The sequence below is a fragment of the Carassius auratus genome, unplaced genomic scaffold, assembly GCF_003368295.1.
Source record: "Carassius auratus strain Wakin unplaced genomic scaffold, ASM336829v1 scaf_tig00034518, whole genome shotgun sequence".
Taxonomy (NCBI): domain Eukaryota; kingdom Metazoa; phylum Chordata; class Actinopteri; order Cypriniformes; family Cyprinidae; genus Carassius; species Carassius auratus.
The window spans coordinates 76275-137222 of NW_020526156.1; the positions used below are offsets into that span (position 1 = coordinate 76275).

At 35.0% G+C, this 60948-nt stretch overlaps 1 protein-coding gene, 2 long non-coding RNA genes and 1 pseudogene across 7 annotated transcripts; 1 reads left to right on the forward strand and 3 right to left on the reverse strand.

The window, feature by feature from the left end:
• The first annotated feature begins 13065 nt into the window (after window positions 1–13065).
• LOC113081519 (thyroxine 5-deiodinase-like) lies at window positions 13066–14875 on the forward strand (annotated as a pseudogene).
• Window positions 14876–37441: 22566 nt separating this feature from the next.
• On the reverse strand, window positions 37442–39315 carry LOC113081524 (uncharacterized). Of its 2 annotated transcripts, none has more exons than XR_003282240.1 (5): window positions 39165–39315; window positions 38652–38721; window positions 38350–38523; window positions 38068–38249; window positions 37442–37549 (listed from the first exon to the last, which is right to left on the reverse strand). It is a non-coding gene; the product is annotated as an uncharacterized LOC113081524 (long non-coding RNA). The 2 variants fall into 2 exon arrangements; XR_003282241.1 differs by having other exon boundaries at window positions 37465–37549; window positions 38073–38249.
• A 10753-nt stretch (window positions 39316–50068) lies between these two features.
• LOC113081525 (uncharacterized) lies at window positions 50069–51947 on the reverse strand. Of its 3 annotated transcripts, none has more exons than XR_003282243.1 (5): window positions 51803–51947; window positions 51292–51361; window positions 50990–51163; window positions 50708–50889; window positions 50069–50176 (listed from the first exon to the last, which is right to left on the reverse strand). It is a non-coding gene; the product is annotated as an uncharacterized LOC113081525 (long non-coding RNA). The 3 variants fall into 3 exon arrangements; XR_003282244.1 differs by having other exon boundaries at window positions 50092–50176; window positions 50713–50889; XR_003282242.1 differs by lacking the exon at window positions 50069–50176 and having other exon boundaries at window positions 50611–50889.
• A 5068-nt stretch (window positions 51948–57015) lies between these two features.
• LOC113081527 (uncharacterized) lies at window positions 57016–59360 on the reverse strand. 2 transcript variants are annotated; one of them, XM_026253604.1, is made up of 8 exons: window positions 59221–59239; window positions 59097–59140; window positions 58913–58989; window positions 58657–58837; window positions 57962–58210; window positions 57652–57823; window positions 57436–57575; window positions 57016–57359 (listed from the first exon to the last, which is right to left on the reverse strand). In XM_026253604.1, exons 2-8 carry the CDS (start codon window positions 59113–59115, stop codon window positions 57169–57171), a joined length of 1029 nt encoding a protein of 342 aa, XP_026109389.1. In that variant the 5' UTR covers window positions 59116–59140; window positions 59221–59239; the 3' UTR covers window positions 57016–57168. The 2 variants fall into 2 exon arrangements, with proteins under 2 accessions (XP_026109389.1, XP_026109390.1); XM_026253605.1 differs by lacking the exon at window positions 59097–59140 and having other exon boundaries at window positions 59221–59360.
• Between the last annotated feature and the right edge of the window lie 1588 nt (window positions 59361–60948).

The window sequence follows — 60948 nt, forward strand, 5'->3', positions numbered from 1 at the left end:
CAATTCTGAAAAAAAAAAAAAAAAAATCTGAATTATGAGTTTATATCACACAATTCTGACTTTTTTTATATATATAAACGGAATTGAGAAGGAAAAAGTTTGCATTTTTTACTTTTTATTTTGAGGCAGAAAAAAAAAAGTTTAGGAATTGCGAAAAATACATACTTTTAATTCTGGATTTTCACAATACTGAGATTACATTAAGCAATTTCCAGTTTCTCTGAATTCTGGACAAAACACAATTCTTTTTTTTTCTGCACCAGGAATACGTTTTTTTTTTTTTATTTTAATTTTTTTAAAGTAATTGCAGATTTCTAACTTCATTTTCCTTGCAATTCTGAAAATTCTGAAAATTCTGAAAATTCTGAAAATTCTTAAAAATTCAAAGTCACAGTTGTGAGATAAAAACTCAGAACTGAAAAAATAAATAAATAAAAGTCAGAGTTATGTTTATATTTTACAGTTCTGACGTTATTTTATCCAGAAATTCTGAGATAAAAGTCACAATTCCCTTTTTATTTCTTTTTATTCACAGTGGAAACAGTAAATGTGATCTAAATCCACTTTTCGTTGTTTGTTCAGATCAAATCAAATAACTGATACCTGACTTTTCAAACAATGAGAGCTTTATTTCTGAACGTTCTCAAGTTTCAGTTTTTAAATGTTTTAGAAATTCTTGCTTTATGTGTGTGTTAACCGAACATTCCATTTCATCATTTTGGAAACATTTACTCTTGGGAACGTTACTTGTGAATTTTCAAGAAACATTCTAGTAAAATGTAAAAAAAAAATTTTCAGCTAAATCGCTTCAGGAAAAAAACATTCTAACGTCTTGAAAACATTATTAAAGACTTTGAATGAACGTTCTGTTAACAGAATTGGTAAAGGAAAGGTAATTTTTACTGGTGAAATCTAGTCGTTTAAATAGGAATCATGTGAATTTGTCATGTTGACTAACAGAAAGCTGCTTGTTTGGAAGTAAATTTAATCAGAGCTTTATTTCACACATCATTACACAATCAAGCTTTATTTGGCAGCGAAATTTCACAGAATATTTGCCAATGTATGGAAGCTGCGGTATAATAATTTTTACAATTCTAACTTATTTTCACTAAATTCCAAGTTTAAAAAATAAATAAAAAATAGAAATCAGATTTTTTCCCTCACAATTCTAAGTTTCTCACAATTGTTTTTTTCTGTCACAGAATTTAAAATAATTTGACTTTTTTTATCTTGTGATAAAGAAATTATAAAAAGAATTGTGAGATATAAACTCCGAATTTTGAGAAAAAAAAAAAGTAAGAATTGTGAGATTTTTTGTGTAAAAAAAAGAAAATAATAAAAAAAAAATCGCATTAACCTCTTTTTTTATTCAGTGGTAGAAAAATGTCAGAAAAATATGAATTTTGAGATTAAAAAAAAAAAACTATTACAATTACCTTTTTTGAGGCAGAAACTAATTTTAAGAATTGCAAAAAATAAACTCAGGATTGCGAAATACAATCTTTGAATTCAAAATTTTCACAATACCGAGTTTAAATTTCTAAATTCTGCTTTTTTCTGCCACAGAATTTTTTTTTTATATAATGGCAACTTTCTAACTCACAATCATGAAATAAAGTCAGAATTGTGAGATAAAAAGAAATCTGAATTCTGCTTATATCTGACATATTTTACTTCTCATCCGCCCCCAGAATTACCCAGAAAAAAGTTATGACAAAGTCACAATATATATATATTGGAACAGTTAATGTGACTGCTAGTTTTCATAATTAGTTCAGATCCAATCTAATAACTGATACCTGACTTTGCAGACATCATTAATGAGAAGAAGAAAGCTGAGGATAAAAACAGACAGATGTCAGAGTCAAAGATAGAAACACGTGGCATTTCACCACGTTTTTGGTTCACGTCATTATCTTGAAAGCATTTTGAAAGCAGCAGCTCTAGAGACAAAACATTCATCACAATAATTCCCCAAAAACACTCCCATAACTGCAAAAGAGAGGCCTGAGGAAAGCCTTTTACCACACAATTTTATCAATCGATAAGAATTTCATGCATTCGATATAAACTGATATTAGATGTGCATTAGATATAAATAGTCCAGCACTAATCTGATAACATAAAACATATAGAAACCAGCAGTCATAAAGACTTTAAACTGATATAAAACACTGATCATATTATTAGATTTCAGACTAAATGAGCTGCTTTCGACTACAAAACACAACTCTCTATCAGTTTCAGAGTTAACATTAAATACAGTTGAAAATTTCAGTTGCATTTATACCAAAGAATACACGTCCCAATCATGAAATTTGGTACAAATCTTGTTTGAACAGATGCAAAAACATAAGTCAGATAAAGCAGAATTCTGTCAGTAACTAAAATCTCTTATTTTAATTCTGAATTGTTGTTTATTAACGAAAACTATCATTTTCAGTTGAATTTATAGATAATAATCCAAGTTGCAATAGTGAAATTTGGCACAAATAATCATTTTAACCCATTAATTTCTTGTGTGAAATAATAAAGCAGTATTTTATCATAAAATAAAGCTGAAAGAGTTTTCCTTTTTGGTCATGTATGAAAACACATGTAAACATTTTCAGTTGCATTATGAAACAATAATGTCGCAATAGTGGAATTTGATGCATTCATTTATTGTTCTGACAAATATTTTTGCAGCTGTTTGAACACGTTAAAACAAACTTTTATATCGGCAGAAATATTAGTCAGTAAAATAAAGCATAAAACTCAAAGCTCTCATATTTCTCATTTTATTTATTAATGAAAACAATCGTTTTCAGTTGAATTTATAGAAAATATTCCATGTCACAACATTGAAATTTGGCAGAAATAACTCTTTTGACCCATTCATTTCTTTAGTAAAATAATAAAGCATAATTGTGTCAAAAACTAAAAGCGCTCATATTTTGATTATTAATTTATAAAAACACGTAACCTTTTTTTTAAGTTGCATTATGAAACAATGTCGCAATAGTGGAATTTGATGCATTCATTTATTTTTTTGACAAATATTTTTGCAGCTGTTTAAACACAAAATTCTGTCAAAAAAAAATTTAAGCTTTTCTTTTTGAGTTTTCATTATTTTCCATTAATATATATAAAAAAACAAAAAAAAAACATGTAAGCACTTCTGGTGGAAAAATTAATCCATGGCGTAATAATAATATTTAACACAAATAACAATCTGATGCATTCATTTTTTTTTTTTTTTGACAAATATTTGTGCAGCTGTTCGAACACATTCAAACAAACACAGAATTCTGTCAAAAAACTGAAGCGCTCATATTTTTCACTTTGAGAACGATCTCTTTCAGTTGCATTTATTTTCATCATTGTTCGTGTGAAAACACACATAATCACTTTCAGCGGCATTCATGCGAAACAATCCGTGTCGCAATAGTGAAATTTGGTACAAATAACAATGCGATCCATTAATTTGTTTCTCTGACGAGTATTTTTGCAGCTGTTTGGGCAGCCGATGATAATTAATGCTCGTGTCTGATGGTCACCGTCCCGAAGCCGACTAACAAATTCAGCTTTATTTGCCGCACCATTTACAGAGAAGTCACTGGAGCGAGGAAAGTGGGAAGAGGCCGGATGCGTCTCTGGCCGTTTGCCTGCTTGTTCCTGCTTGAACTTCACACTCATTCCAATCTGTTTCCCAAGAAATCACATCCAGCCAGTTCAGATGGTCTGATGAACTAAAGCGAGGCATGCCCTTCGGATCTCAGGGATCGTCACAGACGCGGAAAACTCTGTGCATTAAGACAAATCACTGTCAGGATGTCTGTGGACTAGAAAGAGCAAGCATACGGTCCACATCAGCCTTCAGTTCACCTCTATACGGCTGAGCGAGGTCACACGAGGACATGTGTTCGCTCTTCCTGTTTTCTTCGAGGTAAACTCACATCTTATCAGTCAGTGATCTCAGCTTTTCTTTGGCAAACGAGCGCCACGCTCTATCACGAGCAATCAAAAAACACACTCCGGAGGAATCCATTTCTGCCACGATTAAGTAATCGAGTCCCTGGAGCGAAGTACGCCGAGATATTACATTCAGGAGCGGCTCATTAACATATCAGGGGTTCTCTCCTAACCTGCGGCTATAAAATAATACACTCACACACACACACACACACACACACACACACACACACACACACACTCACACACACACACACACACACACACACTCACACACACACAAATACACACACTCACGCACACACACACACACACACACACACACACACACACACACTCACACACACACACACACACACACACACACACTCACACACACACACACACACACACACACACACACTCACACACACACTCACACACACACACACACACACACACACACACACACAACTACACACACTCACGCACACACACACACACGCACACACACACACACTCACTTACACACTCACACAGTCACACACACGCACACACACACAGTCACACTCACACTCACATACTCACACTCACACACACACACACTCACACAGTCACACACACACACACACACACACACACACACACACTCACACTCACACACACACACACACACACACACACTCCCTCACACACTCACACAGTCACACACACTCACACAGTCACACTCACACACACACACACACACACACACACACACACTCACACAGTCACACTCACACACACTCACACGCACACACACTCTCTCTCTCACTCACACACACACACACACACACACACACTCACTCACTCTCTCTCTCACTCATACACACACACACACACTCACTCACACTCTCACACACACACTCACACACTCACACACTCACACACACACTCTCACACACACACGTGTAGTGTTCAGCCTCTGAATCACAGTCTCTCTGCGGGTGTTACACCGCTCCTCGCCGCTGCGTACAGTAAATGACGTCTGAACCCATGATTTAGCGCGGTACAATCTGAGCTGGGCTTCGCTTCTGTTGTCTCTCCAACACAAACATCTGCTTGTTTCACACAGGCCACAGTCGGAGGCTACACACTGATGAGAAAACACACTCCACGGCTCATTATTCAGCGTCAGACGTGTGTGTGTGTCTCATGAGCCTGGCATGAACAGTACTGTACTCTAGGGCACAACTCCGGTCCTAGTGAGCAGTCTACATAGGCAACATACTAGACAACACAGAAGCTCATAAGTGTGCGTTCAGACACACTCTGCACAGACACCAATTAACCCCTCGAGGCTGTGATTTCAACAGGGCTCAATTAAAAGGTTAAGATTGATTTAAAGTCACATGATTTACCTCGTACGAGGAAGAGAACGAGTGACTCACGAGGCAGTGATTCTTCAGAAGCAGACCAGGGGTGCGTTTCCCAAAAACAAACGTTTACAAGTAAATTCGATACCAATAGAGTTGAATGGAGATTTCAGTGAGTCATTCAGAGCAGGTTTGTGAGTTAAACTGAAACTGATCTGACGTTTAGGACACAATCAGACAAGTGTCAGGTGATCACAATCATCTATTTATGAGGCTGAAGCACTAAAATAAGAATAAAAATAACAAAATAGAAATAAAAAATTAAATATACAACTACTAAAATGAAAACTGTAAAAATATAAAAATAAAAGCAGTTCGGTGGGTCACTTCTGATGAATTGAAATTGAATAGTGAATAGAATAAAACTGAAATCAAATAAATATTAGATATAAATATTTAATAAAAGACTCAAAGATAAAAAATGAAATAAATTAAAACTAAAACAATTCAAATAAAAATGTAGATATAAAAATAAAAGCAAATTAATAATTTTAATAAAAACTGTATCAAACTATAAATAATACTAAAATAATCGATGAACTGAAATTATATGCCAATAGAATACATTTTTAATAAAATATAAAAATAAAGAAAAAAGTTTCTTAGGCAAACTAACTATTAAATAAGATTAAGTTATTATATTAAATTGTAATAAATATTGTAAATAAATAAAAAACTTAGAATGAAACTGAAATAAATTAAACTTAAATAAAAAAATTATACAAATGTCAAAAGCACATAACAAAATAACTAAGAATTGAATTAAATATAAAATGAAAACTTAAAATATTTAAAAATTATTTAAAAAAAAATAACAGTACATAACAGTAACGGTATATAAATAATACTATAGTATAAAAATATAAAATAAAAGTTCTTCTAGGTCTAGAAAATGAAAACCTAAAAATAAATATTTAAAAGCACAAAAAACGATAACAAATACAAAAGCATGAAACTGACTAAAAATGAAACGAATCATTAAAATACATTTAAATAATGACATTAAAACAGCATTATGGTTTTAAAGCTATAAGAACAACACAAATGTGCTTTAATTAACGTCATTAATTAATAGCACTGCTATTGATTGTTAAGGATTGTGTTGTTAAGTCAGCCGTCGCTTTACGTTGTTTTACAGAACAATCGCAGGAACACAAGCACGTCTGAAGTGCACTACAATATTAAAGTCTCATGTTTTTGCTAAATGAGCAGGCTTTAGTGTTTGTGAGGGATGCTACTCGAAGCAATGCTTCACACGAGGCGACAACCAGAGGTTTGGAAGCACACCACAACCACAGAACAGAGAACAGAGAGTTGTGTGGATGAGCTGCTCTCATTAATGAAGCGTAGTCCGTCTCAATGCTAGTCGAACGCTAGTTGTGGCTAGGATTTCCGCCAATCTCTTAGGTTTGCTGCAGGCACTGGCTGTTTTTCCTATTCTCGGCTGTCCTTGTGTGACCCAGCGGCTCATGCCAAGTTCTTAACAGAGTTTATTGGAGGTAACCGGGTTAGGAGCCAGCAGCGTACTTCAGCTGTGCTCCTCTACACTTCTCCTGTGTCTGTCGCACTGTTAAACACACATCACTAGGAAAAACCTGCTGATGATGTCACAAAGACAAAGAGACGCAAGACGCGCCCTCAGGACGAAACTTTTAAATACATAAAAAATTACTAAAATATTTATAAAGAAGCATCAAGTAACACTGAAATTAAACATGTATTTTTTTAAGTACAAAACATGACAGTATTTTCTTTTAAACTATACTACAATAGTAGTACTTTTATAGTGTACTGTTAAATAGAAATCAGTCATGGAGCACAAGACATTTCTAAATATATATATATATATATATATATATATATATATATATATCTTAAATTATGAACTTTTAATAATAATAAAAAAATGACTCTTTTATATTGTGTGTGTGTGTGTGTATGTATGCATGATTTTTATATTTTTAATTTTATTATTATCATTTAATGTTATTTGGCCAAAAAATACATTAAACTGAAATATTAAGTTTAAATTCAATTAATAATAATTAAAAATGTATATAATATTCCATGATATTCCAAAGGGGGGAAAAAAATCTGGTCACATTTTACAATATGTAAAATGTTAAAATGAATTAACTGTGAAAAATACTTTTAAAGCATGTATTAATCTTAGTTTGTGATATAGCATTAAAATCCAAATTTGTCGTTTTTGGTTTTATGTGTACTGATATTACATGTAAACACAATCATGCAACAAAAAAAAACTACTTTAATAAAATAAATCATTTATTATTCTACAATCATTCCAAAATACTCAAAATTAAATTTTTATAATAAAGTTTCACATGTTAACTTTAGTTTAACACGAACTAACAATTAACAAATATATTTACAATTATTTATTTATAAAAAAAATGTATTATTAAAATCAAATGTTGTCCTTTATTGTACAGTATATTGCTTTTGCACACACAATCATGTCAAGAAGTACTTGAAATTGATAAATAATAATAATAATAATAATTTAAAAACATGTCTTGTTTTGCACTCATTGCATTTCTCTTGACCTTGGTTTGCGCCGACAGCAACAAAAGCAGGAGTTGAGATTAGGATGAGATGCAGCTATACCAGAAGTTTGAGAAACAACTTCCCCCTTCACCAATCTGCAATGGACAAGCGTTGCAAATCGTGCAGATTTTCCTCCATCATAAGGCCTAAAATAGTGCACTTCACCCCATGTTACGCTCCCGTCTCTCAAATCTACTCCACACATGCTTGTTTCTTGGAAGAGCTGGCCTGCTTTCAATCTACAAATACCTTCTGTCCGTCGACTTCACATTTCAAGATCTTCGAGAGCTGTCTGACTGTCTTGGGACTCCACGTCAAGGAAATTTTTACGGTTACAGCCGTGGTTTTGTGGAAATAAAACATGAACTCGACTTGGCAGGGGAGACTGTATAGCCGTGTCAATGATTTTTCGAGGAATATGCCGTTTTTGGCCTGAACAGCGCGTGTTGCTGACAGACCGCATCAAAAAAAAAAAAAAAAGAGTTAAAAAAAGAAAACAGCTTTAAAACTTGACGTCTGCGGTCTACTTGTATATCAGATTTCAGTTTACTGAAGCTGTATCGGTATTGGTTAAGTCTGACTTTGTTTTCATAACACTTCTGCTCAATTCACCAGCTGTATTTTTTTAATACTCGTGTCTTAAAGTCAGCATATAATCAAAACTGACGCACATTTATGTTTAGGATTCATCACTGCATGATATTCCACATGAAAGAATCTGGTAACACTTTTGTTACATTCAGTCACTTCCTGTTTCCTTATTTGGTCATCTTCCTTTTCTTGTTTACAGCAACAATTGTAACAACTTTACAATAAGATCTCACTTTAGTTTAAAAAATACTTTTAAGGTAAGACAGTTCACGTGAATATAGGGTTCAATTACAATAACAAGAAGAACTAAATAAAAAAAGTTATATATTTAAAATACGTTTATTTCATACTAAGCGTAGTTCAAAATTATCAACATATTTACTGACAGGTAACTCGAGACTAAAAATTATAACGAATCTTTATTTGAAGTATTACTTGTGCACAATTCACATTTCTTATTAATAAGTAAAAAATGTGTTTTAATGTCACTTTTGATGAGGATTGTATGGTCTTTGAATAATATCGGTCTTTAAATGAAAAATAAAAAGTGTTTATTTTAATTGTAAAAGTGTTAATTTAAATTATACTTGGAGTAGTTCCTATTTAGCACAATCATAAGTAATATATATAATATACTAAATATGTGTTAAATTGGACTTCAGCACTATTTCTGCACAATTAAAGTGCATTAAGTACAAAATTTGTTATTCCAATTTAGCAGACTTATAGAGGTATAGTAGTTTAGTGTTTAGTGCATTTTAGAAAGTACATAAATATGAAAATGTATTTGAAGAATACTGAAGCATGAAATAAATGCATTTCAAATACATTTAAGTACATATTTGTTTCACTAGGGCTAATAAATTCAATGTGCGTTAAATGTGCGTTATGGATGTTTTCTTTCCACTAGTTTAAAAATGGCATGATATAAAAATCCTAATAACCCAAAATGCCTGTAGTTTCTCATCTTAAATGATTTATTTATCTTTTTAAATGTACAAATATTTATTAAAATTAAATGCTGTATTTGTTAATATTATTTCATTAACATGAACTAACAATAAACAGTTGCATTTTATAACTAAGTTATCTAACAAAGATTCATAAATACTGTGACAAATGTTTTTCTCATTGTAAGTTAGTAAATACAATATCTAATGCAACTACTTATCGTAAACATCATAAAACCTTTATCAAAATTATATCAATAACTTATTGTGATAATAAGGCATCCAAGATGAATTTTTGTAGATTTGTAGAAATGTAGCATTGCATCACTTGCTCACTGCAAGTGAATGGGTGCCGCCAGAATGAGATCCGCCATATATGAGTGCCGCCATATTTACAGCTCAGGTGATTTTTTTAAAAATCTCAGAAAAGAGCAAATATAGCAGCATTATTTGGTAACTGTGATCTTTCTTCAGAGTAGGCAGTAAATCCCTACTGTTCTGCTGCAACAAACTAAAAAAACATAAGCATAATGACTGTTTTCAGACAGGTTCTCTGAACATGCCATTATTAACTGCTGGGATACTGAAGTAAATTATACATGCAGTGTTACTCCTGTCATTTCCAGCATAGTTAGTATGTTTTGGCATTATCTGTGAGCTATGAAGTACCTCAGATCTTTTTTTTTTTTTTTTTTCAGTGCGTTTTCTCTCACTGGTATTACCTGAAAAAACACTTGATCTGAAAAACCGTGTCAAGCATTGTATCACAAGGATTACAGGGAAGGGATTTTGTTTACAAGGTACGTAGTGTTTTCCCTGTAAATAGGTTTCTGTGGAATAGGTAAAGTTAGGAGTTAAGCTGATTAGCTTAAAGGCAACTCTGAAGCAAATGAACAGCACATATAATGCATTCAGCAGGGATCATGACATTTAGCATTGCATGTAAGCCTTGTTTATGCTCCTGAGAGAGTCTGGGTTTAATCTGTGTGCTAAAACAATGCAATATACATACAAATTCACATTTTAGGGCATTTCTATATTTGCTTGAAATTTGGGAGTAAGTCATTGGAACTTACAGATTTACCAAATTAATAATTGATTTTGTGCATGCCTTGATTTGCGCTTATGTCTTTCGCTTCAAACGTCACTCTGACTCTTCTGTGTGCATGACCGCATGCTCATTAAGTCATTTCAGACATTTCAGACCGCTGTTGTTAACATTGCACGTGACGCTATTTAAAATCAATGCATTAAAAAGCAAAAAAAAAAAATGTGTTGAATGTTTTCATTTTTGTCAATTACGATGCATTTCTTGGCATGGTGCATTATGTTTTAAAACTGCATTTTGCATGATTCAAAACTAAGTGCCATAGCATTAAACAGAGTGATTATTTTTTTTATCAATAAAACAATTGCATAAAAAAATCACAATGGTCTTGTGAAATTATCTAACATCTCAGCAGCTTTCTCTTGACTTAATCAGAAGAAGCTCCTCTTGTTGCAATGCATTAAAAAATGCAACAGCCATTTGTGAAATAATCTAACATCTCAGTGTCTCTCTTTACTCCACCAATAATGTACATTCATTGCGTTGCATTTTTACCAATGCATTAAATTGTAACTGTCCTATTAAACAATCTTTACTCTTAGCATCTTTCTCTCTCTCTTGAATTCACCACAGCAATTTCAATAAGAAGAATGTTTTGCATTAACAAGCATGCCCTGTATTAAACCCACCAATGCATTGAAAAAAAACTCTAACCTCTATCTCAGCATCTAACTGTGTCTTTTTCATGTTTGCAAGATACATGTCTTGACAGGATGCATTTAAACTACTAATGCATAAAAAAATTCAACAGTCATGCCAAACAATCCAACATCTGTCAGCTTCGAGCAGCATTTGACACCATGCATTACAAGCGCTGATGCATTCAGAAGTGGAGCTGTCAAATAATCAAACAAGGAAGTATATTGTTGTTTCTTTGCTTGACTCCAATTTCCCTCCATATTCACTGAGAAATTTCATGAAGCATTTCCTGACTTGATTCATTAAAACCACCAATGCATTAAAATGAGCTGTTCATCAGACAATCATTTAGTCTCAGCAGTAATCACTTTCTTGACTTCACCACAGAAGATTTAATAAGCACATTTTGCATTAAGATGCATGTCATGCATCAAAACCACAATGCATTAAAAAATGCAACCATCTTTACATCTCATCATGCATTTCTCCATTTTTGAATAAGTAACTTAACATGTGATGGTATTCAGTAATATGTGATATATCACGATAACGAACATGCATGATATTATCATCACAGGTTCTTCAAAATACAGTGAATAATTATTTACTATAAATTATTCCGATTTTTTAAATGCATTATAGAGTACTTTACCCATCAATTGCTTAAAATGCACAACAGTGCTGTATGTTGCATCAAAGAAGCAAAAACCCTGCAAACAAAGCAGCTGTGCTACATTCTGAAATGTATAAATGAAAAAGATAAACCTTAAAGTCTTAGTCTTAAATACTTAGACTTAGGCAAAATTGGATGATTAGTTGAAATAAACTGCCAATGAAAAATTATTCTAAAGCATTTATTAATCCTATTATTATAATCATGTTATCAAAGCTTAATTCTTATGCACTTGGATCTATTTGAAACATTTATTTAGACATTTTTGTGCATTACAAAATGGTTTTTTCCAATACCGCGATAATATCGTGATAAACGCTTCTGCAATTATCGCAACATGAAAATTTGATACGTTACAAGAAACACATCTTGACATGAAGTTAAACCACCAGTGCATAAACAACAAACAGCCTAACATCTAGCCAATCTCAGCAGCTCTCAATGTCACCACTGCGCTTTAATGAGAAACATGTCCTGACCGGGATGCATTTAAACCACCCATGCACTAACAAATGCAACTGCCATGTCAAAACAACTAACATCTGTCTCTGCATCTCTCTTTCTTTACTTCACGACAAGATTAATAAGAAAAAAAAACACTTGCATTAAGAAGCATTAAAACCACCAATGCATAAAATATGCAACGATCTAACATCGATGACAGCAGAAATATTTTATGTGCTGCATGAAAAATGTCAAACAATCTAATATCTCTCTTTGGACAGTTTAATAAGCCTGTCTTGCATCAAGAAGCATGTCGTGCATTAAAACCACCAATGCATCGTTCATGTCAAACATATCGTCTTTATTCACCATTTGAATATGAAACATGTCTCGACGTGACGCAATGTAACCCTACAAATGCATTAAAATAATGCAAGTGTCATGTCAGATGTGGATCTCATCAACGCATCTTTCTGGAGTTCATGCCCTGACACGAAGCGCGGGTTAAGAACGCAACACCTCTGTCAGCATCTAGTGTTCGGCAAGAGGATTTTTTTCTTCCTGCGATGCATTACAAGCACCGATGCATTCCAAAGTGGAGCTGTCAAGCCATCTCTCTCTCTCTCTCTCTCCTCCAGACGGGAGAGTTGACGGGAGGTAATCCCCTCCATGTGAGGAGGCGGCACGGGTGTGGAGGCGTGTTGTTTTTCATTCAAATCCTTACTAGTCCTATAAAAAGCGGGACTCGGAGCTCGGAAGAAAAGAGAGAGCGAGAGAGAGAGAGAGAGAGAGAGAGCGCGCGCGCACGCAGAACGACACGGCTGTATCTGTACCTGTCCGGATGGGGATGGAGATGCTGCACGGATCCGCAGGTGTCCAAACGGCGCTGAAAAACGCCGCCGTGTGTCTGATGCTGCTCCCGCGCTTCCTGCTCGCCGCCGTGATGCTGCTGTTCCTGGATTTCCTGTGCATCCGGAGGAAGGTGCTCACGAAGATGCGCGAGAGCGACCTGAGCCCCGACGACCCTCCGCTCTGCGTGTCAGACTCCAACAAGATGTTCACGCTCGAGTCGCTGCGCGCGGTGTGGTACGGACACAAGCTGGACTTCTTCAAGACGGCGCGTCTGGGCGGCGCGGCGCCCAACACCGAGGTGGTCCCGCTGGACAGCGCGTCGCGGAGAGGCGCGCAGCGGATCCTGGACTACGCCCGCGGGAGGAGACCCCTGATCCTCAACTTCGGGAGCTGCTCCTGACCGCCGTTCATGACGCGCCTCGCGGCGTTCCAGCGCGTCGCGCGGCAGTACGCGGACATCGCGGACTCGCTGCTGGTGTACATCGAGGAAGCGCATCCTTCAGACGGCTGGGTGAGTTCCGACGCGCCGTACCAGATCCCCCGGCACCGCTGCCTGGAGGACAGACTCCGCGCCGCGCAGCTCATGAACCGCGAGGCACCGGAGAGCGCCGTGGTCGTGGACACCATGGAGAACTCCTCGAACTCGGCGTACGGCGCTTATTTCGAGCGCCTCTACATACTGAAGGACGACAAGGTCGTGTATCAAGGCGGCAGGGGACCGGAAGGCTACCGGATCTCGGAGCTCAGAGACTGGCTCGAGCGCTACCGGAGCGATCTGGAAGCTTCTAAAGCGGCGACGGTGGTCCACGTTTAATTAAAGACGGATGGATGTGTTCCTTCCCTCGGCCCGTTGTCCTCGAGTCATTGCGTTCCGTCATCGCTTCTACGGATCCGTGCGTTTCAGTCTGCGCTCTTTCAAACAGCGCTTTTTAAGCTACATTGCGCTCTTTTGGAGAAGGTCTCGATGCAGTGAACATGCACTGAGCCGGGCTTTTCACCCGGGGGTCCGTGCACGGTAAAAGCGCTTTCCCAGGTAACCTGAAAATGACAATCGGTTACACCAACGACAGCTTTTAAGGGTTGCACATTCACTTTTCTACAGTGTGGACCCCTGGGGGCCCGTGAAGGTACTCCAGGAGAGAACATTTTACACATTGACATTAGGTTCACACGGATGTGTTTTAGACTGAAGTCATCAGCTGTGCTCAAAACCCAGTGGCTGTCTGTGCACTTCTCTCTTGGTTGCACTAGAATAGATGCTAAAAGATGCTCTTTGGAAATTAAAAAGCAGTTCTTGATGTTTCCGATTCATGTAAAAATATTCCATCCGAACCACTAGGAGAGAAGAAATGCTGCTTAAACCATTCGAAACACGAACTAATGATCTTACAGCGTAGTTAAGATTGTTTTAAAGTTTCTGTACTGTATCTGTAAATGTTGAAAACACTTGAGCTGGAGCTTTGATACGTTCACCTGCTCATATCAAACATGCATTTTGTGTATCTCAGGTGCATCTGATTTCCACTAGGTTTTGAACACAGCCGTCGAATCGGTGTCTTCAGCTGCTGCTACGGTCAACCGCAACACTGCAAACGCTGGGGTTTAGTTTCATGCATACAGTGATCTAGACAGATGTTTATGTGGTCAGTGACCACAGCTGTTGTGCTTCATCTCTGTTCTTCAGGCCGACCGGTTTCAACGTCAATCCAACCTGGCATTTTATTTGAGATATTGCAGAAACGGTATATCTATCTATCTGAAACATATCCTGTTTTATTTTTGTATGGTGTTTTTCCCTTGTGAGTGCATGTGTGCGGCCAGGAGGCCGTTTCATTGTACTCTGGAGTTATTGTGAAGATCGGTTTTTAAAAGGATTTTAACCAGAAAACCGATACTGATGTAATTTGACACTAGAGTACAGGACAGAGAAATGGCCTCCAGACGTATTGCCAAATGGTGTTTTGTAAATGGTGTATATTTTATTGAACACTTTTTTAAAATAAATGGTAGAGCACCCTCGAAATCGATTTTATCTGTAATTTCTAGGAGAGTCAGTGATGATTAATACATTCCTGGCAGACAAATAATTGATGCATTTTATTGACATGCAAGATAAACCATGCACTTTCTGTGGCAGAATTCAGTCTTGGCTTTTCAAACTATAATATTTTGGTTTATTTTAACATGCAAGACACACACGATCTCTCGTATTCCCTCTCATTATGTTTATAGGGCTGTTAAAGCAAAACTTGCATCAGGAAATTTTGAGCTTATGTTTTTAAAACGTAATTAAAAATACACATTTTAATATTTAATTTGAAAAAGCAAACACACCATCAATGAATTAGTGCTAATGATCACTACTACAATTGCTGTCCTTTAGAAAAAAATAAATAAAAAATTATATATATATATAATTTTTAATTTATATATATATATATATATATATATATATATATATATATATATATATATATATATATATATATATATATATATATATATATTAAATAATAGTATAATGTTAAATCTTTACAAATAAATGAATAAATAAATAAACAGAGCACCATTTAAAAGTGTTTTATTATATTTACAGGGCTGTAACAGCAAAAACTTTTTAGCTTCTATATATTAGGAAATGTTGAGATTTTTTAATGCATATTTTAAAATTTTGCATTTAAATGCGCAAATGCATATTTTATTTATTTATTTATTTATAAACAGCCAACTATGCATTAATACGAGGTATCTCTTTTTTAAATATAAATATTTTAAATAAATGATGTGATAATACATTTCTTATTAAGTAAATGATAGAGCATCCTCTAAATCGAGGTTATCTGTAATGTCTTAGACCTGAAATGTAAAAAATTAACAGTTATGTGATATACACCATAATTAATACATTAATGCAGACAAATAATTGATTTATTTAATTGACATTCAAGAAAAATGTACTATAAACTATACAATCTTGTTTTTCTTTTGACATGTAAAACATTAATTATCCCTCGTGGCTATTTTAATTTCAAGCTTATATTTCTAAAAAGCAATAAAAAAAAAGCACATTTTAAAATTTGATTTAAGAAAGCAAACACAATATCCATAATTATTGGTGTTTGTTAAGCGAGGCATCATTGATAATATCAGCTTATTTTTAATACAGTAATATTTAAAATAAATAAAAAGTATAATATTAACTTGTTTTAAAATAAATGCGAAAGCATCCTTTAAATCAGTTTTAGTCTTAATTTCTAGGAGAGATGGACGCCTCAGATGGACCTGAAATGTAATCATGTCAGATAGGACATAATAAATAAATAACAGATACAATTTACTGAAATGCAATATGCATTAAGATAAATCATGCATATTTTTTTGTGGCAGTAAGAACATTTAGTATTACCTTTTTCCTTTACATGACAAATGTACATTATCTCTCATATTTCCTTTTATCATGTCTACAGAGCTGTAAAAGCAAACATTTTGGCTTCTGCATCAACCAGTTTTGATTTGAAGCTTATATTTTTTCAAATGTAATAAAAAATGCTTTTTTTTTATTCATTTTCAAGAAGCAATCACGTTATCCATAATTAGTGGTGTTTGTTTGGTTAAAATCAGTATGATGCACAACACTGAGTGGATTATTGCAACCAAAGACAACAAGTATTCATATTCATAACAAATATGAATGCATACGCTTCATATGCATCAGAATTTAACATGTATATAATAATAAAAACTTTTTTTCCCCCTAAAGAACTAAAATACCCTTTTTTTATTAGAAGTCCTGGAATTAACCTGAATAAACTGAATTTCAGAAAATTCTGAAAACTGAAAGATTCTGAAACTGAATATTTTTTAATTTGTGAAAGAAGGCTGATGTTGAGCACAAAATACAGTAAAATTTATGAAACGTCATTACAATGTAAAACAGCTGTTTTCTGTGTTAAAAGAACTTTTCACTAATTTAAAGCTTGCTTGATGAATAAAAGCATTAATATTGTTCTGTAAAAGATCTTTTCAGCAGTTTCAACACTGATAATAAAAATCAGAATATTAGAATGAATTCTGAAGAATCATGTGACATTCAGATCACGTGAAAATTCAGCTTTGATCACAGAAATAAATTACATTTTAACAGATACTCACAGAGAACATTGTTATTTTAAATTTTTATAATATTTCACAATTTTACTGTATTCTTCATCAGATAAGTCTAGCAGAAGAGACTCTTTCAGAAACATCTTGATGTTTCCAAACTTTTGAGCACCTTCAATCTCTAAATTATAGTCTACTAAATTATATAGAAAAATTTATTCTGAACTTTCAAAATATAATGCATTTAACATAATTGCATGATTAGTTGTGGAATATTTATTATTATTTTAACATTTTATGACTATTGCATTTCGACAAAAATCTTTTTAACGATTATGATTTGAAAGGTAATTCAATTCAGAATTTGGGGGAAAAACTGTTTTAGCAGGAGGATGATAATTACTAAATTTTCCTAATAAAATTACATTTTAATGATTATTTGTGGAATACATAATTATAATTATTATTTATATATTTGTAAAAAATCTGCGTAGAAATAAATATAACTCATTGATTGAAAAACAAATGTTTTCTTGTGCATGTGTGTGTAAATATATATATGTAATATAATATGAATTATTTTTATATATAAATATTTAAAAAATAAACCCTGATATGTCAGTGTGAACTCAAATATTTCTCATTAAATTCTTCCAGTATCGATTAATCATTAACTATCAATTACTATTCACATTTATTTTATAAGTTTTGATTATTATCATCATTTTCTTTTATTTTTCCTACAAATCAGCTTCAATTGAGTCTCCTCCTGAGCTATGAAGTGTCATAATTTTTTATTATGGTTGTAAAAGTCAACAATACAACTAGAGTAGTAGAACTGGATGAAGGGCGTGAAAACAAATGTAAGATTTTTTTCTTTCTCTTCTGGTTACCTTTTAAAAAAAATTTTTTAGTTTGCATCTGATCTCAAGTGGTGGAGTCTCTGGAGTCCTGCTGGAATATCTGCTAAGAAGCTTGTCCTATTGGGCATTAAGCGTGTTTATTAACATATCTCCTTAACGAGCTAAATTACTTTTATGCTCGCTTCAACAGCGACAGCAAGGAGACGGCCACCAAAATTACACACTCATCAGACCACCAACCTCTCAAACTCACCTCCACAGATGTCCACACTGCACTGAGCCGGATCAACGCACGCAAGGCTGCTGGCCCGGATGGCATCCCTGGACGTGTGCTTAGGGCATGTGCAGAGCAGCTTGCAGGGGTCTTCACAGACATTTTCAACATGTCCCTCATCCAAGCAACTGTGCCTACATGTTTTAAGTCCACATCCATTGTGCCAGTACCGAAAACACTCCTCCCCAACGTGCCTCAATGACTATCGCCCCGTAGCACTCACACCCATCATTATGAAGTGCTTCGAGCGACTGGTCCTAGCACACCTCAAAGACTGCCTCCCACCCACAATGGACCCACACCAATTTGCCTACCGCAATTCGCCTACCGCCACGCCCACTTCACCACCATCACACTTAACACCGGCGTACCACAGGGCTGTGTGCTGAGCCCATTCCTCTACTCCCTTTACACCCACGACTGCAAGCATGTGCATGGATCCAACTCCATCATTAAGTTTGCAGATGACACCACAGTCTTTGGCCTCATCAGTGACAACGATGAGACTGCCTACAGGGAAGAGGTACAGCACCTGGCCACATGGTGCGCTGACAATAACCTGCTCCTTAACACCAATAAGACCAAGGAGCTCATTGTGGACTTCGGGAAGAAGAAAGGAAGCACGCATGACCCCACATTAACGGGATGGTTGCTGAACGTGTCTCCAGCTTAAAGTTCCTGGGAATCACCATCTCGGAGGAACTGTTCTGGGCCACAAACACCTCCAGCCTGGTCAAGAAGGCTCACCAGCACCTTTTCTTCTTCAGGACACGTCTTCATTCATCCTGGTGAACTTCTACCGGTGTGCAATTGAGAGCATCCTGACCAGTTGCATCACAGTATGGTATGAGAACTGCTCAGTGGCTGACTTATAGTTATTGTACATATTATAGACCTTGTATATTTTGTACTTACTGCTTATTGCACTTCTGGTTAGATGCTAACTGCATTTCGTTGCCTTGTACCTACATGTGCAGTGACAATAAAGTTGAATCTAATCTAATCTAATATTAGTTTAAGTGAGATAAAGATAAGTGCTCAGGTTTGTTTTCTCTTGAAGCTTGTTTGAGAGTCTGTATTTTCTGTACTATTCTTGATAAAAGGAAGTGAATCAGAGGTTTCATTTGGAAATCAATAATAACAACAACAACAGAAGAGGTATATAAGGAGGTAAAAATATAATGCACTTGCCTACTTTTTCAGCAACTTTGCTTCTGGAAGATTTTTCCTAAACATCGTCTCCACAGGGATTAAAAAATAAATAAATAAATAACCTAAATCAACAAACGCACAAATAAATTATAACATTTAAAAATAAATAATGACTAAACAAATGAAGAAAAAATGGTGCAATATATAATACAATTGAAAAGATGGGAATAATTATGAATTTTTATGATTTAAGTCTCTTCTATTCAACAAGAAGGCATTTATTTGATCAAAAATACAGTAAAAATCATGAAAATGTATTACAATTTAAATCAGCTGTTTTCTGTGTGAATCTCTGTTAAAGTGTAATTTATTTCTGCACAGCTGTATTTTCAGCATCATTACTCCAGTCTTCAGTGTCACATGATCTTCAGAAATCATGAAAATATGATGATTTAAATGGGGAGTCATCTCATTTATCACCAGTAAAATATGGAGTGCCACAAGGATCCGTCCTAGGTCCTTATGTGGTTATGAAAACTAACTAATAAAATAATTAAGTCAGGGTTTACATGCTATTATAAAAAATCTCTGTGGAGAAAATTAATGGGATTTTTACTTACTAAACTGAACTGACACAATGTCTGTAAACTCAAGAAGTCTGAAGTATGCATCAATGATCCTGTTATTGTTAGTTTCATCACTGAAATAATAAGTTTCATGTAAAGCACAATAGAAATAAATTCTGCCTCTGTAACAGATCTGGGGTGAACCCTGAAAACACCTACGCAGTTATTAACCACAACCTTTTCATATCTGATAACTGCTATCGTAGTTCTGCTATGACTAGGTTTTGACCCTGTAAATGATAAATGTGGATCAGAAAGTTCATAAAGTCTCAGAGCTGATAGAAACGGCTGAAGCGTCTGTCTATCGCTGCAGCTCCTGTAGAAGAGACACAATATGAATTATTATGATAAAAGGTCAACAGATTAAAAAGAAATGTCAGCGCTCAGGAGGCCTAAGACACTTTAAACTCACTTCTGATTGTGATGCGGGTTTTTCCAGTTGACTGATTGTGAGTGTGTGGAAGAGAGAACCAAAAGCAAGGTATTTTAAATAATTTCAATTTTTTTTTTATAATTGAGGAATTGTATATAATATACAGTGCACAACTTATCAAAAGTTTAGAATAATATAAAAAAAATCAGGTTTTTGAAAGAAGTATGTTCCACTCACCAGTACTTAATTTGTTTTATTAAAAATACAGTAAAAATTGTAAAAAAAAAATAAAAAAAAAAAGATGTAAAACCGCTGTTTTCTGTGTGGATCTGTGTTAAAGTGTAATTTATTTCTGTGATGTGCAGCTGTATTTTCAGCATCATTCCTCCAGTCTTCAGGGTCACATGATCAGCACAGTTGTGCTGATGAATAATTGTGTGGAAATTTTTCAGAATTCACACAGGAATAGAAAGAACAGCATTTCTTTCTTGCAACATAAATGTCTTTCCTCTCACTTTCAATCAATTTAATGAGAAAACGTATTAATTTCTTAATTTCTTATATATATATATATATACATACATATATATATATATATATATATATATATATATATATATATATATATATATATATATATATATATATATATATATATATATATATATATATATATATATATAGTATTTAAAGCAAATAAAAAAATGCATTACAATATTTGAAGGCTTATCTGTCATGTGTTTTAATGCATTATACTCTATAAGTAAAGTGTTATGAAACTTGCTTTAACTTAATAAAAAGAACATTGCAGTAATTTTTACTGTCACTTTTGGTCAATGCATCATTGATTAAATAGTTAAATGTTCTTAAAATCAGTGATGGATGAAATGATAGCTTGCAGTGGCATATGAGTTGACTATCAAGAGCTAAATTGGTTTCTCATGATGTTTAGTTGATCTCACTCGCTTTTTATGCATCAAACTAATGCTGTGATTGGTGATGAGTGAGATGTAAGGATCATTCCTGTGTCCTGTTCAACAGAGAAGATGATTATGAATATGTTCTGTTAGAGAATCTTAATTTATGGGCTGTAAACCAAAGGAAGTTGTACAGAAGTCAAATAATCAAATATTTCTACTTCGCAGTTTTAAATTTAATTTTTACTTTTTTTTTTTAATTTGGCAACAATTTCTGAGTTTAAACTGTTATATGTGTGTTTAAGCACTGTATTAATATAAACTTTTCAAACTTCTAAACAAAATAGATTTTCTTTTTGGAATTTACAGTATTTCCAATTTCTGAGTTAAAATTGTTTCTATAGCAATTTTTTTATGTGTATCAAATTTCACAATTACAGTTATCATTAATAACACAAGTAACAATTAAATAGACATTATATTTTAGTATAAAAGTGTAAAAACTGAAATAATATGCTAAAATAATGTGTTATTTAAAACTTGAGAATTTTTGAGTACATTTTGCATAAAAATAATTATAATCTTTCTACTTCAAAATTTTACATTTAAATAATTTCTTTGAAATTAACTGTAAAATTCACTGAAGATTAAATAATACATTTTTTTCTTCAATGTAGTTATACACTGTTAAAAAAACCTCATGTTTAATTTGTTACTTGCTGTTTCTTTTAAATGAATTGGGAAATATTCTAGCAATGTTGAAATTGATTTCTAAACCAATATTTGTTTAAGGCATTCATACAGTAAAAATATTTCACAATATTACTGCTTTACTGTATTTCTGATCAAATAAATGCAGGTTTGGTGAGCAAAAGTAAAAAAAATAAATAAAACATGACAAATCGTATAAAATTTTAAATGGAAGTGTAAATCCTTTAACAGTTAAATGTCTAAGTGTAAAATGTTTTCGCACTACATTGGGAATTTTTGTAATGTAAAAATGATTTCCCAAAATTGTAAAAATAGTCAAGATAGTAGTAAGACTGGCGTTCATCACACCATAGATAATGATATATTCCTAATATTTGTGGTCATTTCACTTCCAAACAAACAAGCATTGACTGTATAAAAAAAAAAAAAAACTCAAAGTAAATGTTTACAGTACTTTGAATAAATTCATACATTTTTGTGTAAAAGTAAAAAACATTCTCGTTACGTGAAATCAAAATTTTAATAAACACAACTGGAACAATTTAAAAACATAATTTACAATATATATATATATATAAAATATGTATTATTTCAAAACTTAAAAAAAAAAAAATAGGCCTCAGCATGTTCGGTCAGGGCACACCCACTCCACCACCATCACACTGGCGTACCACAGGGCTGTGTGCTGAGCCCATTCCTCTACTCCCTTTACACCCACGACTGCAAGCCTGTGCATGGATCCAACTCCATCATTAAGTTTGCAGATGACACCACGGTGATTGGCCTCATCACAGACATGTATATATGTATATATCATTTTGATAAGGTTTTCCAGAGAGCAGTATAATAAAAGATTTAATATATCTCAATTAGTGCATTACATTTGATGTTTCTGAGTGTATATGCAAAAATAAATACAAATAAAATGAAAATTAAATATAATGTAAAACTTGGGGAAGTCGTGGCCTAATGGTTAGAGAGTCGGACTCCCAATCGAAGGGGTTGTGAGTTCTAGTCTCGGGCCGGACGGAATTGTGGGTGGGGGTAGTGCATGAACTCCTCTCTCTCCACCTTCAATACCATGACTTAGGTGCCCTTGAGCAAGGCACTGAACCCCCAACTGCTCCCCGGGCGCCGCAGGATAAATGGCTGCCCACTGCTCCGGGTGTGTGTTCACAGTGTGTGTGTGTGTGTTCACTGCTCTGTGTGTGTGCATTTCGGATGGGTTAAATGCAGAGCACAAATTCTGAGTATGGGTCACCATACTTGGCTGAATGTCACTTCACTTCACTTCACTTCACTTTGATAAATTGAAAATTACTTTGAATTATTTGTGAAATTTATATTAAAATTAAACACAAGTAAAATGAAAAAAAAAATACACTAAAACTTCAAGACATGATAAATTGAAACTTTTCATGCTTTTATGAAATTTATACTGAAATGAAGCACATATCAAATACATGTTAAATATACAGTTAACCACAAGCGTGACAGATTGAAATTTCTAAACTTCTAAACTTTTTAGTGCACTAGATTAAAGTCCCACGCAGGATGTATAATATAACATGCAAAGTCTAATAATGTAAACAACATTGTTCTGAACAAATATTTAAAGAAATTTTAAGCTTGCACCTTTTTTAACATTTACAGTTATGCTTTTTCTGGATGACTCACCTCTGAGGAGTTTATCAGAAAGATATCTAATTTTTAGACAACGTTACAAAGAAAGATGCTTTCATAAAATCTGAAAATGTTCTCCCTAAGGGTTCTAAACTGTGTGTGTCCAACTAAAACTCTGTCTTGCTGCCTGTGGAGCCAAAGGAAAGAGAAGAAAGCAAGCTTCCTGTTTTGGGGAGAGAGAAATAGACACGTAATCCCACTCGGACCGCTCTGCTCTGACATCTGCATCCCGCGTTACCATGGGAACCACGTTGCTATGACATCAATCTATTTGTGTCACCATAGAGACACGGAGCATCTGTGTTAAAAACGAACGATGCACCTCTCGCTTCTACAACAGATCTCTTTATCAACCGTTGATTAGTTATGGGTCATTTTGAATTTGCATTTTTATTGCCGATCTTGATTTAAAGCATGCTACTTGATGATAAAACTGGGATTGAGAAACTGCTCCTTACATATGGAATAAGGACAAGACGTACTATTAGTAAATTTAAGAATTTTTTTTGTTGTTGTTGTTGAAAAAAGTCTATTCTGCTCACCAAGGTTGTGTTTATTTAATCAAAAATAAAGTAATTTTTTTTACAAATATTATTATAATTTAAAACAGCTGTTTTCTGTGTGAATCTCTGTTAAAATGTAATTTATTTCTGTGATGTGCAGCTGTATATTCAGCATCATTCCTCCAGTCTTCAGTGTCACATGATCTTCAGAAATCATGAAAATATGATGATTTAAATGGGGAGTCATCTCATTTATCACCAGTAAAATATGGAGTGCCACAAGGATCCGTCCTAGGTCCCCTTCTATTTTCAATGTACATGTTGCCCCTTGGTAATATTATTTAAAAAAAAAAACGGAATTAGCTTCCACTGTTATGCTGATGATACTCAGCTATATATCTCAACGAGACCAGATGAAATTTCTAAATTATCTAAGCTAACAGAGTGAGTTAAAAATGTAAAAAATTGGATGACAAATAATTTTCTCCTATTAAATTCGGATAAGACAGAGATATTAATTATTGGACCAAAAAACACTACACAGAATCTTGTAGATTACAATCTGCAACTAGACGGATGTACTGTTACTTCCTCTACAGTCAGAAATCTGGGTGTTATATTAGACAGCAACTTGTCTTTTGAAAACCATATTTCCCATGTTACAAAAACAGCATTCTTCCATCTTAGAAACATTGCCAAGCTACGAAACATGTTATCTGTTTCTGATGCAGAAAAGCTAGTTCATGCATTCATGACCTCTATATCTGATAACAGCATTTATTTGAAATAGAAATCTTTTGTAACATTATAAATGTCTTTACCGTCACTTCTGATCAATTTAATGCATCCTTAATGAATAAAACTACAATTTTTTTTTTAATATCCACAAAAATATCAAGCACCAAAAACCTTTTCAGCATTTAAAATTTCTGAAAGATCATGTGACACCGAAGACTGCTGAAAATTCAGCTTTGATCACAGAAATAAATTACATTTTATTATATATCCACATAGAAAATACTTATCAGAAATTTTAATAATATTACACAATTTTTACTGTATTTTCAATTAAATGAATGCAGCCCTGTTGAGCAGAAGAGTAAAAAAAATAATCATAATTATTTCTAACCTTTCACAGGTACTGTATAATTTTAGCATCTTCTGCCATAAGCTGTTATGAAACTTCAATGCATTATTTTTTAAAGAATTTATTACATTTAATTAACTCAATTTAAGCTGGCAAAGCTTGTGATAGCAGAAATGTGTGCAAGTTTTCTGCATCTCTCATAGATTTTCAAGCGACCTCGAAACATCCTGCAGATCTGAACTAGTCTCTGATTCCGAGCTCTTTTGCATCAGATATTCAGAGTTATGTAAAGTCCTACATTTGCAGCGTCAGATGTTACTGGGTTTCCCTCTGGGAGCTCTTCAGCATCTATTCAAAGACTCCACCAGGAATGAAGCAGCTCTTCTAATGCAAGCAGCGTGATGCTCATGATTGAGACGGAGCTGGCAGCTCTTCCCGAATCCTCCCACATGCCCCAGAGGTTGCTTTGCATAACTGTGACGCATTTCCGTCGGGAGCCGGCCGGGGATCCTGCAGAGGTGGACGATCCTGGGAGAGTTTACGCTGCAGCATGTTGTAGCCCAGCGTGATCTCCCGGATATCTCACGGCTTTAATACGCAGAGAAAATCTGCTTATTTCCTCTGCTGACCCCGGCGTGACCCCTCGGCCATGTGTTTGATTTCCGCCCATCTGCAGCAGCGATTAACGGACTTCCGGCATACGAAGCCGTGAGCAGCCTGACCTGTGTCCAGGGCTTTTTCTGTGCACAGCTGATGAAACCCTGTCCTGAGATGACCAACGGCTGCCACCTGAACAACATGCACAACACCTTTCCTGAATAAATAATAATTATGTTTATTTTATTCTTTCTTTTTTTTTTTTACTGACAGCAAAAAAATTTATTATTATTTTTCATGTTTTGGTAAATTAAATGAACACATTTTAAGATTTTTTTTTTTTTTTAATTGATTGATATATTGAAATTGAAAATATATTTAGTTTAACCTGCCTATAAATATTAAGTAATGATATATAATTATATGACCACATATTTTTATGATCATTTTATGTATTTTAAAGCAGGCTGTAAATATATGTTCAGTAAACAGTTCTAAATAATATATATATATATATATATATATATATATATATATATATATATATATATATATATATATATATATATATATATATATATATATATATATATATATATATATATATATATATATATACACGTATAAACGTAAAACTAAAACATTTATTTTTTGCAAAAAATATATTTTATAATATATTTTGAATATATATATATTTTCAAAATATATTATAAAATGTATTTTTTGCAAAAAATAAATGTTTTAGTTTTTATATGAACACATAATTTAATGCATATTTTAGACATATTTATACTTAACCATATACAGTATATATACATATATATACATAAAATCTTTAAATTGAAAATATATTTAGTATAAATCTGTCAAAATATATTATAAAATGTATCTATTTTCACCAAATTTCAATTTAATCCTACCTATTGTTTTATGATTTATAATCATTATGCATTTCTTTACCAAAATGTATTAGACGCATACTGTAAATAACGTAAAAAAATACATATATTTATAAATAAATATTTCTATTTTCTTTGACATCATTATTATATGAAAACACATAATTACTAGAATGCCCAAATTGTTTTTAAAATATTCAGGTTACTATATTAATAAAAATATGTAATGAAATATAATAATATGTACAAGCAAACTCAACATGTTTGCCAATTATTATTTTTTTTTCTGAAATGTATATCTTTTTTTTTTTTTAAACAATAACCACAAAAAAAAAAAACTAATAATATAAATACGTACATTTATATAAATATATTTTGTATTATGTTTGGGCAACATATATATATATATATATAATTTTTTTATATTTTAAAAATGCATTTTGATTTTAAAATACCCCAAAAAATCATCAAATAATAAATGTTTTAAAATACTTATATATTTTGCAATATGTTTGGGTAACATAATTTTTACATTTTATTTTATTTAGGGTGTGTGTGTGTTTTAAAACACACTCAAAGAAAGATCAGAAGTACGTGTTTGTGCCATGTGAGATTCCTGGGAATAAATGTAAGGAGATGCTGCAGAAATCCGATGGATTGTGAGGGCACTGGAGGCTTCCTGAGGTTAACTTCATGTCCAGTAATCCAGCAGAACAGCGCAGAGCACGATTAGTTCGTATCTAACGTATTTGTGTGGTTGAGGATCAGTGGTTTTACAGAGTAAACCAGCTGTGAGCGCACGACTCACACTTCTTCATCAAGTTTACAGCTGCTTTATGTAACAAAACTTCAGAATGACTTAATAGTGCAGATTTAAATACAGGTTCCAAAATACACATACTGTTCAAAATGTATTATAAAATGTATTCCAGTGACAAAGTTTGAACACATTTTAGGATTTATGATCATTTTATGTATTTTCTGACAGTTTGCATATAAACACATTTCATTTTATATATATTATCAAATGTATTTTTAACAAAGCTTGTATATCAGCACATTTTAGGATTTATGATAAATACATTTTAACAAAATGTATTTGAAGCATGCTGTAAATATTCTGTAAAAAGTTCTAAATTAAAATATATTATTTCAAAATAATGCAGTAAAATGTATTTAGTTAGTATATGAACACACAATTTTATAATCATTATGTTATATTATATTATATTATATTATATTATATTATATTATATTATATTATATTATATTATATTAACAACATATTTGATGCATACTTTAAATATATATTCCACTAAAGTAATTTTAAAATGTCAATTAAAATATATATATATATGTAGATGATATAATATATTAAATATATGAATAAATGTTATTTGTATAAATTCTTTATGTCATATTAAAAAAAACTAAATTAACACACACACACACGCGCGCGCGCGCGCGCACACACACACGCTTAAACACACACGCGCACACACACACGCGCACACGCACGCACGCACGCGCACACACACACGCGCACGCACGCCCACGCACACACACACAAAATTATTATTAATGCCATGCGACGTTCCCGGGATAAAAATGAAAGACACACCTAGGACTGATTGCAATTCAGACATTTTTAAGTGTTGAAATACTGCATTTGTTTTCAAGCTGCAAGAAAAGCAGTGATGAAAATGAAAGAAACATAGCAAATCACTGAGGGATTTGTGTGTTGAGTCCCAGAAATAAAACAATAATTTGATGATTTCCTCACCTTCATGTGGGTTCAGACTCCACTGCAGCATGTGGAAGAATCTTCATGCAGTTCTTTTCCATACGAGGACAGTTCAAGCTGCAGGAAAGACAAAACATCTTCATACAAGCGCAGAAAAACATACAATTTGTGCACTATCCTAGGAAGCCACAATAATACTTTTTATACTCCATTAAGCAAATATTTGCTCTTGTTTCTATTAATTCAATTTAACATGAACCCCTCCATGTTTGCAAACAGCACATCAGAAGATTAGATGCATGCAACATTTATGGATGTAAGACCTTTTTAGGCCTAGATTTGTGAAAGAGCAATACTTTTAAAGACCCGGAGAAACCCTGCTGTGTAAATAAAGAATATCATTTAAATTTTTGGTTTCATAATTCTTGTAAAATTAAAATAAAGCTTGAAATTATGTGGCTGAATATTTTTCTTTGTTTGTTTGGCACTGACAATTATTTTTTGGGTTCCCCAACCCTTTAAGTCAACAATTGTTAAATAAACTTTTTTGATTATCTAATAAACCTTTTATCTACTAAAAGAATATTTTATGCATTTCAAAGGCTCTATTTTTAAGCATGTGCACAAGTAGCCGGTGCGTGCATCTAATCATTATTTGTTTACGAAAAAGAAGTCCTGAGAAAGTAACAGTGCATGACTTCCTGTTGGGATCGGTGTCACACATGATTTATTTATTCATCACAGATTTAGGAAGTGTATCACAAAGCAGATCCTCCTTCACTGCTGTTCTGTTCTCCTCCTGATGACTGGATTACTGATGAAGAGACAGCTGAGGCTTTAGTGCTTTTCTCATTCCTCATCTCACCTGATCCTGACCCAACTTCACCCCAGTAACATTCTCTATCCTTCACCCGCTCATATTCATCAACCTCCACCATGAAAGCACCACCAGAGATCAACACTGCAAAAAAAAAAAAAAGTTTATTTTCTTAGTATTTTTTGTCTTTTGGAAACATGTTTTCGAGATTCTTTTTTTTTAAGGGTAACTGTAACTTTTTCTCTCATTATTCTGACTTTTCTTCTCACAGTTCTTAAATTATATTTCACAACTATGACTTCTTTCTGGTGATTATGGGAAAGTCAGATGTGTGAGATGAGTCACAATTATCTTTTTTATTTGGTGGTGAAAAACTAAAATCTGAATTGCAAGATGTAAAATTAGAATTGCAACAAAATTCTGAATTGTAAGATGTAAAATTAGAATTGCAACAAAATTCTGAATTGCAAGATGTAAAATTAGAATTGCAACAAAATTCTGAATTGCAAGATGTAAAATTAGAATTGCAACAAAATTCTGAATTGCAAGATGTAAAATTAGAATTGCAACAAAATTCAGAATTGCAAGATGTAAAATTAGAATTGCAACAAAATTCTGAATTGCAAGATGTAAAATTAGAATTGCAACAAAATTCTGAATTGCAAGATGTAAAATTAGAATTGCAACAAAATTCTGAATTGCAAGATATAAAATTAGAATTGCAACAAAATTCTGAATTGCAATATGTAAAATTAGAATTTCAACAAAATTCTGAATTGCAAGATGTAAAATTAGAATTGCAACAAAATTCTGAATTGCAAGATAGAAAATTAGAATTGCAACAAAATTCTGAATTGCAAGATGTAAAATTAGAATTGCAACAAAATTCTGAATTGCAAGATGTAAAATTAGAATTGCAACAAAATTCTGAATTGCAAGATAGAAAATTAGAATTGCAACAAAATTCTGAATTGCAAGATAGAAAATTAGAATTGCAACAAAATTCTGAAGTGCAAGATATAAAATTAGAATTGCAACAAAATTCTGAAGTGCAAGATATAAAATTAGAATTGCAACAAAATTCTGAAGTGCAAGATAGAAAATTAGAATTGCAACAAAATTCTGAATTGCAAGATAGAAAATTAGAATTGCAACAAAATTCTGAAGTGCAAGATATAAAATTAGAATTTCAAGATATATAATCTGAATAACAATATATAAAATCAGAACTGTGAATCTAGAAAACAGAAAAATCTATATAAAATCAGAACTATGAGTTTAAGTCTGAATTGTGAGTGTAAACTCAGATTTCTGAGAAAAAAAAAGTCAGAACCGTGAGACTAAACACTCTTCTAAACAGCAAAAATATAAAATTGCAATAACAAGAAAGACAGAATTTGTTAGATAAAGTCACAAATACCTTTGTAATCTTTTTTTCTGTGGCAAAAAAAGAAAAACTGAATTGCAAGATTTAAACTCTGAATTTTGAGAGAAAAGACAAAATTGCAAGATATAAAATTGCAATTCCAACCTTGTCATTGTCAGATAAAAAATAGAAAGAATGGTAGAAAGAAGCTTGCATATATATTTCATATGCATTTTCCATTGCAAATATCGAAACATTCATATATCAATATTCTTATATTTGAGAAACAAAATGAATTAAGATATTAAACCAAATTTTCTGAAAAGATAATCACAATTGCACTTACGTTTAAAAAATTTTTTTTACAATAGTTTATTACCCCATGGACAGGCATTTGTTCTTGTTTTAAGCATGAACAATTTTTTTAAAATCATTTTTATACGAAAACAATAATTAGGATCGAGTAATTCTGCTTCTCATCTTGATTGAATAATGTTTACACTGGAAAATACAAAAATATAATACAGAATAATACACAAATTTTAAGTTTAATTCGTATTTCCTTTAAAACCCTAAAGTGTTAACACACTCATCCACCAAAAACCCAAAAACGAGGAATCAAATCTTTACACTTGGTAGCATAAGCCACATATACCCAATCATAACCTTGTTTTGTGCTGATATTCACCTGCCTATAAACAGACTGCAATGTTGAGGAGTTATTACATTTGATGTTCCCTGGATCAGTGTGTTGGGGTTTAGGAATCATCCAGCCGCTGAAAACCAAAGCCCTTCATATATAGTTGCCTAAACAACTGTAAACCTTGAGCTTCTCCTTTGGCTCCAGTCTGTTAAACCCATTATATTTAAGAGCACACCTTCACTATAAACCTTCCACATACAGCCAAATCACACTGGATTGCTTGATGCTCACTGGTTTAGTCATCTATCAAACTGCCTTGTACCTCATTTCCAGCCTTATTGCATCCCTTGCCTCCCATGATGCCAGTGCTAAACTTCTGGGAAGTTGCATGTTCTGGAAATGCATTGCACACTTCAAGTGGGAAGTTGGAGCATTCTGGGAACGGACGTCGCGTCACCAACGACTTCCAAGATTCCCACTGTGCGTGCACTGCAAGACACAGCTCTGGAAATTGGTGCGGCTCAAGAGCCTGGAAAACTGTAGGAGATTTTACAGGAAAAGTGAACAGCAGGTTGACACACAAAGAGAAAGCGAAGCTCAAATGTGCGGAGCGAGCGCCTCCCGGTGGAAACTGCAGAATTAGGGCACTTTCTGTTCAGAGCTGGAGATTCTGATTCATCTTTGATCATTTTGTGTCTGAGGATACAAAAATTATTTGGTTTTGAATAGACATGCATGCTGCCTCCAGCTAGGCATCCTGAAAATTAAAATACAGGGCATATCAATTTATTTGCTGGAATATGCCACGGAGCATGAAATGAGGAGCTAAAATGAAAATCATTTGAGGACAGAAGCCTTCATGAAAAGACTAATCGAAAACTGTGTAAAGCCAAATTGCTTCGGTTCCACACATTTTTCATCTGTTGCAGATGTAGACTGTTGATGAGGAGATGAATGGAGGGAGGATCGAATATAATTGGTTTGAGGATGATTCTTTAGTGTTTTCAGGAAGTTGACACTCTTAGCATGTCCAAACTCATTCATTTTGTTCAGTTTTTTGTTTTGTTTTATGAAAACCAGACTTGGTGTCTTCAATTTGCATCTCAAGTAAATGTATCTTGATTTAAGAATGTTTAGATATTTGTTCTAGAAAGTTTAATAACAAACAAGACGTCATGCTCTGATTTACGACCTTCATTTGTGGAAGGGTAGGTAAAAATAAAGAAATAATTATATTAGTTATTTTCTTGTGTTTTTGTCATATTTCAGTTATAACATTGTAGTTTATTTTTCATATATATATATTATTACGTTTTGATTTATTTAGTTTTAGTACTTCAACTAAGGCTAAACAAAAATGCTGAAAATAAATAAAGTTTAACTTTAGTCTAACTCTGTTCAACTAAAACTATAACATGAAACTTAACAACTATCACTAAAATTAACTAAAGTAAATTTTAAATAAATTAAAATGAAAACAAAATAAATTATTAAAAAAATATTTAAAATTATTATAAATTATATTAAAAATAAATAAATAAATAAATAAATATATATATATATATATAATACTAAAATAACACTGATGCAAATGGTCATGAAATATTAATTTCTTGGGTGAACTTTCCATTTATATTTGATTTCAGTTCAGTAAATGTTTATTTTATTTCAAATAATATATTTATTTTTAATAGTATAGTTTTCGCTATTTATAACAACCTTGCAGGTACATGTTTTTTTTTTTTTTTTAATGGCACATTAATTTTTTTCAAGTTTATTTTCACACAACAACAGTTTCATCATATCTTCATTTTGCAAGTAAATCCAGCTTGATTTAAGAACATTTAGACATTTGTATCGGCACATTTATTGCCATGACTTTATACGAGTTTCTGCTCCGATTTTAAGGTCTTAATTTTTAAGACTTTTTTAAAGACGGTATTGTTCCTGATTAGAAGACACTACTGAGATCTCACTTGTATATTTAATTTCTTGTGGGCATATTAACGGTAATGTGTTTTGAGCTTAATTGCAAGCTGCTTTATATCTGAGTCACGGAGAGCTCATTGACCATCTTCTTTCGTCTTCACATCTCTGAATTCACCTAAAAAGACCCTGTTCTAGCGGCGAAGTCCAAAAAAAGCCCATGGCATAAACATCAAGCAGAAAGTAGGTCAAGATAAGCTCATCTGCCTGAGATACGAGGCTCTCGTGATCTGGGTCTGGGTCACGTTTGTGTAACTTAAACTGAACCTTGGGCTCTCCAGAGTCACACAGACACTCCTCGGCTCGTCTCCGTATCTCTTCCCATGGGACACACTCTTTCTTCCGGATGTGGAGTGTGTCAGACTGAGTCACAAAGAGATGGAGAGAGGGAAAACCTGACACTGAGACGGAAACCGAGCTGCTACTTGCAGCCAAATATATATTGGTAGATCTTCCTTAAATCTGATTGGTCAGACAGGATTCTGATGTGTAGCTGTGCCAGTGGCATCATTTTGACCACAGACTCTCGATTAAACACAAGAAATTAAAAAGTAGTCATCTTTTGCAGCAGTGTTATTTTAGTATCATTCGGATGTTTGTTTTGTTAAAATGTAGCATTCTAATCTAAAAAAAAAAAAAAAAATTCATTTAAAAGTTTTAAAAATGATACTTTTTATAAACTCGTGTTTTGTTTTTTTTTGTCCATATGGATTTTTAAAAATTAATGCAACCAAATGAAATCAAATAAAGTTTTAGTTTTTAAGTTTAACTTTAGCCTAAATTTGAGTATAACAAACTAAAACTAAAATACAATAAACCGTAAATTATCTAAGATTAAAATGAAAACAGAAAATATATTTTAAAAATGCATTTAAAATATAAAAACATGAAAACTATACAGCACAGTATATAATATACAATAATTATATAATAATAACAATATATTAATACTAAAATAACACTGGTCCAAATTATGGAGAGTTTTTTTTTCTTATGTGAATTATTCATAATTTTTCTCTTTATCTTATTTTATTTCACTTAATGTTACACATTTTAGTTGTAGATAATAATAAAAACCTTCATCCTTTTTTTTGCAATGTAACACAAACTGAGATTTTTTTGTGCTTTTTCTTCACGCAACAGTGGTTTATAGTGACCCTCAAAAGATAAAACTCTAAACAAAGCCAGGAAAAAAACAGGTTATTGAAAATAACAAACAAACAAAAACTTTTCTTTAAAAAAAGGTCTAGGCGATTCAACAGAATTATATTTACAGTAATAGCTTCTGGTTACGAAACACTAATAAGAATCATGGGTGTCATTTATTTTCACTCAATTAAGTAATATGAAGCACTGAAACTTGACCTGGGGAGGATGGTTCTATCCTCTGCGCATTCTTAGAAAAAAGGGTTCATGGGGTTCTATATAGAACCATAGGGTTCTTTACTCAACTCCAAAGAACCTTTTATGCTAAAAAGGTTATACAATGACAAGAAAGAACCCTTTTGGCACAAAGGTTCTTTAGGCTATTATTCATTCATATATTACATTACTCTGCAACATTTTGTATTTGTAATAAAATTATTGTCTGTAGTAACTTAATATCACATTTTAATCATGCTGATTTTTGGAGAAAAACTGAAATGGCACTCTTCGTGTGATATTGATTAACTACATAAAATGATATAAATATATACATTTTCTAACCCCCATATCTTAAATTTTGTGATCATTCTCATGCATTCATAAAAGCATTTGAATACACCGAATAATGCAGTGAAAGAACGCACTCAAAATGCACACGTTCACTAGTATGACTTCATCATATAACTTTACATTAGCCTAGATGTGTGCACTTTTTAGGCACGATTTGTTTAGTTTTTGAATATACTTGATACTGTTAAAAGGCACATCTTTAAAACAAAAAATATGAGTTCACATATCACACCTAAACACGCGTGGAAAACGTAATGAGAACTAGCTACTAAATTAGTTAAAAATCCCTATCCATACAGCTATGATTCGTGAACCCCAAACTGACTCAATTGATTCGCGATCCCGCTACTAACTCCCGAACTGACTCAAATGATTCACAATCCGGAGTTCCCATCCAAATCAAATGACACGGACAGCGCTACTATTAGCTTAGTTCTCTAATTTCATAACATTTACGGAAATTAAGGTACGAAAAGTATTGTTAACAAATAAAATATCAATATTTCCATTCCAAAATGACTCAAATGATTCGCGATCCCGCTATGAACTCCCGAACTGACCCAAATGATTCGCGATCCCGCTACCTACTCCCGAACTGATTCAATTGATTCGCTATCCCCAAACTGACTCAAATGATTCGCAAACATGCTTTGAACTCCCGCACTGACTCAAATGATTCGCGATCCCGCTACGAACTCCCGAACTGATCCAAATGATTCGCGATCCCCAAATTGACTCAAATGATTCGCGAACCCGCTCTGAGCTCCCGAACTGACGCAAATGATTCGCGAACCCGCTACGAACTCCCGAACTGACTCAAATGATTCGCGATACCCAAATTGACTCAAATGATTCGCGAACCCGCTTTGAACTCCCGAACTGACGCAAATGATTCGCGATCCCGCTACGAACTCCCGAACTGACTCAAATGATTTGCAAACCCCAAATTGACTCAAATGATTCGCGAACCCGATTTGAACTCCCGAACTGACGCAAATGATTCGCGAACCCGCTACGAACTCCCGAACTGACTCAAATGATTCGCGATACCCAAATTGACTCAAATGATTCGCGAACCCGCTTTGAACTCCCGAACTGACGCAAATGATTCGCGAACCCGCTACGAACTCCCGAACTGACTCAAATGATTTGCAAACCCCAAATTGACTCAAATGATTCGCGAACCCGATTTGAACTCCCGAACTGACGCAAATGATTCGCGAACCCGCTACGAACTTCCGAACTGACTCAAATGATTCACAATCCGAAGTTCCCATCCAAATCAAATGACAGCCAGCGCTACTATTGGCTTAGTTCTAAATAGTATGACAAAGTATTTATGCTGAGGTAAATAATTATTGCCTGTGTTGTCTTATAAATCTACAAAATACTACTGTAGATACATATGTAAATTCCCTTTTGTCAAATAATTTTACTTTCGTCTATTTCATGCAAGCTTACTCACTAGGTGCACATTTTTATTTCAGTCTCTGTTTCTATGCAAACAACTATGCATTTGCACAAGTACTTATAAATATTAAGATTGTGTGTTTCTGTCTTATAAATACCTCTGCATTATTTAAAAATGATTAGTGACTATTTTTGTCATGGATAACATACTCCTGTTATGTATAACTATGTAAAACTTGCAATTATTCTGTTTTTAAATGTCATGTAAGCAGTTGACAACTTTGTCTTTAATATCAGTTTGTAACAAATCTGTGCAAACTTTAGAGATAAAATACAGCATACATAACATACTCAGCAATTTTTACGTAGAGAAAAAAATACTTATATTTATCATGCACACTTCTTTATATAGAAGTAATTTATGGAGATATTACATATACATTTTATACTTGTGTGTTTCTACTAAGAGCAATGAGGAAGGGGGAAGCTACCACGTGGAGAAGGAGGGTCTTAGAAGAAGCTTGGACCTCCTGAAGGAAAGCGGTGTAAAGTTGGACTGTGTTGTTACTGACCGTCACCCCCAGATTAAAAAAAAAGTTTTTAAAGGGTCGTAAAATTAACTTCTATTATGACGTCTGGCACATGGCGAAAGGTAATGCTTGCGTCTTTGAAAGAAAATAAATTTCAAATATTCATGGTATTAGGATCCATATTTCTGAAAAAGCTTACTGCATCAAATAAAATAAAAAAATCTGATATGTTTTGCCTGTAACTTTTTACTCAATCAGGATTGACAAAGAAGATGTAGAAAATGTCCAGAGAGAAGGACTGTAGTTTGGTGAAGAAGTGGCATAAGAGCATCCCCCAGCACCTGTACTGGTCTGCCAGCAGCTCTGATTCAGGACCTGAGAAGGGAACCAGATGGACCTCCATCATGAACCACATTCAAGACAATCACACACATTCTGACCCAGTGTCCCCTCGGTGTCAACATGAACATAGGTCAGAACACAACACATAAACAGTTATGTTTGAAAGGAGGCATACTATTGTTTTCTGTGTGGGCAAACTGGTTCTGCCTTTCAGTTAGAGGTCACAGTTTACAGAATGGTACAGATTTATTGTATTAGTATGAGTATATAAGTGCTATTTTTAATATTTTCATAATTTTAATGATGAATAAAAAAGTTGATTTATTCACTATGACAATATGAACAATTGTTGTGTTTGTTTCTCTTATCCTTTAGGTTGTATCTTGTAAAGATGACTTCAGTGAGAATGCTGTGTACAAGCTTCTCTTTCCAGAGGGAGGACACACCGTCAAACCAGTAAAAACAGAGCCAACATTTTATAAGCTTTTCCCAAAAATATTTATTTTAAACAATACTTACAAATGAATGTTTAAATGAATAACTTATTATACTTTACAGGCTGTGTCATCAACTTGATGAATACTGTTTTTGAAGAAGTTGTCCGTGATCCTCTTCCATATCTGGATGGCATACAGCAGATTCCTGTGCCTCCGGACCGGTCTTCTCAGCATGACAGACCTTCCATGGAAGAAGCTGTTGCTCTGCATGTGTCACGTTTCAGTCAAGACGGGGTCTGAATCCAACATATTGTCCAGCAGCATCAGGAAACATCAGGATGCAACAGAGCCCAATTATTTACACAAAATGTAGCAAGTGTGTGAAACTGGCCTTACCTTTCCATCCCTCTGACTGTAACGCCCATGGTCAGCTCTATATACATTCATTGCTACATTCATTCATTGCATTTTACAAAGAATACAGTATATATTGAGTCACACAGGTTCAAGGCCAGGATGGTCTGTCATGCAGGATTTTGTATTAGGCACTTTTCTCATTTTTCTTGTGACCTGCAAAAGAAAACAAATCATAATGGCACTGTTATTTACAGTAATCTTTCATACTTTGTTTGGAAGTAGAAGAAAGCACACACATAGATAGGTTGAATACATTTCTATCAAGTGTACTAGTGAAATACCTGTGGTATTTCCCTGCAACATATATTTTCTCTCTCGAGGGCCATGCGTGCACAATTTCCACAAGTACACCTGTAAAAAAAGATAGACCTTGATTAAGTTTTTGTTGTTATGAGGCTAAGTCCTAATCACAATAAAGCAGCTAGTAAACATGACATTGACTATATTGAGTGGCTTCTATACTGTACTTTTGTTGGCTAAATAAATCAACTTTAATAACTTCAAAAGGCTAACTTCCTGTAAATACTTTCCAAACAATACATTCACGCGCTAACGTTACACAGTTCACTGTTTTATGTTCTTGATTCAACGTGAAAAACCTATCATTGTAAAATTATAGGTTGACAATATAATAATTTTAATGTTTTTAAAATCATGCTAAAAATACAATTTGTGACTGCTGACGTTATAACTTAACGTGTAAAGTTAATGCTATATGCTAGTTAACGTTTAGGCTGAAGTTCTAGAATTGACGTAACAGTTAAGTTCTTACTGAAAATAAAAAATAAACTTACCACTCAGAAGCGTCCATTTCCAATCTTAAAACATTTGGTTGTTCCTCAAAATCGGCATCTTCATCTGAAACGGACTCAAACATGTACTGTTGAACGCCTCATCTCTCCATTGTCACGCTGGAGCTGTTTGTTGTCACTCTGAGCTGCTGTGATGAGCCCGCAGTGAAACAGCCAATCAGAGCAGAACTCCTCATTACTATTCATGACCCTTCCAAATAAGGTAAAAACAGACCATTTCATTCTAGGGACAATTTCTAGGGTTGAAAATGGACCTGTAAAACCATCTGGACATTTTAAATGCCCTTAAAAAGCCACATACCCTCTTTGTAGATATCAGAGACAAATTTAAAATATTATTTCAACACATTCTAGGGCACCTTTAAAACAAAAATATGAGTACACATATCACAATATTTCCATTCCGAACTGCTGTCCACGTCGAAACATCCACGAACATAACCAGGTGAGCAGATCACTCTCTCACTATTTGATAGCTCTAGTCTTTATCCACTCATCATCATCATCATCATCATCCACCAATCAGAACACAGGAGAACTCTCTGACCACAGCTGCTGTGCTTCAAAAGCTCTTGCAGCAGCTCAACACTGGTTTTCTCTGAGGTGGTCGGATCACATCAGATTGTGGTTAATCTTGCAGATCATGACTTATATCTACTCTTCCTCTCCCTGCAGTTTGGTAATATAAAGATTCCTCCTTTGAACTCCCACCTCTTCTGTGGGTTTTATTGTCCTGGGTCTGAATTTGGGCTCCTGGGGTCTCAAAAAAGAAACATTTTCAATCTCCAAGGTGAACGTTATGACAACACACTTTTAGAAAAAAGGGTTCATTGGGGTTCTATATAGAACCATAGGCTTCTTTACTCAACTCAAAAGAACCTTTTATGCTAAAAAGGTTATACAATGACAAGAAAGAACCCTTTTGGCACAAAGGTTCTTTAGGCTATTATTCATTCATATATTATTCAATTCAATTCAATTCAAGTTTATTTTTATAGCGCTTTTTACAAAATAAATCGTTACAAAGCAACTTTACAGAAAATTATGTTTCTACAATATTTAGTAGTAGCTAGTAGTTTGTGCACATTTGACAGGATTTTAGAAAAAATAATAATAATAATACAAGACGTAGTCAGCTAGACGATGAACTATCAATATTATTAAGTTATTATATGATTCAGTCACACATTTAGCAATAATTGTTAGTTCTGTTGTTGATTCAAGGTTAGCATCATCTGGGGTCCTCTGAGGGTCAGCATCATCTCTTCTCAGGTGTTCTGGATCCAGACTGGAGCTTGTTTAAATCCTAGTTACCACGGGATGAAGATCCAGCAGAAACAGAGAAACACAGAGACATCATTAGCATAGCTTCTCATCCAACAAAGTAAAATTAGTTTAACCCAAGCTAATGAATAAAAAAAGCACCTTTGATCAGATGCAACTACACTCACAAATAAAAAGGAACATTATTCGTATGCTTGGCGAAAGAGATGTGTTTTTAATCTAGATTTAAACAGAGAGAGTGTGTCTGAACCCCGAACATTATCAGGAAGGCTATTCCAGAGTTTGGGAGCCAAATGTGAGAAAGCTCTACCTCCTTTAGTGGACTTTGCTATCCTAGGAACGACCAAAAGTCCAGTGTTTTGTGACCTTAGGGAGCGTGATGGGTTGTAGCGTGGTAGAAGGCTAGTTAGGTACGCAGGAGATAAACCATTTAGGGCCTTATAGGTAAGTAATGATACTTTGTAACTGATACGGAACTTAATAGGTAGCCAGTGCAGAGACTGTAAAATTGGGGTAATATGATCATATTTTCTTGACCTGGTAAGGACTCTAGCTGCTGTATTTTGGACGACCTGTAGCTTGTTTATTGATGAAGCAGGACAACCACCTAGAAGTGCATTACAATAGTCCAGTCTAGAGGTCATGAATGCATGAACTAGCTTTTCTGCATCAGAAACTGATAACATGTTTCTAGCTTGGCAATGTTTCTAAGATGGAACAATGCAGTTTTTGTAACATGGGAAATATGGTTTTCAAAAGACAAATTGCTGTCTAATATAACACCCAGATTTCTGACTGTAGAGGAAGTAACAGTACATCCGTCTAGTTGCAGATTGTAGTCTATAAGATTCTGTGTAGTGTTTTTTGGTCCAATAATTAGTATCTCTGTCTTATCCGAATTTAATTGGAGAAAATTGTGTGTCATCCAATCTTTTACATTTTTAACACACTCTGTTAGCTTAGATAATTGGGAAGTTTCATCTGGTCTCGTTGAGATATATAGCTGAGTATCATCAGCATAACAGTGGAAGCTAATTCCGTATTTTCTAATAATATTACCAAGGGGCAACATATATATTGAAAATAGAAGGGGACCTAGGACGGATCCTTGTGGCACTCCATATTTTACTGATGATAAATGAGATGACTCCCCATTTAAGTAAACAAAATGGTAGCGATCGGACAGGTAGGATCTAAACCATCTTAGAGCCTGCCCTTGAATACCTGTATAGTTTTGTAATCGATCTATGAGTATGTCATGATCTATGGTGTCGAACGCAGCACTAAGATCAAGTAAGACTAGAAATGAGATGCAGCCTTGGTCTGACGCAAGAAGCAGGTCATTTGTAATCTTAACAAGTGCAGTTTCTGTGCTATGGTGGGGCCTAAAACCTGACTGAAATTCTTCATACAGATCATTTTTATGCAGGAAGGTGCTCAATTGAGCAGACACAACTTTCTCTAAAATTTTAGACATAAATGGAAGATTTGAAATAGGCCTATAATTTGCCAGTACACTAGAATCTAGTTTTGGTTTCTTAATAAGAGGCTTGATAACCGCCAGCTTGAATGGTTTTGGGACGTGTCCTAAAGTTAACGACGAGTTTATGATATTGAGAAGCGTTTCTTCGGCTACAGGTAACAGCTCTTTCAGTAATTTAGTGGGTACAGGATCTAATAAACATGTTGTTGGTTTAGATACAGTGATAAGTTTATTTAGCTCCTCCTGTCCTATGGTTGTAAAGCACTGCAGTTTATCTTTGGGTGCGATGGATGAAACTGAAGTGTTAGACGCTGTAGAATCTACATTCGCTATTGTATTTCTAATGTTATCTATTTTATCTGTGAAGAAATTCATAAAGTCATTACTATTTTACGTTGGTGGAATATTTGAATCAGGTGGCATCTGGTAATTTGTTAACTTAGCCACTGTGCTAAATAAAAACCTTGGATTGTTTTGGTTATTTTCAATGAGTTTGTGTATATGCTCTGCCCTAGCAGTTTTTAGAGCCTGTCTATAGCTGGACATACTGTTTTCCATGCAATTCTAAAAACTTCTAAGTTAGTTTTTCTCCATTTGCGTTCAAGACTACGAGTTAATTTCTTGAGAGAGTGAGTATTACTGTTATACCATGGTACAGTACGTTTTTCTCTAACTTTTTTCAATTTGATTGGGGCAACAGCTTCTAATGTATTAGAGAAAATAGTGCCCATGTTGTCAGTAATTTCGTCTAATTCGTGTGTATTTTTGGGTACAATTAGCAGTTGAGATAGATCAGGCAGGTTATTTGCGAATCTGTCTTTGGTGGCTGGAACAATAGTTCTGCCCAGACGGTAACGCTGCGACATATAGTTAATATCAGTTATACGCAGCATGCACGATACAAGGAAATGGTCTGTAATATCATCACTTTGAGGTACAATATCTATAGCAGTAAGATCGATTCCATGATATATAATTAAATCTAGTGTATGATTAAAACGATGAGTGGGCCCGGTGACATTTTGCTTGACTCCAAAGGAGTTTATTAGGTCAGTAAACGCAAGTCCTAATGTATCATTTGCATTATCAACGTGAATATTAAAATCTCCCATGATTAGCGCCTTATCAACTGTAACTAGAAGGTCTGAGAGGAAATCTGCAAATTCTTTAAGGAATTCTGTATACGGCCCTGGTGGTCTATACACAGTAGCCAGAGCAAGAGATACATTAGATTTCTTTTGCATGTCTGACTGAGTAACATTTAGCATTAGTATTTCAAAAGAGTTAAACCTGTATCCTGTTTTCTGGGTAACATTGAGAATATCACTATATATTGTTGACCAGTCTGACGGGGCTCATGCTTATAACAGTAGTTTGGTGGAGTACACTCATTTAGACCAAAATAATCATTTGGTTTTAGCCAGGTTTCAGTCAAGCAGAGTAAATCAAAACTATTATCTGTGATCATTTCATTTACAATAACTGCTTTTGGTGCGAGTGATCTAATATTTATGAGCCCAAACTTTAAAAATTGTTTTTGTTCATTTACTTTACATTTTTCTGGTTTAATTACGATAAGATTTTTTCTAGATCCTACATTATATTTATATTTTGACCTCACTATTCGGGGAACAGACACAGTCTTAATAGTTTTTACAGCGCAAGTACCTTTAGCATTTAAGCGGTTAGAACAAAACTCATCATAATGGTTATTTGAGAATTGTCTTACTAGTCACATGGAGCGAAGTGTCCTGGAGATGCTGTCAGAGAGAAGCTCCGCTCCAATTCTGCTGGGGTGTAATCCATCAGTGCGAAACAGTCTAGGACGCTCCCAGAAAAGATTCCAGTTATTAACAAATAGCAGTTTCTGTTCTTTACACCATGACAACAACCATTCATTTAAAGCAAAAAGTCTACTGAACCTTTCGTGTCCTCGTCGATACGTGGGCAGTGGTCCTGAAACGACGATCGTCGCCGCGGGCGTCGTGCTGCGAACCGTCTCGATCAGGCTCCTGAAGTCCCTCTTCAGCGTCTCCGTCTGCCGCAGCATGGTGTCGTTAACCCCGGCGTGAAGCACGACCGCTCTCGGGCTCTCGTCGTCCTTCAGGATCGCGGGTATCTGCGCAGAAACATCGAGAACACGAGCACCAGGCAAACAATGAGTGTGCACTTTACCTTTGGCTAACGTAGCACTTACGTGTCGGACGATGGAGTCTCCGATGATCACAGCGTCGCGTCCTGTCTCGCGGAGGGGAGCGAAGCAGTTCTGGATGGAGATCTCGAAGGCAGGAGGGGGAGAAGTCGTCGCCCGGGACCCGGCTCGCGTCCTCCGCTGTGGATGCACCCAGGGTCCGTGGTGTCCCGGCGTCGCAGTGAAGGACATCTGGGAAGATCGCGTCCTGGGTGCACCGGGCCTGCGCAGAGAAACACACGGAGTAGACGTGGTGGGACTGTTAACAGCCCGCTGTATACTTACCCCGGACTTGTGAGCGTCAGCCCGGGATGATTCCAGCGCGGCTCTCCGCTCTCTCAGCTGGACCTGCCTCTCCTCCAGGTCACGAATCTGCTTCCCCACGGCCTCGAGCTCGAGCTGCACAGAGTGGAGACATTCATCCGCCATTAAAGCAAGTAACAGTGAGTACAGCAGTGGTAATGTGTGAGAATAGAGTATTAGCAATGTAAGCGCAGTTAGCAGCAAACACGCTTGCTGATGCTAACTGGCTAAAAGCTAATAGCGGACCCGGGAGATCAAAATAAAACTAGTGATAGCGAGGCGCTCTGATTGTTTTTGTTGTAGAATACAATAGAGGATATATTCACGCGTTATATAAACGGAAACAATGATGTATAAAATTGATTTTTAAGTTAAAAATAGTCAATGAAAAGAATATAGTGACGGAGCTCAAACGCAGTACAGCCGCTAACAACAAACATTATTCTACAACATTTTGTATTTGTAATTAAATTATTGTTTGTAGTAACTTAATATCACATTTTAATCATGCTGATTTTTAGAGAAAAAATGAAATACCACTTTCGTGTGACATTGATTAACTACATAAAATGATATAAATATAAACATTTTCTAAGCCCAATATCTTGAATTTTGTAATCATTCTGATGTATTCATAAATGCATTTGAATAAACTGAATAATGCAGTGAAAGAACGTACTCAAAATGCACACGATCACTAGTATGACTTCATCATGTAGCTTTACATTAGCCTAGATGTGTGCACTTTTTAGGCACGATTTGTTCAGTTTTTGAATATACTTGATACTGTTAAAAGGCACATCATTAAAACAAAAAATAGGAGTTCACATATCACACCTAAACACGCGTTGAAAACATAATGAGAACTAGCTACTAAATTAGTTAAAAATGCCTATCCATATACAGCTATGATTCGCGAACCCCAAAATGACTCAAATGATTCGCGATCCCGCTCCGAACTCCCGAACTGACTCAAATGATTCGCGATTCCCAAACTGACTCAAATGATTCGCGAACCCGCTTTGAACTCCCGAACAGACGCAAATGATTCGCGAACCCGCTTTGAACTCCCAAACTGACGCAAATGATTCGCGATTCCCAAACTGACTCAAATGATTCGCGAACCCGCTTTGAACTCCCGAACAGACGCAAATGATTCGCGAACCCGCTTTGAACTCCCAAACTGACGCAAATGATTCGCGAACCCGCTTTGAACTCCCGAACTGACGCAAATGATTCGCGAACCCGCTTTGAATTCCCGAACTGACGCAAATGATTCGCGAACCCGCTCTGAACTCCCGAACTGACGCAAATGATTCGCGAACCCGCTTTGAACTCCCGAACTGACGCAAATGATTCGCGAACCCGCTTTGAATTCCCGAACAGACGCAAATGATTCGCGAACCCGCTTTGAACTCCCGAACTGACGCAAATGATTCGCTATCCCGCTTTGAACTCCCGAACTGACTCAAATGATTCGTGATCCCCAAATTTACTCAAATGATTTGCAAACCCGCTTTGAACTCCGGAACTGACGCAAATGATTCGCGTGCTTATAAATGCTGATCTTTGGATCTTTCTATTCATCAAAGAATCCTGATATATCTATTTTAAATATTGATAATAATAAAATAACAAATATGTTTCTTGAGGAGTAAATCATCCTATTTTCATGATTTCTGAAGACAGATGCAAGGCAGATGCATGTAACACTACATCTTACATTTAAAACCTTACAGTAAATTTATACTTACAGGTACTTCTTTTGGGAGACAGGAAAATCCAGTCTTGTGTACTGTAACAAGTCAATGTACATTTATTAATTTAAATAAGATGCAAAATGCATAATTTAATTCATCAAAGCTACATAAAAAATTTAATTATCTTCTGTATAGCAGCTGTAGAAAGGGCAATTCTGGAAACACTAGAGAAAATGGACATGAGGATCAACCATCTGACTTCACTGGTCCAGTCTCTAGTGGGGAACAGGAGAATTGTACCCCAAATGCAGATGGCTGAAGAGGAAGAGGGTGGTGTCTTTCCTCTAGCATCTACTGCAGACCTAGATAGGCTGGAACAAAGACTGGCAGAGAATGGGAAGATCACTGAAACGGTCAAATCTACAACTACTAACAAAATGTAAACAAACTGTTTGTGTGCTAACGTGTGTGTGTGCATGTTTACACACACTACCAGTCAAAACCATGGAATGATTCAGGTGAAATGTTGCTGAAAGAAGTCTCTAATGCGCACTGCATTTACTTGCTAATGTATAAAATTATTAATGAAAAATAATGAGCTGTTATTTTAAAATATTTTTATATACTCATTAATCCAGCCTCCAGTGTCACGTGACCCTTCAAAAATCATTAGAATATGCTTATCAGTTAATAGCAATTATTAAAGGCAGTTATTAATAATGGTTCATCTTATCAGTATATTTTATGAAAACCATAATTATTTTTAAAGAATCTTTAAAAGTTAGAAATACAACTGATTTGCAGTGGTTCAAATCATATGTTATGTTGGCGGATCATAGCAGATGCATTTGAAAGTTTTATTATAATCCTAGTCTGTGCGGTTATCACCAGTCTATTAAAACATATGTGACTAGTTAAAACTGCTTATTTCTCTGGATTTAAACAATCTTCGAAACATTTGGGATAATGTAAGTACACAACACTGTTCGAACAGTGCACTATGGTTTACACAAAAACTTGAAACAGTACAACCATTTTCACCTTTGATAATAATAATAATAAATGTTTCTTGAGCAAAAATAAAATCTTAATTGTTCCATTCTTTTAACTAGATGTGTATAGAATAGGCTACAGGTCAATTTAGTGCTAAAATATTACTTCAAAATGTACCTGTTGAAGGTGAACAGATTATCTATCAGGAGCCAAACATGAAGAAAGAGAGGGATCCGAAAATCACAAATCGGAGCACTCCTAATAGTTAAGTTCATTAATGTTACACAAATACAAACAATAGAATTAGCCTAATGGCGGAGCTGTCAGAGCAACTAAAAATAATGTATAACCGGTTTCAAATTGGTTAAACATAATCGGATGTTGTATCAGCCATTATTAAAAATATTTTGAAAAAAATAAAAACTTAAATTAGACTTAAAACATCAGTTAAGCCCTTTCGAAATCCATTTGCCCAACCAATACTCACGCGAAACAACTTGGTATACTCACTGATTAACAAACAGGTGATAGTCATCATACACAACGTAATTTCTGTCTCCAACCAAAGCAGACGCGGAAAAATGTATTAAAGATTTCCTACTCTTGGCTCCAGGAAGGATTTATTTATTTTTTATTTTTTTGGATGCTGTATATATGTTACCAATAGTGTATTGTTGTTTGCATAAACTTTTTTTTTTTTTTTGCCTGTTATATATATTTCATAAAATCAGCAAATGTATGTTGATCGTTTGGTTTATTTGTTCATTATTATGTTTGGTAATTGTAACATGCATGACCGAATTTATTTAAAACCTCGCAAGAGTATTTTATTAAAATAATTGGAGGGGAAAGTTTTGATAAAAGGATGTCTGTCCTACATCAATCAGACATCTGGCAGACATATGAACATCTGATTAACATCGTTTAAAGAGCTTATTCTAGGTTCTTATTATTTACGTCTAGAATACATTGGATAGGCAGGGACCTCTCAGCAACATATGCCAGATGAGCAAACGCCCTAAAATATACATCTGCCAGATGCAAAGATGACGTTGCACAGACGTCTCCTCAACTTAAATGAGCTATCTGGGAAATGATTCGCGAACCCACTACAAACTCCCGAACTGACTCAAATGATTCGCGAACCCGCTAAGAACATCTGAACTGACTCAAATGATTCGCGATCCCCAAATTGACTCAAATGATTCGCAAACCCGCTTTGAACTCCCGAACTGACTCAAATGATTTGCGATCCCCAAATTGACTCAAATGATTCGTGAACCCGCTTTGAACTCCCGAACTGACTCAAATGATTTGCGATCCCCAAATTGACTCAAATGATTCGTGAACCCGCTTTGAACTCCCGAACTGACGCAAATGATTCGCGATCCCGCTACGAACTCCCGAACTGACTCAAATGATTCGCGATCCCCAAATTGACTCAAATGATTCGCGAACCCACTTTGAACTCACGAACTGACGCAAATGATTCGCGATCTCGCTACGAACTCCCGAACTGACTCAAATGATTCGCGATCCCCAAATTGACTCAAATGATTCGCGAACCCACTTTGAACTCCCGAACTGACGCAAATGATTCGCGATCCCGCTACGAACTCCCGAACTGACTCAAATGATTTGCGATCCCCAAATTGACTCAAATGATTCGCGAACCCACTTTGAACTCCCGAACTGACGCAAATGATTCGCGATCCCGCTACGAACTCCCGAACTGACTCAAATGATTCGCGATCCCCAAATTGACTCAAATGATTCGCGAACCCACTTTGAACTCCCGAACTGACGCAAATGATTCGCGATCCCGCTACGAACTCCCGAACTGACTCAAATGATTCGCGATCCCCAAATTGACTCAAATGATTCGTGAACCCGCTTTGAACTCCCGAACTGACGCAAATGATTCGCGAACCCACTACGAACTTCAGAACTGACTCAAATGATTCACAATCCGAAGTTCCCATCCAAATCAAATGAAAGCCAGCGCTACTATTGGCTTAGTTCTAAATAGTATGACAAAGTATTTAAGCTGAGGTAAATAATTATTGCCTGTGTTGTCTTACATATTACATATGTAAATTCCCTTTTGTCAAATAATTTTACTTTCATCTATTTCATGCAAGCTTACTCACTAGGTGCACATTTTTATTTCAGTCTCTCTTTCTATGCAAACAACTATGCATTTGCACAAGTACTTGTAAATATTAAGATTGTGTGTTTCTGTCTTATAAATACCTCTGCATTATTTAAAAATGATTAGTGACTATTTTTGTAATTGCAGGACATTCTGCAAAATATGTGAGCTACACTATGATGAACTTGCAGACCAACAACATAACAGACATACAGCTGGTGCAGGTACTTCAACTGCAGACTATGGATAACATACTCCTGTTATGTATAACTATGTAAAACTTGCAATTATACTGTTTTTAAATGTCATGTAAGCAGTTGACAACTTGGTCTTTAATATCAGTTTGTAACAAATCTGTGCAAACTTTAGAGATAAAATACAGCATACATAACATACTCAGCAATTTTTACGTAGAGAAGAAAATACTTATATTTATCATGCACACTTCTTTATATAGAAGTCATTTATAGAGATATTACATATACATTTTATACTTGTGTGTTTCTACTAAGAGCAATGAGGAAGGGGGAAGCTACCACGTGGAGAAGGAGGGTCTTAGAAGAAGCTTGGACCTCCTGGAGGAAAGCGGTGTAAAGTTGGACTGTGTTGTTACGTCTGGCACATGGCGAAAGGTAATGCTTGCATCTTTGAAAGAAAATAAAATTAAAATATTCATGGTATTAGGATCCATATTTCTGAAAAAGCTTACTGCATCAAATCAAAAAAAAAAAAAATCTGATATGTTTTGCCTGTAACTTTTTACTCAATCAGGATTGACAAAGAAGATGTAGAAAATGTCCAGAGAGAAGGACTGTAGTTTGGTGAAGAAGTGGCATAAGAGCATCCCCCAGCACCTGTACTGGTCTGCCAGCAGCTCTGATTCAGGACCTGAGAAGGGAACCAGATGGACCTCCATCATGAACCACATTCAAGACAATCACACACATTCTGACCCAGTGTCCCCTCGGTGTCAACATGAACATAGGTCAGAACACAACACATAAACAGTTATGTTTGAAAGGAGGCATACTATTGTTTTCTGTGTGGGCAAACTGGTTCTGCCTTTCAGTTAGAGGTCACAGTTTACAGAATGGTACAGATTTATTGTATTAGTATAAGTATATAAGTGCTATTTTTAATATTTTCATAATTTTAATGATGAATAAAAAAGTTGATTTATTCACTATGACAATATGAACAATTGTTGTGTTTGTTTCTCTTTTCCTTTAGGTTGTATCTTGTAAAGATGACTTCAGTGAGAATGCTGTGTACAAGCTTCTCTTTCCAGAGGGAGGACACACCGTCAAACCAGTAAAAACAGAGCCAACATTTTATAAGCTTTTCCCAAAAATATTTATTTTAAACAACACTTACAAATGTGCAAATAAAATGAATGTTTAAATGAATAACTTATTATACTTTACAGGCTGTGTCATCAACTTGATGAATACTGTTTTTGAAGAAGTTGTCCGTGATCCTCTTCCATATCTGGATGGCATACAGCAGATTCCTGTGCCTCCGGACCGGTCTTCTCAGCATGACAGACCTTCCATGGAAGAAGCTGTTGCTCTGCATGTGTCACGTTTCAGTCAAGACGGGGTCTGAATCCAACATATTGTCCAGCAGCATCAGGAAACATCAGGATGCAACAGAGCCCAATTATTTACACAAAATGTAGCAAGTGTGTGAAACTGGCCTTACCTTTCCACCCCTCTGACTGTAACGCCCATGGTCAGCTCTATATACATTCATTGCTACATTCATTCATTGCATTTTACAAAGAATACAGTATATATTGAGTCACACAGGTTCAAGGCCAGGATGGTCTGTCATGCAGGATTTTGTATTAGGCACTTTTCTCATTTTTCTTGTGACCTGCAAAAGAAAACAAATCATAATGGCACTGTTATTTACAGTAATCTTTCATACTTTGTTTGGAAGTAGAAGAAAGCACACACATAGATAGGTTGAATACATTTCTATCAAGTGTACTTATGAAATACCTGTGGTATTTCCCTGCAACATATATTTTCTCTCTCGAGGGCCATGCGTGCACAATTTCCACAAGTACACCTGTAAAAAAAGATAGACCTTGATTAAGTTTTTGTTGTTATGAGGCTAAGTCCTAATCACAATAAAGCAGCGTAGTAAACATGACATTGACTATATTGAGTGGCTTCTATACTGTACTTTTGTTGGCTAAATAAATCAACTTTAATAACTTCAAAAGGCTAACTTCCTGTAAATACTTTCCAAACAATACATTCACACGCTAACGTTACACAGTTCACTGTTTTATTCTTGATTCAACGTGAAAAACCTATCATTGTAAAATTATACGTTGACAATATAATAATTTTAATGTTTTTAAAATCATGCTAAAAATAAATCTGTGACTGCTGACGTTATAACTTAACGTGTAAAGTTAATGCTATATGCTAGTTAACGTTTAGGTTGAAGTTCTAGAATTGACGTAACAGTTAAGTTCTTACTGAAAATAAAAAATAAACTTACCACTCAGAAGCGTCCATTTCCAATCTTAAAACATTTGGTTGTTCCTTAAAATCGGCATCTTCATCTGAAACGGACTCAAACATGTACTGTTGAACGCCTCATCTCTCCATTGTCACGCTGGAGCTGTTTGTTGTCACTCTGAGCTGCTGTGATGAGCCCGCAGTGAAACAGCCAATCAGAGCAGAACTCCTCATTACTATTCATGACCCTTCCAAATAAGGTAAAAACAGACCATTTCATTCTAGGGACAATTTCTAGGGTTGAAAATGGACCTGTAAAACCATCTGGACATTTTAAATGCCCTTAAAAAAGCCACATACACTCTTTGTAGATATCAGAGACAATTTTAAAATATTATTTCAACACATTCTAGGGCACCTTTAAAACAAAAATATGAGTACACATATCACAATATTTCCATTCCGAACTGCTGTCCACGTCGAAACATCCACGAACATAACCAGGTGAGCAGATCACTCTCTCACTATTTGATAGCTCTAGTCTTTATCCACTCATCATCATCATCATCATCATCATCATCATCCACCAATCAGAACACAGGAGAACTCTCTGACCACAGCTGCTGTGCTTCAAAAGCTCTTGCAGCAGCTCAACACTGGTTTTCTCTGAGGTGTTCGGATCACATCAGATTGTGGTTAATCTTGCAGATCATGACTTATATCTACTCTTCCTCTCCCTGCAGTTTGGTAATATAAAGATTCCTCCTCTGAACTCCCACCTCTTCTGTTGGTTTTATTGTTCTGGGTCTGAATTTGGGCTCCTGGGGTCTCAAAAAAGAAACATTTTCAATCTCCAAGGTGAACGTTATGACAACACACTTTTAGAAAAAAGGGTTCATTGGGGTTCTATATAGAACCATAGGGTTCTTTACTCAACTCCAAAGAACCTTTTATGCTAAAAAGGTTATACAATGACAAGAAAGAACCCTTTTGGCACAAAGGTTCTTTAGGCTATTATTCATTCATATATTACATTACTCTGCAACATTTTGTATTTGTAATTAAATTATTGTTTGTAGTAACTTAATATCACATTTTAATCATGCTGATTTTTGGAGAAAAACTGAAATGGCACTCTTCGTGTGATATTGATCAACTACATAAAATGATATAAATATATACATTTTCTAACCCCCATATCTTGAATTTTGTGATTATTCTCATGCATTCATAAATGCATTTGAATACACCGAATAATGCAGTGAAAGAACGTACTCAAAATGCACACGTTCACTAGTATGACTTCATCATATAACTTTACATTAGCCTAGATGCGTGCACTTTTTAGGCACGATTTGTTTAGTTTTTGAATACACTTGATACTGTTAAAAGGCACATCATTAAAACAAAAATAAAAAAAGAGTTCACATATCACACCTAAACACACGTGGAAAACGCCATTAGAACTAGCTACTAAATTAGTTAAAAATGCCTATCCATATACAGCTATGATTCGCGATCCCCAAAATGACTCAAATGATTCGCGATCCCGCTCCGAACTCCCGAACTGACTCAAATGATTCGCGATTCCCAAATTGACTCAAATGATTCGCGAACCCGCTTTGAACTCCCGAACTGACGCAAATGATTCGCGAACCCGCTTTAAACTCCCGAACAGAGGCAAATGATTCGCGAACCCGCTTTGAACTCCCAAACTGACGCAAATGATTCGCGAACCCGCTTTGAACTCCCGAACTGACGCAAATGATTCGCGAACCCGCTTTGAACTCCCGAACTGACGCAAATGATTCGCGAACCCGCTTTAAACTCCCGAACAGAGGCAAATGATTCGCGAACCCGCTTTGAACTCCCAAACTGACGCAAATGATTCGCGAACCCGCTTTGAACTCCCGAACTGACGCAAATGATTCGCGAACCCGCTTTGAACTCCCGAACCGACGCAAATGATTCGCGAACCTGCTTTGAACTCTCGAACTGACTCAAATGATTCGCGATCCCCAAATTGACTCAAATGATTCGCGAACCCGCTTTGATCTCCGGAACTGACGCAAATGATTTGCGTGCTTATAAATGCTGATCTTTGGATCTTTCTATTCATCAAAGAATCCTGATATATCTATTTTAAATATTGATAATAATAAAATAACAAATATGTTTCTTGAGCAGTAAATCATCCTGTTTTCATGATTTCTGAAGACTGAAAGGAATGATGCTAAAAATACAACGGAGCATCACAGAAATAAATTACACTTTAACAGAGATTCACACAGAAAACAGCTGTTTTACATTATACTAATAATGTACCCAAACCAGAAAATTGCATCCCGGTCATGCCCATCCGAAAATAATTGAAAATGAAGTTGCACCAAAAAAAATAAAAAAAGAATATATTTGGTACATCAGTTTAGAAATCATGGTAGCTATGATTTTAGTAAAGCAGGAGAAAAAAAATCTAAATTGCGTTCTTTAGTAAACAGTTGTTTACTGAACAAATTTGGTCTCTCTTAAATGAACTACAACCAAAATGATTTAATGGATCAAACATTTCAGCTAATGTCATAAATAACACAGGGAGTCCAGGTAGTTGCACATTACTATATTATAGGTTTAAATTAATGAAACCCAAAGTATTAATTTGAAAATGGTAAACATTTACCCTAAATAACGAACAATCTTCGGAACATTTGGGATAATGTAAGTACACAACACTGTTCGAACAGTGCACTATGGTTTACACAAAAACTTGAAACAGTACAACCATTTTCACCTTTGATAATAATAATAATAAATGTTTCTTGAGCAAAAATAAAATCTTAATTGTTCCATTCTTTTAACTAGATGTGTATAGAATAGGCTACAGGTCAATTTAATGCTAGAATATTACTTCAAAATGTACCTGTTGAAGGTGAACAGATTATCTATCAGGAGCCAAACATGAAAAAAGAGAGGGATCCGAAAATCACAAATCGGAGCACTCCTAATAGTTAAGTTCATTAATGTTACACAAATACAAACAATAGAATTAATGGCGGAGCTGTCAGAGCAACTAAAAATAATGTATAACCAGTTTCAAATTGGTTAAACATAATCGGATGTTGTATCAGCCATTATTAAACATATTTAGAAAAAAAATAAAAACTTAAATTACACTTAAAACATCAGTTAAGCCCTTTAGAAATCCATTTACCCAACCAATACTCACACGAAACAACTTGGTATACTCACTGATTAACAAACAGGTGATAGTCATCATACACAACGTAATTTGGAAGTTATTATAAAACCGTTTAGATAACTTTGTCCGCTTTATTCACACGAACCAGATAAAGACATTTCATTTCAATGTAAGTATTTTTTTTTTATATTATTATTATTTTTTTAACATTTTTGTAATTGTTTCTTTTAACATAATACAGCTTCAGCTATAAAGAACCCCGTCCTTCTGTCTCCAACCAAAGCAGACGCGGAAAAATTAATTAAAGCTTGGCCCCAGGGAGGATTTATTTATTTTTATTTTTTTGGATGCTGTATATATGTTACCAATAGTGTATTGTTGTTTGCATAAACTTTTTTTTTTTTTTTTGCCTGTTATATATATTTCATAAAATCAGCAAATGCTCTTTAGTTGATCGTTTGGTTTATTTGTTCATTATTATGTTTGGTAATTGTAACATGCATGACGGAATTTATTTAAAAGCTCGCAAGAATATTTTAATAAAATAATAGCAGGGGAAAGTTTTGATAAAAGGATGTCTGTCCTACATCAATCAGACATCTGGCAGACATATGAACATCTGATTAACATCGTTTAAAGAGCTTATTCTAGGTTCTAATTTATTTACGTCTGGAATACATTGGATAGGCAGGGACGTCTCAGCGACATATGCCAGATGAGCAAACGCCCTAAAATATACATCTGCCAGATGCAAAAGATGAAGTTGCACAGACGTCTCCGCAACTTAAATGAGCTATCTGGGAAATGATTCGCGAACCCACTACAAACTCCCGAACTGACTCAAATGATTCGCGATTCCCAAACTGACTCAAATGATTCGCGAACCCACTTTGAACTCCCGAACTTACCCAATGATTCGCGAACCCGCTAAGAACTCCCGAACTGATTCAAGTGATTCGCGATCCCCGAACTGACTCAAATGATTCGCGAACCCACTACCCACTCCCGAACTGGTTCAAATGATTTGCGATCCTAAAACTGACTCAAATGATTCGCGATCCCGCTCCGAACTCCCGAACTGACTCAAATGATTCGCGATTCCCAAACTGACTCAAATGATTCGCGAACCCACTTTGAACTCCCGAACTTACCCAATGATTCGCGAACCCGCTAAGAACTCCCGAACTGATTCAAGTGATTCGCGATCCCCGAACTGACTCAAATGATTCGCGAACCCACTACCCACTCCCGAACTGGTTCAAATGATTTGCGATCCTAAAACTGACTCAAATGATTCGCGATCCCGCTCCGAACTCCCGAACTGAATCAAATGATTTGCGATCCCAAAACTGACGCAAATGATTCGCGTACCCGCTACTAACGCCGAGTTATGAATATGCTTAACTTAGATCAAAACAAACCAACTTCAGTTTTATTCAAATTAAGGTTATGTATTTTTAAAACCAACTCCTCATATGTGTCTTTATTTTTATTTAGATTTTTACCTACCTTTTCTCTGTGTAAATAGTTTCCATTTTCACCTCTTTTAAATTTCCTCTATGTATATGCTAGATAAATAAACATGCCTTGCCAATTTTCTAATATTCTGTGTGTTACCTTAAAAAATTAATATTTAGAAATGTTACCAATTAATTTCAATTTCATTAATACTACTTTATAAAGTAAAATTGTCTTGATAGTAATTAATATTTTTCTTATTAGGTAATAAGAAGAATTCAACAGATTCCAGTGCCTCCAATCTGCATGATTCTGCATCCAGGCTTTGAAGCAAACTTTCTCAATCCCTATACCCTCCAGAACACTCATAATTATATATATATATATATATATATATATATATATATATATATATATATATATATATATATATATAGAAGCGACTATGGTCCATTTGTAATGAGAATTAGCAGGACTAATGAAATATAGAAATAGAATAAAACCACAACTTTAATTGCCTCTAAAGGACAATCAATGACTTGAAAACTTGTAATGAAATAAACTTTATATGTAAAAAGATATATTTTTATTTACAAATAGAAATTTAGTAAGAATGTCTTCTTTTTGAAAAATTGGCAATTCCGACATTTGGGATATCGGAGCTTTGTTAGCTGGAGCTGGGGCTTCAGAGTGGTCATTCCTTCCCGTGTTGTATCCCGGATACGCCAGGAGTTTCCAGATCTGGCTGGTCGCTATGTCGGCTGTCGGATACCTCTCGACTGAACCGGGATACATGGCGAGCAATTGTTTCCTTCTTTCGAGGGTCTCTCGAACTCGGCAGAAATGGCCATGGGAACAGGAATTGCCTGTAGCTCCTCAACAAAAGGTGCAGGGTCTACTATAACCTCCTCGAAGACGAGCCTCATTAGGTCATCAACGTAATCTTGAAAATATTTGTAAAAAAAGAATTTTATTTATTTGAAATAAAAATGTTTACAATAAAAGGTTTAGAAACGTACTGTATGTAGGCTTGGTTTTCAATGGCCTTGCAATGGGTTCTCCCTTCTTAGACTTGGGGAACACCACTTTGAACACTGGTTTCCCTGTTGCTTGTTCTCGACTGATGTTCTCGTTATGGTGTAGAACTGCAAGGAGCAATCTGCCAAAAACAAATTAGCCCATAAATCACAGGTTCCCTACATAATGCAATTGAAATATATATATATATTTATTACCTGCACAATATTCCCATGAAAGGAAACACTACATTTTTGGGTGTAAACTTCAGTATCAAGCTGTGGAAAGCCTCCAGCGGTGATGTCTGAAAGTGGTGACTTAACTTTGCCACATCTTTGAGAACCCTCTTGTTGCAGAGAACCTTCTCAACTCTGTGGAGTTCCAGCGATGCTTGTATGTAACGACAATGTAGAAATGTAAATTCCATGCATGTGATGCATTCAATAATATATATATTACCAGGGGTATAGTATGGCATAACAATAAATGTCTTGAATTTGATCAAAAAAACAAAACTTATTTAAATACCTGGATTAAACCATTTCGCAGCATTCTTGGACACACGGTCTGGATGGGCACACTTTGGGAAGATGGGGCTGTCGTGTACATGCACATTCTGAATGTGATTCACAATGGATGTCCACTTAGCCACCTTCTCTGGTCCTGTCGTAGAAGTTGAAGCACTCCAGTAGACATGGTTCCTTATGCTACGAAGCCACTTCTTCAAAACTACACACTCCTTGTTTTTTGATAGTTGCTCAAGCTTCTTTGACAGATCTGATTCAATGAGGTAAATGGGTATTGATAAAGTATGACTATTAACTAAACTATATTATGTACCGTATTTCACACTTAGTCACACTTTTTTTCATAGTTTGGCTGGTCCTGCGACTTATAGTCAGGTGCGACTTATTTATCAAAATTAATTTGACATGAACTGAGAGAAATCAACCAATAGAAAACATTACCGTCTCCAGCCGCCAGGGGGCGCTCTATGCTGCTCAGTTCTCCTGTAGTCTACACTGAAGACACAGAGCGCCCTCTTGTGGCTGGAGATGGTAATGTTTTCTCTTGGTTCTAAATAAATGCGACTTGCAGTCCAGTGCGACTTGTATATGTTTTTTTTCCTCGTCATGACGTATTTTTGTACTGATGCGACTTATACTCACGTGCGACTTATAGTCCGAAAAATACGGTAGTAAAAAAAAACAAAAAACAATTACCTTTCTCAAAACGCCACACATCATAAAACTGATTAATGCTGCGTTCTCTTAAATATTTCCGTATCTGAGTGTGACGGTCAGTCACGATGTAGCCGACTGTTAAGCCACTCGACTCTAGATGATCAAGACCTCTCTTTAGGCCCTCTTTCTCCATATGGTATCTACCGCCGACTTCATTACTCTAGGTATACAACACAGTAACATCAGTCATTTATAAACTTGTGGAAAATAGAAAACAAGTTGTTCATGATTTTACCTGAACAAGTTGAATGTCCAAAATAGTGCCGCTCTCTGTGTGCATCAACGTGTAACTCCCATATTTGGCTGAATGTCCTAAAATTAAACACGAGTAGATTTTATAAATTACATTAGACAATCAATAGTGTGTACATTATCAATCTTCAAACCTTGTTTTTTTATACAAAATAAAAAACTGTTACCAGGTGCGTCCGCACGCATGTCTCCGGCAAGGCCAATGTTTCCACTCGATCGAGAAAAGTCGAAGTATTATGTAAAGATCATAACTTGGAATTGCGTGGTACAAACGAAACGTTTCATTCTTACCTTTTTCACTTGGATGAATGATGCTCCGGTAAAATACGTGGCTGCAGATAACTGAAGGTTTCCGACGGGCGTACTACCAACAGTGGGCTGGCTCTCCCATTGCTTGCGGTAACCGCACTTGGGGCAAAGCTGGAGGAAAGCCACGTATGTACCAATCCGGCGTAGACTTACATCACTCTTGTGTTTACACATCGGGCATGTGGCAAACAGCTCACGCAGGCAGGTTTCAAACACAATGAATTTCTTATCCCCATAGATTGTCCTCTGCACAAACCTAAAGTAATACAAATTATAACCATATTTAATTTATACATCATGTTTTGGTACAGAATTAAACGTATGTGTACATTGCTTACGAAGATTCCTCAGATATTGTAGAGTCGCTTGGATTAAAGGTTGAATCACGAGGTTCCTCCTCCTCTTCTTCCTCCTCCAAGTCCAGTCTAGGTCTTTTATGTGGTCGAAATCCAGTAGCCTTTACAGGTTTTGATGAAAATGGTACATCATAAACAGCTGCAGTGGTTTCTGCGCCAACACTTTTGAAAGAAACTGCTGCTTGTAATCCTGAAAAAAGAAAAACTTTTTTTACACACACACACACACACACACACACACACACAATTTAAATCCATTTAACATGCCTTTGCTCCCAGTGTGTGTTTCTCTCCGTGTACCAGTAGATAGCTGTGTGCCGACAGACATCTCTGTCAGTTCTGTCTGTGTTCCCACTGACATTGTTTGTGGACGATCAGTCTGACATTCCACCTCCACGAACAAGCTTTTGGGCGATTCAATCTGTTTTGATGTACTCTACAAGAAAATTACAATATAAGTGCATTCCCCCACCACATTATATGTAGTTTGAAAAAATAGTAATTGAACATAATAGTTATTTAACTGGGGCTACAACTACACAGAAACAATTTGTAACTTTAAAATACTGATCAGACAACACATTTTAAAACAAGTTTAACCATTACTAAAATTAACCATGGTTTTACTTCAGTTACAAACAAAACAAAAACAGGGTTACTGTAGTGGAATCATGGTAAGCACAAAATAACCATGGTTTTGCTTATAGTAATCAATACTCCACAAAAAACATGATTACTAGTACACTTTACCACACTAAAACCATGGTTCATTTTCGTAAGGGAAAAACATTATATCTACACGTCTTTTCTCATTCATCCAAGTAATAAAAAATTTCATACTCATTTAAGCACGTACATAACCAAACTGAGCACCCAACTTCACGGTAAACATTGTGTTAGCATAGTGCTAGCGCGACACACTGATAAGACGCTCGGGAGAAAACAAACAAATTTTTTATAATCATACTTACAGGTTGTGATCCGGAGTTGCTTGTTGGTCCAAATAAAGTTGGTAATGAACCCACTTTTATGGCCAAACGCTTTGAAAATCCCGCTTTGAACTCACCGAGATTAGAAAAGCAGTCATCAGTGAAATGTTGTGAACACAACAAAAGGAATTTGTTGTACTGCTCTGGTATTGTGGTAAAGATGAATTTTAGCCATTGGTTCTTCTGATCTTCATTCTTTGGCAGTGAAAATAAAACAAACTTGCCTTTACAGTTAAAAACACACTGTCTCCTCGACATGACGGTATCACACTATGGCAAGCCGATTTAACTTTTAGTCATTCGCAGGATATGGATTCTTGATATCAACAATTCAATTTTCACTAGTTAAAATGTTCATTCTCGAT

Coding starts and splice junctions, on each gene's coding strand:
- LOC113081527 (XM_026253604.1), bottom strand. Junction 57,824..57,961: donor TGCGAAATGGTTTAATCCAG/GTATTTAAATAA, acceptor GTTACATACAAG/CATCGCTGGAACTCCACAGA. Junction 57,360..57,435: donor GAAAACCAAGCCTACATACA/GTACGTTTCTAA, acceptor AATATTTTCAAG/ATTACGTTGATGACCTAATG.